This window comes from Lytechinus variegatus, chromosome 6, assembly GCF_018143015.1.
Source record: "Lytechinus variegatus isolate NC3 chromosome 6, Lvar_3.0, whole genome shotgun sequence".
NCBI classification, from domain to species: domain Eukaryota; kingdom Metazoa; phylum Echinodermata; class Echinoidea; order Temnopleuroida; family Toxopneustidae; genus Lytechinus; species Lytechinus variegatus.
Window position 1 is genome coordinate 37,055,070 of NC_054745.1, and position 67,893 is coordinate 37,122,962.

At 37.4% G+C, this 67,893-nt stretch overlaps 1 protein-coding gene and 1 long non-coding RNA gene across 2 annotated transcripts; one reads left to right on the forward strand and one right to left on the reverse strand.

The window, feature by feature from the left end:
* Positions 1–28,620: 28,620 nt before the first annotated feature.
* On the reverse strand, positions 28,621–38,106 carry LOC121417418. Its single transcript, XR_005970350.1, has 5 exons — positions 37,970–38,106; positions 35,431–35,612; positions 33,810–33,963; positions 32,432–32,545; positions 28,621–31,612 (listed from the first exon to the last, which is right to left on the reverse strand). It is a non-coding gene; the product is annotated as an uncharacterized LOC121417418 (long non-coding RNA).
* Positions 38,107–50,386: 12,280 nt separating this feature from the next.
* On the forward strand, positions 50,387–50,779 carry LOC121417789. The gene has a single exon (XM_041611526.1). The coding sequence runs from the start codon at positions 50,387–50,389 to the stop codon at positions 50,777–50,779; it is 393 nt and encodes a 130-aa protein (XP_041467460.1).
* Positions 50,780–67,893: the final 17,114 nt, after the last annotated feature.

Here is a 67,893-nt window from a genome sequence, read left to right on the forward strand (position 1 = left end):
TGTTATTGAAATCCTTTGAATTACTTTATAGAAATTTTACAGTCAGACCTAGCAACGGTAGGGTACTGTGATGTCACTTTAAGCTAGGTGAAAACCCGCAATGCAGCTTTAAGGTAAAGTGCCCTCTCGCGAGAAGAGAGGGACAGGCAAAATTCTCTCCAGTTTAACCGTTTCACTCCCAGGCGACTAACACCTACACGCAGTATCCCTGATTGACTGTCACCCAGGAGTGAAATAGACTTAAACTACCTTTTTATAAATGACCAAAATCTCCAGACAATGGAAGCTTGTGAAAACCTAGCACTAACCCTTCCAATACCACACAGCCCTACCTCAAGCTCACTCCAGTAGTTAAGACAAAGTTTGGGAGGTATTGACTTAAGCGATTAATTGTAACTCTTAAGAGTAGAGAACAAGGGAGGCTATGATCGAGGCCAGATATGATTACCCTGGCCGGGCTATTTCCAGCCCCTGTGTTTAGAGTGGGGGGAAATAGCTGAATTTTAAGTGCAGCTCCCTATGGGTAAAACTATCTTCCGGGGTTTACAATGCTTAATGGGCAGAAGTAATGCGTATGTAACTCTCCCAGAGTATATGCCTGAGTGGTATAGAAGGGCTTGCTCGAAGGGTATAAATTGGGAGGATTTTTCGGGTAAAATAGGCAGTTCCAGAGCAGACTCGAGCAGGCAACTTCCGTACCACCAGGTATCAGAAATTTCAGTCAAGAGACGGGGAGGCCAGGCATCAACACCAATGTAGGTGACCATCTACAAATCCACCTTGGGCTGGTTGGGGGGCAGAAGGCTGGTATACAACGCCTCGGGGTATGTGGTAGTGCACAGTTGGTAATGAGTAGCCTAGTAAATGCTCGGACGGGCTAGCTTGCTCACAAGAACAGTATCCATGTACTGACTGTGCATCCCCAATTACTCTATGGGGTTTACATACTAGGCCACATCATAGGTTAGTGGGTGGGGTTCATAGGGCTTGCTACATCCTTGGTATGGGATTACATAATAATGCACGGGTTGAGGAACTACCGCGGGACTGCCTAGTATGTGTATTTATACACGAACAGCGTCCTAGCCTCCCTGTGTATGTTATGGTCATCTCATTGCCATGGCTGTTTGCATAGCCATACCAAAACAGGGGGATTCATAGGGCTTGCTGCATCCTTGGTGTGGGATTACGTAATAATACCATGGGTTGAGGAACTACCGCGGGGCTGCCTAGTATGTGTATTTATACACGAACAGCGTCCTAGCCTCCCTGTGTATGTTATGGTCATCTCATTGCCATGGCTGTTTGCATAGCCATACCAAAACAGGGGGATTCATAGGGCTTGCTGCATCCTTGGTGTGGGATTACGTAATAATACCATGGGTCGAGGAACTACCGCAGGGCTGCCTAGTATGTGTATTTATACACGAACAGCGTCCTCGCCTCCCCTACGTATGATTATGCTCATCTCATTGCCATGGCTGTTTGCATAGCCATACCAAAACAAGGGGGATTCTTTGTTATATGGGGATTACAGTTTACCCTTAAACACTGGGGGCCGTGGGTTTACATAGTGTCCAATTAATAGAAGAGTTTAATCATGTTAATAAGGGTTAGGCAAATTGGGGTTCCCCCATCCACTGTTTACACTGGGACTTAATCATTAGGGTAGGAAAGACTCAGGCATGTGGGCAGTTAGGCTGACAGGCGCGGTCGGGAAACAAGGGACAGCTTACTTTAATGCATAGTACACAAATGATGTACTCATATACCTGTTCCAACCTCCCTTCCCCGCAATGTTTGCCGAGCCAGCCCCACAGTGTCCTGAGGAGGGATTATGCAGATAAATTAGGAACCGTTATAGACTGTTATGGGTCAAGGGTTATATAGTCCAAAACATTGATGCCTGCGCCGACCCCAGTTCTCATAGGCTTGTCCTATTACTATATTTATCATGTTCACTCTTTAAACGGCCTCGTATAATGCATTGGTATTGGCCTTCACTGTATGTACACATCAGTATGATTGGTCGGAATAAGCACAAATAAAATGGGAGCTATAGAGCCCCAATATAGTTGCACTGCAAGATTACGCTCTCCGTGTCATTGATTTAGCACCTATGTCATACACAATATGTGAGTCTCAGTCCCACTGTTGCTTTGTTGACCGCTCGCTACCGAGAGAGGGAGTTATTGAAGGAGAGGCGCCCCGTACCCCGTTTTCCCAGTACTACCCAGAAACCCCTATGAACTATAGTTGTTATAAAAGAGAGAGAACGAACTGAAAGCCCCCACGAACCACAACCTCCAACCCCCCTCTCCATTTTCGCCACAGTATATTAGAAAGTTAAATTCGGTAATTCAGGGAAAACCACCTAAGCAAGAATAGACTACAGATGTTCGTATTGGCAGTCTAAGTTTAAACTGAGGGACTAAGTCGGTAACGAGATAACGACCCCAGCTTCCGCCTGTTCTCCACCGACATGACTGGTCAAAAATCACGTCGTCATTGGGGGCTCGGGCTACTCATCGAGGGGTAACACAGTCTGCGGAGGCCGTGGCCGAGTGGAAGAGACGTCGCAAGCTGCGGAGGCCAGGAACTGGACCGACCACCAGGGCCGAGTGGGGCATGTCAGACCAGATAGGAATGAATGGAACTGAATGGTCCCAATCGATTCTAACATATCTTTGACGTCATGATAGATCCCGCAGCTGCGCAGGATTGATCTAAGTCAAAACGCCTGGCTGTCTTCAAAAGTATCTGCGGTAGTGAAGCTGTTATCGTATCAGGAAAAACTTGACGAAAACTTTCCAGCAGTTCGACCTCAAAATCACCATCAGCTGTAACCTCAAGATCGTGAACTTCCTCGAAATCACCCTTCAACAACGGCAAGTTCTACCCGTACCCATTGGCGGCGGAAGCAAAAAATTTTAGGAGGGGACAACCCCGGGGGGGCACTTCCATTCACGAGTGGATACCATGCGCGACCATGGGGTCTCGAAAAGGACCCTAAACACGTAATTTCCATATTCTGAAAATGCACCCCTTAACAAGTATGGGCGTATGAAACCCTATACTCTTAATAAGTATTGGAAACAAAACGATACTCTTGGCAATTATTCCCTGAAATGAACCCCTAAACAAGTACAGGAATGTTTTATTGTTACGGGTCCTTCGGTCGTCGGCTTTGCCTTATTTGGTTTAGTACGACCCCACCGTCTACCCCTCGCGCAAATAGGACTCACGTAGTGTTGGGGCAAAAAGGACATCCTTTACAAGACATTTTAATTTCGTTTTATCATCCCCGCAAATTCGACCCTAAACACGTAATTTTCCTAGCGAAATAGATACCCTTTTTTCATTATTTTTGTGTTTTTGACACCCTTATCACGTTACGTACGTAACGTGCCCTATCGTGAAAAGGACATCCTTTTTACGTGTTTTTTGGTCGCGCATGGTATCCACTCGTCAATGTAACTGGCCCCCCGGTGGGACAACCAAAAAATTTTTGACAAGCAAAAAAAATAAAGGTTCTCAACCCAAAAATTTTTGACAAGCAAAAAAAATAAAGGTTCTCAACCCAAAAATTTTAGGGGGGACGTGGGAAAATAAATTGACAAGTAAAAAAAAAAAAAAAAGTCATCAACAAAAAATTTAGGGGGGAACCGTCCTCCCCCTCCTCAAATTTAGGGGGGACACGTCCCCCCCCTCCCCCCCCCCCCCCGCTTCCGCCGCCTATGCCCGTACCGGCAGCCAAATGACCAACCCATGGCATGTACATCGACGAACAATCCAACCATCCACCATCAATTATCATGCGCCTCCATAAGCAGACCGCCAAATATCTCCTGGGATGAACAGATCTTCTGGAAAGCCGCACCAGTATGACAACGCCCTCGAGATCCAGCGGATACACAGTTGTCCTATACACGAATGATCAACCAAGAGGAAAAAGAAAAAAAAAACAGGCAGCGTAACATTATCTGGTTGAATCTACCATTCAGCAGCGTATCGGCTGCACCTTTCCATAGGTGGTCGACGACTGGCACTTCCCAGAGAAATCAAACTCAATCGCATCTTTAATAGAAACACGATCAAAGTGAGTTACAGCTGCATGCCGATCCCGGGATGCCGAACGTCGCCCGTATGGCAAGCCGTATTGATATATATTGTGATTTTGTGATATCACGAATTTGAATTACTGATATCACTAATTCGAATTACTGATATCACTAATTCGATTTAGTGATATCACTAATTCGATTTAGTGATATCACCAAATCGAATTAGTGATATCACTAATTCCCATATGTTTTTCACACAAATCCCTTTTTTGATATCAAGAAATAGAATTCGTGATATCACTAAATCGAATTAGTGATATCACTCAATCGAATTAGTGATATCACAAATTCGACTTAGTGATATCACTAATTCGAATTAGTGATATCACAAAATCGAATTTGTGATATCACAAAATGTACAAACATTTAAACATTGATTTTACGCAGAATTTCACTTTTGTTTTCGAGCATTAGTATTGTGCTCAAATTCATTTTGTAATTGTGCCTTAATTTAGCGCTCGAATTCACTTGGTAATTTTTTACTTTACTTTCTTTTGGCCGACAATCACATACACTTTAATTTTAGCATGATATATTGGTGCCATAAATTCAGAATTAATTGCATTATATCAGCTCATTTGAATTTAAGAAATTCAGCTGAGTTTTTGATGATGTTGCCAATTTGATTTTGGGGAGAGAATACATGCAGTTTGCAATTGACGTTATGATGCAGAGAGTTAAGTCTAACTTGTTACTAGGCCTAAAAAACGTTAGTTGTTTGAAGCAGAATTGCTGACTTGTTTGTGGATCAACTATAAAGCCCAACTCGGTAAGAATCATATCATATCTATATTGATTCGTACATAAAATTTCTAGTTCATTGCAGAAAGAATTACGTCACAAATTTATGATAAGTTTAGGAAACAGTTTCATTGATTCAAGTTTGAGAGGATGTTACTTAACTGTAGTGTTAGAGCCTATACCCAGTTATTGGGTGTCCGGACAGGTCGGGTGTCCGGACAGTCTATTTTTATTAGCCACTCAAATTTGGAATTGTCCATAAAACATGAAGAGATAATTAATGATGGATTGGCACATGAAGATTGTGGCAACGTGAGTGTAGTTCAGCGAGAGTGTGTAGTAGACGCGATGTCGAAAAAATAATAATAATATTTAAAAACAACAAATTGGCAACATATCACGAAATGAATTACTGATATGTTGCCAATTTTTGCACAATTAGCGTTCATTTTTTTGTCTAATGTGCCACTCAAAACTAAATTTCAACCATAAAAATGCAAATAAAGTATAAGTTGTTCATTTTTTGTAATAAAAAAAACAAACCCCAAAATATCATACGTCAAAAGAGAATACTGAATGATTACATAGAAATTGGCAACATATCCTTAATTTCATTCTTGATATGTTGCCAATCGATTTAAACGAATAAAGTGCAAAAAAAAAATCAGAACTGAATTATTGCACTAATGTAAAGGTTTAGATCACAGGTTATTTTTTGCATCAATGTAATAAATACCAAGTGAATTAAAACGCTAAACTAGCGATAGAAACAGAGCTGAATTTGAGCACTAAAGTAAAGCTCAAAATACCACGTGAATTCTAGCACTAAAGTAAAGCTCAAAATACCACGTGAATTCTAGCACTAAAGTAAAGCTCAAAATACCACGTGAATTCTAGCACTAAAGTAAAGCTCAAAATACCACGTGAATTCTAGCACTGAGGTAAAGCTCGAAATCAAAGCGATATCTTTCACAACATGAGTGCTAAATTTCTTTTGTCATTTTGTGATATCACTAATTCGAATTTTTGATATCACAAATTCATTTAGTGATATCACAAATCACAATTTGTGATATCACTAATTCGATTTAGTGATATCACTAATTCGATTTAGTGATATCACAAATTCTATTTCTTGATATCAAAAAAGGGATTTGTGTGAAAAACATATGGGAATTAGTGATATCACTAATTCGATTTGGTGATATCACTAAATCGAATTAGTGATATCACTAAATCGAATTAGTGATATCACTAAATCGAATTAGTGATATCAGTAATTCGAATTAGTGATATCAGTAATTCGAATTCGTGATATCACAAAATCACAATATATATCAATACGGCTTGCCATACGCCAGCATCATCAAAACTCACAGCAAGAAAGCCCTGAATGTAGAGAATAAATCAAACAGTAAAACATGCAACTGCAGGGAAAAATAAGACCTCTGCCCTCTCCAAGGGAACTGCTTGGCTACCAACGTCATCTACAATGCGGAAGTAACAACCCCAGACAAGATAATGACCTACCTTATCCTCAGAGCCCCCACCCCCCCCCCCCTCCTTCAAGTCCAGGTACAATAACCACCTCCAATCCTTCTGACACTGAGTGTCAATTGTAATAAAACTGAGTGTCAATTGTAATAAAACAGAATGCATCCTAATCGGAAGTAAACATAATTTTATGCTTGCTAAACACAATGTCTTGAATGTAACTTTAAACAACAACCGTATAAACCAAGTGCGTGAATTTAATGAATCAGTTGTAAACTCCATTTATAAGTCTCTTATAATCCCATACTTTGATTATGGTGACGTAATATACAGCTCAACATGTAATAAATATATCGACCAACTCCAAAAGGTACAGAACAGAGCAGCTCGTATCATATTAAGAGTTAAACCAGAGTCACACATATCTGTCGCTGAGCTGCATAATTCTCTGGGCTGGCAATTTCTTAACAAAAGAAGTAATCAGCATTCTATTGTCTTTATGTACAAGGTAATGCACGAACTAACTCCTCAGTATTTACGTAATGAATACAAGGTCGCACCTAAATATTACTCTTCTCGCTATGGCGAAAAACTACTTTTACCTAAACCACGGACAGAATTCCTTAAGAAATCCTTTAAATATAGAGGTGCCAAGGTATATAATGCTCTACCTTTGGATTTAAAATTGTCTCCTACTGTAAACAATTTCAAATCTAAATCATCATCTCACTTCGGTGACCTGCTTACCTTGTCATAAAGTCAATATTGTATGCTTTTTTTTCCTTTCTATCCACTGTTCCTTTGTTCGCTTAATTTTCTTGTTTTTGCCTTTTTTCTTCTTTCTCCCCCATTTCCCCATTGTTCTCTTTAAAATTAAAAACTTATTTAAAGCTTATCCGACTAAATAGTTCCACAAAGTGCATTCTCCTTTTTACTTTTTTATTTTTTTTTTATTTTAATTTCTTACTTCTCATATGAATCCAATCATTGTATGTACACGTTTTATGATTCGATGTTGTCTCAATGCAATCTGTACCCGTTTTTATCCTGATTTCATTCAATATTTTTACGCTCTTATATTGTTGTCCTTTTAGAAATTATGCGTGAACCAGAATTTTGTGTTACTATACAGTTTACAATCATTACATATTCTATATATTATTCATTGTACAATCATATTATTTATTTCATTATTCCTTGCTCCTTGTGAAAACATATTTTAATAACTTAACAGCGGGTGTCTGGAAAGCGAAGACCGAAGACCGGGGACACGTATCACACTCGTGTGAAAGCGTTTGTAGTTCACGCACGAAGCGTGTACAAAGCAGTGCAAAGTGTGTACAAAACACGTGCGCGGGTTAGAATGGACTTTGGACCTTGCCCCCTACACATGTTCTCCCATTGACATAACGCATGTCCCCGGTCTTCGATCTTCGTTTTCCAGACCTGTTGTTGGGTGTCTGGAAAACGAAGACAGAAGACCGGGCCATCGCATCCGTCTAGCTAAAATAAACCATTATTATATTCAGATCAAATTCAGGAATATTCTGATATTGGATATGTAATCAGTTATAATTGGCTGATAAGTTAATGATTAATTGTATGGATCGTGATGCATGATAATTGATTGAGCAATTATATCGCGCTCAGCTCAGCTGGCCTTAAAATTTTACTACCATTGACATAACGCATGTCCCCGGTCTTCGATCTTCGTTTTCCAGACCTGTTGTTGGGTGTCTGGAAAACGAAGACAGAAGACCGGGGATCGCATCGATCCGTCTTGCTAAAATAAACCATTATTTTATTCAGATCAAATTCAGGAATATTCTGATATTGGATATGTAATCAGTTACGATTGGTTGATAAGTTAATGATTAATTGTATGGATATCGTGATGTGAATGATAATTGATTGAGCAATATATCGCGCTCAGCTGGCATTAAAATTTTATACCATTGACATAACGCATGTCCCCGGTCTTCGATCTTCGTTTTCCAGACCTGTTGTTGGGTGTCTGGAAAACGAAGACAGAAGACCGGGGCCATCGCATCCGTCTAGCTAAAATAAACCATTATTATATTCAGATCAAATTCAGGAATATTCTGATATTGGATATGTAATGAATTATGATTGGTTAATGATTAATTGTATGGATATCGTAATATGAGTGATAATTGATTGAGCAATATATCGCGCTCAGCTCAGCTGGCATTAAAATTTTATACCATTGACATAACGCATGTCCCCGGTCTTCGATCTTCGTTTTCCAGACCTGTTGTTGGGTGTCTGGAAAACGAAGACAGAAGACCGGGGCCATCGCATCCGTCTAGCTAAAATAAACCATTATTATATTCAGATCAAATTCAGGAATATTCTGATATTGGATATGTAATGAATTATGATTGGTTAATGATTAATTGTATGGATATCGTAATGTGAATGATAATTGATTGAGCAATATATCGCGCTCAGCTCAGCTGGCATTAAAATTTTATACCATTGACATAACGCATGTCCCCGGTCTTCGATCTTCGTTTTCCAGACCTGTTGTTGGGTGTCTGGAAAACGAAGACAGAAGACCGGGGCCATCGCATCCGTCTAGCTAAAATAAACCATTATTATATTCAGATCAAATTCAGGAATATTCTGATATTGGATATGTAATGAATTATGATTGGTTAATGATTAATTGTATGGATATCGTAATATGAGTGATAATTGATTGAGCAATATATCGCGCTCAGCTCAGCTGGCATTAAAATTTTATACTGTTACGAAATTTATATAAGGGGATTGGAAATTATTAAATCACTAAAGTGTAGGCTCTATCTCACAGATCTCACTGAGTTCACAAGTGTTCGTTTTCTCCCCTCTCACTGTCTCTGTATAAAAGTTCTCACTTCAATTCTTTCAGTTCTCTCAGAACGTAAATCAACTATCCGTACATCTATTCTCTCAAAAGTGTGGAACAGCAGAGTGAAACAATCAGAGCTGACTTTTAGGTTAGACTGTCCGTTTATTATAATAACGCGTTCGAGGAACAAGACACAATCCAACTATACAATCGATTGAAATGGACTCCAAGACGTGCCCCGAGAATCTCTTTTCGAAATGCGAATTACCACCCCTTTTATAGAGAGCTAAATCGAGCAAAGCATCCTTGAGCTAGTTTCTATCCCTCTCCCAAGAACAACATTCGTCCTCGGCCGAGATGGGCTGCACGCGACTGAGAGTCGGTCCTTGATGTTGCATAACACAAGGGCAGACTCTGTTTACGAGCGAGCGAGACCCTGGACTTATGCAAAACAGAACTGTCCTCGGCGTGAGGTCAGGCGAGGTCGCACGCGTCAGAGATCTGTCATCGCTTGGCGAGGTCGCACGCGACTGAGAGACTATCCTCGCCGTTACGTAAGCGAAGGACAGTCGCTCTTGACGAGCGAGGCCCAGGTAATAAATAATGTTTGACCTCAGCTGGGAATGTTGGAAGGACGCTCAGGCAGAGCGAGATGTAGACATCCCGCAAGTTGTGCGATTTACAAGCTCAAGAAGGCTCTGCTCTCAATGGATATCAAGAATGACAGTATAGTACAAATGAATACCAAGAATGACAGTATAATACAAATACAAATTCGTGACACTATCCCCCCTCCCCGGAAAAAGTCACTGTCCTCAGTGACAGATTCAAACCTATTGACTGTGCAAAGCATAATGACGCAAAATCATCTAAAACAAACATTACCAAAAAGTAAAGAAAAATGGAGTCGTAATTAACCTCTATCTACAACATAATATACTATTATTATTAGCAGTATTTAACCCAATTAAATGTGAGACTGGATCTGTACAAATGAATATGCCTACTAATATAAGCTAATTATTTAAGGCTAGCTATGAATTGTCGGATCTCTTTGCTGAATTTCGTGCCTTACGGTTGCGTGTCGCCAACAGCATTAGTGACAGGGCAGTAAGTGCGACATTCAACACGGGAGAACCAATTAAACACTAAAAAATGGCTACGCAAGAAAAATATCAATAAACCAAGAAAGCCAGGAATATCCTGATCTATATGTAAGTAGTATAATGGACACGTATGAATTAAAACAAAATAAATGAACAGTTTAAACCACCAACTACTGAATAAGAAAATAGATAACGTTATCAACCATGACATAAGTGAATAAAACAGAGCAAGCCGTTAGAGGATGAGAAAGAAAAAAAGAATGGAGGATTAAGACAGAGAGTAAAACAAATTCAAGCAAAAGGTAGGGCGTAATATAAAAACAGACACACCAAATTTAACGAAAATATTGTCTCCATAAGAGGAAGTGTTAAGCGAGAGATGCACATCACGCATCAGTAAGTACAAGGATGAGGAGAAAGATGGAGACGGATGTGAATATAGAGATTATGACAAAAACATAATGAAGACAAAAAGAACAATACTTAAAGTCCATGTATACAGCGAAAGGGAACAGTTCTTCATTACAAAAGTTTCTTCTTTATGCCATGAGATAATCCAAAAGTCAATTCAATGCTCGCGGTTAGTGTTACGAACATGAAGTTCATGACAAGCCGAGTTGGCTGTCGCGTCTTTCCGGGGATAGGTCTGTCCGGGGACTTGGTGAGCCAGTCAAGCACAATCGACACACCAGGATCATCTCGCTGAATTTTGAGCAATTCCTCATGTGCAAGATTTCCAACTATGACACCCTGGTTTACACTAATTATATGCTTATACACCTTTGTCTTCTTCTGCTGCTTTGAAACACTACTTGCTCTCATAAGCCTCCTTAGAATCGACCGGAACCTCCAATTTAATGACCTTGCTGCTCCGTCCTTAACACGGGCAACACTAACATTATTCCAGCGCACCGCGACGACTCCAATTAAACGCAGTAACATACTACCAATCATAACTCTGTATCTGGACAATACACGACTTACACCTGCGGCTAACGCGACGACGACGACAACAACTACGGCAGCTAACCACTTAATACAAGATAAATTCTTCACATATGGAGCCCCTTCTTTTGCAGAAGAAGCTGTTTGAGTTTGGGTGGATACAGACAGTTTCTCTGTTGGCCGTGCACCCTCAAACACCAATGTATCAGATGCAGAACTACTTTTCACCACTTTTACTGGCAACGGAAATACCTCATCCATACATTTTCCATGCACATCGTCTCCTTGTTGAAGGTTTGCAATATTTTTCCCAGCATGCACATGATCCTTATCAAGTGCATTGGCTACGCGCACTGGTGAATCGATATCCTTCCTACTGATATCGACTAAGCGACTAGCTTCATGTATCGGCTCTAAGGTCTCCCTGTCACCCATTGGTTCAATTAATCCATAGGGTAACTCTTCTGTGTCTAACTTTGAAGTATCCGAACACCCAGCAATGATAACCTCTGATTTAGCTGGGCTGACGATGTTACTCTTCGCTGTCACACTACAGCTTACGTGGTCGCCCACAATCTGAAAGCGAAACAGGCGATCGTTCAGGAGTAGCCCACGTCTCGGTTCGAGAACAAAATTGAAGTGGTGTATGAAATCAAATCCGAGAAGGCCCTCGTCACTTATGTCGGCAACAAATACATTCCACCTGAATGTTTTGTCCTCAATCGATATGTCAATATCGGCAGTTCCATGAATATTAAGTATCGAGTCGCCTGCTGCCTGAAGTTGGATGTCTTCTGTCAGACTCATCAGATTTGGGCGTGAGTCTTGCGCTAAACTATGATACACTTTGGATGATATGACAGTTACTGCTGCTCCAGAGTCGACCAAAAATTTAGCATTAGCACCATTAACATTCACTCCAATAAAGGCAGAAATCCCCTTAGTTTTAATGAGCTTGATAATTCTTCGTGCACCGCCAACTCTATTTTCAAGGGCCGAAACCTGGTCGATTGGATCGGCCCCTCCTAGTTTCCCGCGTCCGTATGATCTCTAGAGGGTGGGGGAGCATCCTCCATTTGACATGTTTGATGCATGGCCTGAGTGGGTGGGGGCTGTGGTGATGTCTGACCCCACACCTGTTGTGGGTAGGGTGTAGACTGCATGTGCTGTGGCGGAGCCCATGGCTGGGGTGCAAATGTTTGTTGTGGTGGGTAGTGGCGACTATCATAGGGATGAACATTAGGGCAATTACGAGCTAAATGTCCTTCCCTATCACACTCATAGCATCGGCTGTGCAGTGGTCTCAGTGGTCTATTACCCCGAGGAATGCGCCCTCTATCGTCATTACCTCGTCTCCCTTGGCGAACGTCTCCCGACTGCGATTGCCTCTCGACCTGTTCTTTCAGAAGAGAAGAAAGAGTATCGAGTCTTTTGTCAATGGAGGTAACTCGACGCTCAAAATCAGCCAGACGATCATCGGATACGTTGATCGAAGAGGATGACAGAGCCCTAATCGGTCGGTAGCTGCTGCGGCTATTCTCCTCTCTCAAATTCATATACCGTTCCGCTATTTCCCTGGCCTCTTGTAGGGATTTAGGCTCGTGCATTCCGACGGAAAGGATCATATTTTGATCACCCAGTCCTCTTAAGAAATGGCGCGTACTAATGGTCTCTATTGTCTCGACGTCTGCACTTGGGTAGCCGAAAGTTGTGAGCCTTCTAACGTCGGCGGCGTAATCAGCAATTAGTTCTTTAGGCCCAAGACGTCTTGCTTCCAGCTGAGAAACGAATGATGCTGGGGTCTTCCTATTTTCAAATCGTTCACTTAATGCTGCTACAAGCTTATCAAAGTTTCCCGTCACATCGGAAGTCAGCTGTTGGAAGGCGAAATCGGCAGCATCTCCTCGCAGACATGCCAGCATCCGAAATCGTTTTTCATTCGCATTCCATTTACAAGCTTCGGCGATGTTGTGAAACGAAAATATGAAACTCTCCCAGGGGCGCGTCCCATCAAAATATTCCTGATGTGGAAGTTGAATAGCAGCCCTGTGGTCATGGTACTTGTTTGGGCCGATAATTTTAACCTCGCTGTCAGAATCATCATCTCCATCTGAAACTTGGGAATGTAGTCTCGCCTGATCAAGCTCAACTTTCAGCTGCTTTATCTCTTGTTCTAAATCTGTTTTTCTTCTCCTTCCAGGCATATCGACTAACGTGTTGAAGTCCAGTATCCCACCGCTGCCACCAGTGTTACGAAATTTATATAAGGGGATTGGAAATTATTAAATCACTAAAGTGTAGGCTCTATCTCACAGATCTCACTGAGTTCACAAGTGTTCGTTTTCTCCCCTCTCACTGTCTCTGTATAAAAGTTCTCACTTCAATTCTTTCAGTTCTCTCAGAACGTAAATCAACTATCCGTACATCTATTCTCTCAAAAGTGTGGAACAGCAGAGTGAAACAATCAGAGCTGACTTTTAGGTTAGACTGTCCGTTTATTATAATAACGCGTTCGAGGAACAAGACACAATCCAACTATACAATCGATTGAAATGGACTCCAAGACATGCCCCGAGAATCTTTTTTCGAAATGCGAATTACCACCCCTTTTATAGAGAGCTAAATCGAGCAAAGCATCCTTGAGCTAGTTTCTATCCCTCTCCCAAGAACAACATTCGTCCTCGGCCGAGATGAGCTGCACGCGACTGAGAGTCGGTCCTTGATGTTGCATAACACAAGGGCAGACTCTGTTTACGAGCGAGCGAGACCCTGGACTTATGCAAAACAGAACTGTCCTCGGGTGAGGTCAGGCGAGGTCGCACGCGACAGAGATCTGTCATCGCTTGGCGAGGTCGCACGCGAATGAGAGACTATCCTCGCCGTTACGTAAGCGAAGGACAGTCGCTCTTGACGAGCGAGGCCCAGGTAATAAATAATGTTTGACCTCAGCTGGGAATGTTGGAAGGACGCTCAGGCAGAGCGAGATGTAGACATCCCGCAAGTTGTGCGATTTACAAGCTCAAGAAGGCTCTGCTCTCAATGGATATCAAGAATGACAGTATAGTACAAATGAATACCAAGAATGACAGTATAATACAAATACAAATTCGTGACAATACCATTGACATAACGCATGTCCCCGGTCTTCGATCTTCGTTTTCCAGACCTGTTGTTGGGTGTCTGGAAAACGAAGACAGAAGACCGGGGCCATCGCATCCGTCTAGCTAAAATAAACCATTATATTCAGATCAAATTCAGGAATATTCTGATATTGGATATGTAATGAATTATGATTGGTTAATAATTAATTGTATGGATATCGTAATGTGAATGATAATTGATTGAGCAATATATCGCGCTCAGCTCAGCTGGCATTAAAATTTTATACCATTGACATAACGCATGTCCCCGGTCTTCGATCTTCGTTTTCCAGACGTGTTGTTGGGTGTCTGGAAAACGAAGACAGAAGACCGGGGCCATCGCATCCGTCTAGCTAAAATAAACCATTATTATATTCAGATCAAATTCAGGAATATTCTGATATTGGATATGTAATCAGTTATAATTGGCTGATAAGTTAATGATTAATTGTATGGATCGTGATGCATGATAATTGATTGAGCAATTATATCGCGCTCAGCTCAGCTGGCCTTAAAACTTTACTACCATTGACATAACGCATGTCCCCGGTCTTCGATCTTCGTTTTCCAGACCTGTTTTTGGGTGTCTGGAAAACGAAGACAGAAGACCGGGGGGATAAGCCCGTCAGTCATAAGGACCATAAGTCATAATACTAACTGGTCATAAGGACCGCTAGTCATAACGTGTAAAATCCTATACCCAAAAGCTCGCTAGTCATAATAGGCAAAAGGGGTCGCTAGTCATAAGGTCATAAGGACCATGGTCATAAGGTCCGATTTTCATAATGCAAGATAAGGGTTGCTATTCATAATGGACCATAAGGGTAATTGATCATAAGGATCGCCAGTCATAATCAACAATGAGGGTCGGAATTCATAATACTAGATGAGGGTCGCTAGTCATAAAAAGGAAGAGGCTACATTGATCATAAGGGTCGCCAGTCATAATAGGGGATGAGGGTCGCCAGTCATAATGGTAGAAGGGGTTCGCCAGTCATAATAATGGATGAGGGTCGCCAGTCATAATAATGGATGAGGGTCGCCAGTCATAATAGGAGAAGGGGTTCGCCAGTCATAATGATAGATGAGGGTCGCCAGTCATAATAGTAGAAGGGGTTCGCCAGTCATAATGGTAGAAGGGGTTCGCCAGTCATAATGGTAGATGAGGTCGCTATTCATAATAGTAGAAGGGGTTCGCCAGTCATAATGGTAGATGAGGGTCGCTAGTCATAATAGTAGATGGGGTTCGCCAGTCATAATACTGGATGAGAGTCGCCAGTCATAATAGTAGATGGGGTTCGCCAGTCATAATAATAGATGAGGGTCGCAAGTCATAATAATGGATGAGGGTCACCAGCCATAATAGTAGAAGGGGTTTGCCAGTCATAATAATGGATGAGGGTCGCCAGTCATAATAGTAGAAGGGTTCGCCAGTCATAATAATGGATGAGGGTCGCCAGTCATAATAATGGATGAGGGTCGCTATTCATAATAATGGATGAGGGTCGCCAGTCATAATAATGGATGAGGGTCGCCAGTCATAATAGTAGAAGGGGTTCGCCAGTCATAATAATGGATGAGGGTCGCCAGTCATAATAGTGGATGAGGGTCGCCAGTCATAATAATGGATGCGGTTCGCCAGTCATAATAGTGGATGAGGGTTGCTATTCATAATATAAGAAAGGGTTCACCAGTCATAATAATGGATGAGGGTCGCCAGATATAATAGGATTTATTTATTGGAAACATTTCTTAATAACTTTGGCGCAATCTATCAAAATGTATCACTGCAAGGAAAAGACTCCCTGCAGATTATTCAAATCCAAACGTTAACATATATATATCTCAATTAATTATGATATCAAATTATTTGGGATAAGATTAGATAGGCCTATCCAGCCATAATGATTATGCATTCTCCTTTGGCGACTTGCTGTTTTGAAATTGACTGCGGTATGGTTTCGAATTGGGAGGGGAGGACTCGGGTTAGGTAAGTTCGAAATGTTTGTGTGTGTTTGTGGGGGGTTAACATTGTACTGGTTTATTGAAAAGGACGGCAAGGGGAGGGATTGAGCCTCTCATGGTCCCGGTTTCCTGGGCCAGTCAGAATATCAAGGAAAAGTAATATTACATTTCAAGATATTGAAGGTCAAGTCGCAAGAAAAATGTTGACTTAACGTTAAAATTTCTTATAGATTTATTTATTTAATCATTTATTAAAACATCTTTATACAGGATAAAATGTTCAAATAAAACACTGTTTTTCAACACGGTCCTGTTATATCAAGAATATGAAATAACAATAAAAATGCATACAAACTTAATTAAGTTAAAATACTGAATATGCTTAATTTAAAATAAAAGTTGCAAAAAATAGAGAGAGCAGGAAGAGAAATAGTGTGGTTTAGTATATGGCAGAAGTAGAGAGAGAGAAAGAGAGAGAGAGAGGGGAAAGAAAGGAGTACAACAGCATAATACAGAATTAACTAGACAGTTAAGTATACAATAAAATATGGATAAAAGGTCAGTCTACTGTTAATTTAAAAATACTTGTTTTTGTACGACCTCTTGAAATGTAGGAGGTTAGAAATATTCTGGAGTTCATTTGACAAGGAGTTCCATGTCTTTATTGCACTAAATTTAAAGGATTGCTTGAAACTTTCAATATTTGGCTTATAGGTAATACAGCATTCAGTGAATCAGCATTACGTGTATCCATGTCTATCAGTAAATAGTTCAATATCATTACAGAGTCTAATAGGGGCAAGTCCATATATACATTGGTAGAAGCTAAAATACATAAAAAAAATCCCTCCTTGTATCAAAAGATTGTCATAATTTCAGTTAAATCTGTACAACTAATAGAAAATCATATTCTTTCATTACAATACGTGCCGCTCGCCTTTGCAGTCTATTAAGTTCCCTGTTTTTCAATGAACAATTACCCCAAACGGAACGAGCATGATCTATACATGACTGATTATTTTTTTCAATAAAGTATTATGTAAGTCTGGTTTAAGAGTTTTACTTAAATGTCGTAAAGCATTTAACTTATTGATCTACATAGATGTTTGACATGAACATTTCATATGAGATTATTATTAACTTCAACACCTAAATATCTTACAGAATTAACTTGTTTGAGTTGCCATTAAGCTTTATATAAAATTTTCCTTTGTTTTTTGAATAACGAGTTGAAATAAGCATAATACTTATTCTAGTAACATTGATCTTTAAACAATTGTTTATATACCACTTATCAATTTCATGTAAACATACCTGTAAATCGCATTGAATTGTTATGTAGTATTTTATGTAGTATGTATTTAAGTTCCTGTTATCCTTTCAGTCATTCACATTCACTTGTTTACAAACTCCCCCAATGTCATCTAAGAATCCAAAAACCCCAATGCCATTTAAATCCTAAACCTTGACCATTAATGACCAACCTCCAGTGATGTCAGCTAACTTCAAGGAAGAAGTAGGACTCACACTTCCAGCCCGAGTCACTTGCACAGAGCATCACCACACCCCTTATACCAGAGAAAGTTTGATAGACAGTTACCTATAGACCAATCAGAACAAGTTAACATCCCCCACCTTGAATTGTTACACCCCAAAACTAATGATATAAATAAGACTGCTTGATTATTGAAGAATAGAATACAGAAGAATACTAGACCCACGCTCATCCAGATAGAGAATCGGAAATGTACACAATTACATAATCAGCAAAAATATTACAAACATGCAGCAGCACTGGCGTAAATCCCGGGGGATGGGGATATACCCCCCCCCTTCAAGGAGGGGGAGATGGCCCGAACAAACACCCCACACACACACACACACATACACACACTTTCTACGAAAGAAATGAAAAAGTATCACAAGAGATAATTGTTCTATTGGTGAAAATTCTTCCTAAAATACCGCTAAACAAATAAAACAATATTATTTAATCATAAAATGCAAATAAAGAGCCAGTTCACCATTTCCAAACGAAATACTTATGTCATTGAAGAGAAACCCCGGTTTCTTCAAATTCATCAATGTTGGGTCTTTGGGAAGGGATTAAGATGGAATGTCAAAAAAATTGAAACATATAATAAATCCATTAAACCATCATCATGATGGGATAAAAAAAGATAATATTGGAGGGGGTTGCCGTATGGACACACAGTGGCGTAACTAAGGGGGGCATGGGGGGCAGGCCCCCCCCCCCCCCTCCAATCAGCTGAACAAAAAAACAAACGGGGAAAATGAGAAAAGAGGGAGAATGGAAGAGAAACGTAGCGGGGAAGAGGAAAATATTATTCATTATAATGTTATATTATATGATAAATGTTACATTACATAAGAAACATTGTAATCATACCTTTATGAAACATAATTTGCCCAGGGCCTACGTCTTCATTGTTCCTGGTGCTCGCATTGTCTGTTTCACGAGATATATAATCCTGTTGTACTAAAACATCCAGTTTTCAAGTCAATATAAACCAAATATGTTTCCTAGCACTTGAGTTATCACTGTTTTATTTAGTGACATAGCTTCTTTTTCATGACTCAAAAAGTGATTGCCCCATGTTAAGGTCTTCGTATCTATGAAACATTTCCTTCCATTATTACGTTCGCTTTAGTGGATTGGTGAGATATGACAGCTCTTCATGAATTTCTAAAATCTGTCTTTAAAATATCCCTTCTTCTAATCTGAATAACAAAAAATTTCAGCTCTCGCTCGCATGATTTGTTTAATGAAATACGTATATGGTCCTAGTTAATTCCTACAAAGAAACCTTAGAATGCCCCACTATAGGTCTATATTATTTAAATTTTCAGCTCGCGCTTCGCGCTCGCAATATTTGTCAGATGCGTTTGATAATCAAAATTGCAATGACTGCAAAAAGTGTTTCATGTGTTCAGATGCAATTCTAATAAATCAGCAAGCGCTTAGCACTTGCATAAGATGACTATGGTGAGATATGCATACTCTAAGTGGATTCCTAAAATATATTTCTTAAAATCTCGCTGTTTGTGGTCTAATTGTGGTCAGTATAACCATGATAACTGGCAATCACTCAGTGATTCAAAGATTTTGCTGGCGCCCCCCCCCCCATGCCGTGACCCACGGTACGCCACTGTGAAAGTTATTAAACCATTGTCCTCATCCACTATTATGACTGGCGACCCTCATCCACTATTATGACTGGCGATCCCCATCCATTATTATGAATAGCGACACTCATCCATTATTATGACTGGCGAACCTCATCCATTATTATGAATAGCGACCCTCATCCATTATTATGACTGGCAACCCTCATCCATTATTATGAATAGCGACCCTCATCCATTATTATGACTGGCGAACCCTTTCTACTATTATGACTGGCGACCCTCATCCATTATTATGACTGGCGAACCCCTTCTACTATTATGACTGGCGACCCTCATCCATTACTATGAATAGCGACCCTCATCCATTATTATGACTGGCAAACCCCTTCTACTATTATGACTGGCGACCCTCATCCATTATTATGACTGGCGAACCCCTTCTACTATTATGACTGGCGACCCTCATCCATTACTATGAATAGCGACCCTCATCCATTATTATGACTGGCGAACCCCTTCTACTATTATGACTGGCGACCCTCATCCATTATTATGACTGGCGAACCCCTTCTACTATTATGACTGGCGACCCTCATCCATTATTATGACTGGCGAACCCCTTCTACTATTATGACTGGCGATCCCCATCCATTATTATGAATAGCGACCCTCATCCATTATTATGAATAGCGACCCTCACCCATTATTATGACTGGCGAACCCCTTCTACTATTATGACTGGCGACCCTCATCCATTATTATGACTGGCGAACCCTTTCTACTATTATGACTGGCGACCCTCATCCATTATTATGACTGGCGAACCCCTTCTACTATTATGACTGGCGACCCTCATCCATTACTATGAATAGCGACCCTCATCCATTATTATGACTGGCGAACCCCTTCTACTATTATGACTGGCGACCCTCATCCATTATTATGACTGGCGAACCCCTTCTACTATTATGACTGGCGACCCTCATCCACTATTATGACTGGCAATCCCCATCCATTATTATGAATAGCGACACTCATCCATTATTATGACTGGCGAACCTCATCCATTATTATGAATAGCGACCCTCATCCATTATTATGACTGGCGAACCCTTTCTACTATTATGACTGGCGACCCTCATCCATTATTATGACTGGCGAACCCCTTCTACTATTATGACTGGCGACCCTCATCCATTACTATGAATAGCGACCCTCATCCATTATTATGACTGGCGAACCCCTTCTACTATTATGACTGGCGACCCTCATCCATTATTATGACTGGCGAACCCCTTCTACTATTATGACTGGCGACCCTCATCCATTACTATGAATAGCGACCCTCATCCATTATTATGACTGGCGAACCCCTTCTACTATTATGACTGGCGACCCTCATCCATTATTATGACTGGCGAACCCCTTCTACTATTATGACTGGCGACCCTCATCCACTATTATGACTGGCGATCCCCATCCACTATTATGAATAGCGACACTCATCCATTATTATGACTGGCGAACCTCATCCATTATTATGAATAGCGACCCTCATCCATTATTATGACTGGCGAACCCTTTCTACTATTATGACTGGCGACCCTCATCCATTACTATGAATAGCGACCCTCATCCATTATTATGACTGGCGAACCCCTTCTACTATTATGACTGGCGACCCTCATCCATTATTATGACTGGCGAACCCCTTCTACTATTATGACTGGCGACCCTCATCCACTATTATGACTGGCGATCCCCATCCACTATTATGAATAGCGACACTCATCCATTATTATGACTGGCGAACCTCATCCATTATTATGAATAGCGACCCTCATCCATTATTATGACTGGCGAACCCCTTCTACTATTATGACTGGCGACCCTCATCCATTATTATGACTGGCGAACCCCTTCTACTATTATGACTGGCGACCCTCATCCATTACTATGAATAGCGACCCTCATCCATTATTATGACTGGCGAACCCCTTCTACTATTATGACTGGCGACCCTCATCCATTATTATGACTGGCGAACCCCTTCTACTATTATGACTGGCGACCCTCATCCATTATTATGACTGGCGAACCCCTTCTACTATTATGACTGGCGATCCCCATCCATTATTATGAATAGCGACCCTCATCCATTATTATGAATAGCGACCCTCACCCATTATTATGACTGGCGAACCCCTTCTACTATTATGACTGGCGACCCTCATCCATTATTATGACTGGCGAACCCTTTCTACTATTATGACTGGCGACCCTCATCCATTATTATGACTGGCGAACCCTTTCTACTATTATGACTGGCGACCCTCATCCATTATTATGACTGGCGAACCCCTTCTACTATTATGACTGGCGACCCTCATCCATTACTATGAATAGCGACCCTCATCCATTATTATGACTGGCGAACCCCTTCTACTATTATGACTGGCGACCCTCATCCATTATTATGACTGGCGAACCCCTTCTACTATTATGACTGGCGACCCTCATCCACTATTATGACTGGCAATCCCCATCCATTATTATGAATAGCGACACTCATCCATTATTATGACTGGCGAACCTCATCCATTATTATGAATAGCGACCCTCATCCATTATTATGACTGGCGAACCCTTTCTACTATTATGACTGGCGACCCTCATCCATTATTATGACTGGCGAACCCCTTCTACTATTATGACTGGCGACCCTCATCCATTACTATGAATAGCGACCCTCATCCATTATTATGACTGGCGAACCCCTTCTACTATTATGACTGGCGACCCTCATCCATTATTATGACTGGCGAACCCCTTCTACTATTATGACTGGCGACCCTCATCCATTACTATGAATAGCGACCCTCATCCATTATTATGACTGGCGAACCCCTTCTACTATTATGACTGGCGACCCTCATCCATTATTATGACTGGCGAACCCCTTCTACTATTATGACTGGCGACCCTCATCCACTATTATGACTGGCGATCCCCATCCACTATTATGAATAGCGACACTCATCCATTATTATGACTGGCGAACCTCATCCATTATTATGAATAGCGACCCTTATCCATTATTATGACTGGCGAACCCTTTCTACTATTATGACTGGCGACCCTCATCCATTACTATGAATAGCGACCCTCATCCATTATTATGACTGGCGAACCCCTTCTACTATTATGACTGGCGACCCTCATCCATTATTATGACTGGCGAACCCCTTCTACTATTATGACTGGCGACCCTCATCCACTATTATGACTGGCGATCCCCATCCACTATTATGAATAGCGACACTCATCCATTATTATGACTAGCGAACCTCATCCATTATTATGAATAGCGACCCTCATCCATTATTATGACTGGCGAACCCCTTCTACTATTATGACTGGCGACCCTCATCCATTATTATGACTGGCGAACCCCTTCTACTATTATGACTGGCGACCCTCATCCATTACTATGAATAGCGACCCTCATCCATTATTATGACTGGCGAACCCCTTCTACTATTATGACTGGCGACCCTCATCCATTATTATGACTGGCGAACCCCTTCTACTATTATAACTGGCGACCCTCATCCATTATTATGACTGGCGAACCCCTTCTACTATTATGACTGGCGATCCCCATCCATTATTATGAATAGCGACCCTCATCCATTATTATGAATAGCGACCCTCACCCATTATTATGACTGGCGAACCCCTTCTACTATTATGACTGGCGACCCTCATCCATTATTATGACTGGCGAACCCTTTCTACTATTATGACTGGCGACCCTCATCCATTATTATGACTGGCGAACCCCTTCTACTATTATGACTGGCGACCCTCATCCATTACTATGAATAGCGACCCTCATCCATTATTATGACTGGCGAACCCCTTCTACTATTATGACTGGCGACCCTCATCCATTATTATGACTGGCGAACCCCTTCTACTATTATGACTGGCGACCCTCATCCACTATTATGACTGGCGATCCCCATCCATTATTATGAATAGCGACACTCATCCATTATTATGACTGGCGAACCTCATCCATTATTATGAATAGCGACCCTCATCCATTATTATGACTGGCGAACCCTTTCTACTATTATGACTGGCGACCCTCATCCATTATTATGACTGGCGAACCCCTTCTACTATTATGACTGGCGACCCTCATCCATTACTATGAATAGCGACCCTCATCCATTATTATGACTGGCGAACCCCTTCTACTATTATGACTGGCGACCCTCATCCATTATTATGACTGGCGAACCCCTTCTACTATTATGACTGGCGACCCTCATCCATTACTATGAATAGCGACCCTCATCCATTATTATGACTGGCGAACCCCTTCTACTATTATGACTGGCGACCCTCATCCATTATTATGACTGGCGAACCCCTTCTACTATTATGACTGGCGACCCTCATCCACTATTATGACTGGCGATCCCCATCCACTATTATGAATAGCGACACTCATCCATTATTATGACTGGCGAACCTCATCCATTATTATGAATAGCGACCCTTATCCATTATTATGACTGGCGAACCCTTTCTACTATTATGACTGGCGACCCTCATCCATTATTATGACTGGCGAACCCCTTCTACTATTATGACTGGCAACCCTCATCCATTATTATGACTGGCGAACCCCTTCTACTATTATGACTGGCGACCCTCATCCATTATTATGACTGGCGAACCCCTTCTACTATTATGACTGGCGACCCTCATCCATTATTATGAATAGCGACCCTCATCCATTATTATGAATAGCGACCCTCATCCATTATTATGACTGGCGAACCCCTTCTACTATTATGACTGGCGACCCTCATCCACTATTATGACTGGCGACCCTCATCCATTATTATGACTGGCGAACCTCTTCTACTATTATGACTGGCGACCCTCATCCATTATTATGACTGGCGAACCCCTTCTACTATTATGACTGGCGACCCTCATCCATTATTATGACTGGCGATCCCCTTCTACTATTATGACTGGCGACCCTCATCCACTATTATGACTGGCGATCCCCATCCATTATTATGAATAGCGACCCTCATCCATTATTATGAATAGCGACCCTCATCCATTATTATGAATAGCGACCCTCATCCATTATTATGACTGGCGAACCCTTTCTACTATTATGACTGGCGACCCTCATCCATTATTATGACTGGCGAACCCCTTCTACTATTATGACTGGCGACCCCTTTCTACTATTATGACTGGCGACCCTCATCCATTATTATGACTGGCGAACCCCTTCTACTATTATGACTGGCGACCCTCATCCATTATTATGACTGGCGAACCCCTTCTACTATTATGACTGGCGACCCTCATCCATTACTATGAATAGCGACCCTCATCCATTATTATGACTGGCGAACCCCTTCTACTATTATGACTGGCGACCCTCATCCATTATTATGACTGGCGAACCCCTTCTACTATTATGACTGGCGACCCTCATCCATTATTATGAATAGCGACCCTCATCCATTATTATGAATAGCGACCCTCATCCATTATTATGACTGGCGAACCCCTTCTACTATTATGACTGGCGACCCTCATCCACTATTATGACTGGCGACCCTCATCCATTATTATGACTGGCGAACCTCTTCTACTATTATGACTGGCGACCCTCATCCATTATTATGACTGGCGAACCCCTTCTACTATTATGACTGGCGACCCTCATCCATTATTATGACTGGCGATCCCCTTCTACTATTATGACTGGCGACCCTCATCCACTATTATGACTGGCGATCCCCATCCATTATTATGAATAGCGACCCTCATCCATTATTATGAATAGCGACCCTCATCCATTATTATGAATAGCGACCCTCATCCATTATTATGACTGGCGACCCTCATCCATTATTATGAATAGCGACCCTCATCCATTATTATGACTGGCGAACCCCTTCTACTATTATGACTGGCGACCCTCATCCACTATTATGACTGGCGATCCCTATCCATTATTATGAATAGCGACCCTCATCCATTATTATGAATAGCAACCCTCATCCACTATTATGACTGGCGACCCTCATCCATTATTATGACTGGCGACCCTCATCCATTATTATGACTGGCGAACCCCTTCTACTATTATGACGGGCGACCCTCATCCATTATTATGACTGGCGAACCCCTTCTACTATTATGACTGGCGACCCTCATCCACTATTATGAATGGCGACCCTTATGATCAACGAACCTTTTTCCTCCTTATGACTGGCGACCCTCTTCCTTTATTATGACTAGCGACCCTCATGTTTGATTATGAATGGCGACCCCATCGTTGATTATGACTAGCGACCTCTATGAACAAAGCCCCTTATGAATAGCGACCCTTATGACTATTATGACTAGCGGTCCTTATAACTAGCGGGTATTATGACCAGTGGTCCTTATGACTGGCGGGTGGACCCCCCCCCCCCCGGGGATCGCATCGATCCGTCTTGCTAAAATAAACCATTATTTTATTCAGATCAAATACAGGAATATTCTGATATTGGATATGTAATCAGTTACGATTGGTTGATAAGTTAATGATTAAATTGTATGGATATCGTGATGTGAATGATAATTGATTGAGCAATATATCGCGCTCAGCTCAGCTGGCATTAAAAATTTTACTACCATTGACATAACGCATGTCCCCGGTCTTCGATCTTCGTTTTCCAGACGTGTTGTTGGGTGTCTGGAAAACGAAGACCAGGGATTTTGTCTAGGTAATTACCACTTATAGCGTGCTACGGACACGTTTTCGTGCAATTGTACTTCGTTTTCTTCAAGTCGACTTATAAAAAGTTATATGTCGCCATGACGAGATATGATATCTTATAAAAGGTCATATAGCCTATGTGGACATGGCATGATTAAGTTTCTCGCCAAGTCGATGGCACTTAAACGTGTAAAAGGGATGGTCCGGGCTGAAAATATTTATATTTTAATACATACAGTAGAATTCACTGAGCAATGTGCCGAAAATTTTATCAAAATCGGATAGCAAGTAATATTAAGTCATTGAAATTTAAAGTTTAGCAATATATTGTGAAAACAGTCGTCTTGAATATTCATTAGGCGGGCTGATATTGTCACATCTCCACTTTCCGTTTTCCTATGTTATTAAATATGATCATAATTTTTACATTTTTACGCCAAGTCGATGGCACTTAAACGTGTAAAAGGGATGGTCCGGGCTGAAAATATTTATATTTTAATACATACAGTAGAATTCACTGAGCAATGTGCCGAAAATTTTATCAAAATCGGATAGCAAGTAATATTAAGTCATTGAAATTTAAAGTTTAGCAATATATTGTGAAAACAGTCGTCTTGAATATTCATTAGGCGGGCTGATATTGTCACATCTCCACTTTCCGTTTTCCTATGTTATTAAATATGATCATAATTTTTACATTATTTCATACTATTGTGCAAATAATATGTCTCCCTTATAATGAAATAAGTTGCAGCAATGAATATTTGATGCACTAAATCAGTTGCCAATCCAATTTTTCTAGTTCTTGGATGAAAAAAATTGAATAAACCTAATTTCACATACTAAAATACAAAAGAACAAGTGGAGATGTGACATCATCAGCCAACCTAATGAATATTACTGACGACTGTTTCCACAAAATATTGCTAAATTTTAAAATTCAATAACTTTGTTTATATCCGATTTTGATGAAATTTTCGGTATTGTACTCAGTGAATTCTACTCTATTCATTAAGCTAAACATACTTTCAGCCCGGACCATCCCATTAAAAACTCCGTATAAAATAAACCTAATTGTAATAGAAAGCAATGTCATCGACCTAAGACAGGTGGCAAGCGCGCCCTTGGAGAATGTTTTCCATACGGTCGGCGAACATGAAACACTAGTGTGTCGCTTGCTTACTACTTTGCGGTTAAACCCGAGACGTTCCCACGCGTACATTTCGAGACAGCAACATTCAGTACGCGTTTGGAAGAAAATTACCCTGTTTACACGTGCATCGGCTTTTGGTTCAGAACCAAAAGCCGATGCGGAATTGGCTTTTGATCTATCTTGCACCGCAGAATCGGCTTACCCTCTCTGGGAATCGACGGGCAGACGACATTTGGATCTCTTAAGGCCCGGTCCCAGTGACATTTAGGATGGATTGCGCATAAATTGCGGATAAAATTTGATTACAGACGCTAAACATCCGCAATATTCGTAAAGTATGCTGTTTTAAGACGGTTATTTTCCGCACATGTCCGTAATCGTCCGCAAAGGCACATTTTTCCGTTCCCAGGAGTTTTGGGCTGCCCAAAACTCCTGGGAGCGGAAATCATCCGGTTTATATGCGCAATGCATACGCAATGCATACTCAATGTATGCGCTGAATTTTCGCAGTTATCCTGTGATATCCGCAACGAACATGGGATTGCGGATAAGTAGCAGACTGGGATAGAATTAGTCTACAAATGTAGACCCACATCTGCAGTGTGTGTACCTCAGCTGATTCAACGAGTCTGCATAGCAGACTAGGTCTACTGAGGCTGCAGAAGTGGGTCTACAACTTCTTTGAGCCACATCCACGAAACGTGGATGTGAGGCGGAGCTTGCTGAAACCCTCCGTTGCCAGTAGATACCATGATTGACAGCAGATTTGTGGAAGTAGGGGCAAGAGAGGGATTAGGATCCAGCTGTTATGACCATTTCTTATCTTGTGGAATGTATACAAGTAGGGCCATTCTCTTTCACATTCTGGGCTTGCTACATGTACTCTCTAAATTCGAGCGATTATAATTGTAATCAAATAGATTAACTTTTTAATCCAGCTCGGATTGTCCTGAGGGACAAATCCAGTCAGATTAAAAAGTAAACTTTTCTTGGATTACTAATTTTTAATCTTCAGGAAGATTACATCAATCATAATCAAATTAGATTAAAAAATAATCAGTTATGAATTAACTATAAATCCCTTTCTAGATTGACACATTCACAAACTAAAAAAAGTACACATGAAATAAAGAAATGGGTGCTTTTACAGCTTTATTTTCATAACATTTCACCAGTTAATTCAAAATTCAATGCTTTCACAGAATTATTTAGATTGCAACAATACACATTTCATCAGTTAACATTCCATTTACATTAACAATACATATTAGAGTGTAATGTGATTTTGTCTGAAGACTATTGTACAATCAATTCTCAATATAATGAAAGTAGAAACATTTAATATACTGTACAATTATAAGGTGAACTAGAAATATCACCAAAGGGGATTAATACCCCCGCTCCATCAAAAAATGCTGTTACCATGACAACACGATTTTCAACACATGTTAAAAATGTCTTGCATATCCTCACACCAAGACAAATGTTTGTGCCAAATTGGTTAAGAACTGAGGAAGTAATTTCGATCCGCAAGATTTTTACCAAATTTTCTGACATAACATGCCGTTTCCATGGCAACAGTTTCCGAAACATGTGGAAAATGTGTCCTGAACATCCTCACACCAAGAGCAAAGTATGAGCCAAAAATTTCATGAGTATTGGTTGAAAAATGTGGAAGTAGTTTGATCCACAAGATTTGCAATGGACCGCCCGCCCGACCATACGCTGATTACTATATACCCCCTTCAAACTTCATTTGGTTACTATATTTATACCCCTTCAAACTTCATTTGATTACTATATACCACCTTCAAACTTCATAATAATGATATTAAGTGTTGTGATTTGATATGAATTCATAAAAATACACAGAATAAGTTATATCATATATAATAAGGAAGGGATAAGTGACCAGACAATGTATAATATTGAAAGAGTTTACAATGCAAGTTGTTTTTTCAGCACTAATCAGTGTCTCAGTAAATAACTTCATGGCATAATTAATTATAGTCATGTGCATAGGCGGAGGAGCAGAGGATTATCTTTCGTGTTTTTTTTTGGGGGGGGGCGCAACAACAGCCGTCCCCAAAACACAAAAGATAAACCTCTGCTCCGCCGCCAATAGTCATGTGTACTCGAATTCATAAATTGCAGAAATAAAAGCAAGTTAAACAAAAACTTTCAGATTGTTGTAACAGACCAACAGGGACCGCGATTAAGTCTCTGCTGAACTTTGTTCTGGTGAGACAAAAAGAGCAAAATATGAAAATGAAAGTTTATTAAACCTTAATCAGACTGGAGTATTTTGGAAGATGGAAATACTGTTGGGGGGGGGTTAAATGCCCTAAAGGTCCCCGCCCAATCTCGACTTTGTTGATTGCACAATTGCAACGAACATAGTCATGCACGTCATCCATGACTTAATCTACAAAACTGTATACTATTTGATTGTTTCAAAGTTGTTCAAATTAATTTGTTTTTAATTATCCTAATTTATGCATGAAATTAGAATTTGACTGTTTTAAATTAAAAGGCCCTTGTACCGCTAATCTTTTGTTTAGAGACTCCCTGTGAGATTCTGACCAAATGTACATTAAAATTAGTATCAAAGAGTTTTAAGTATTTAATTGTTTTTGAAATTTCATATGTATTTCTTTGTTTTACACTTTTTTGGGATGGAAATTGTCGGCAATAATTTTATGATCCTAAACAACATGAAATTGATTTTAATCAGTAAAAGTAAAGAGAACAGTATGAATTTTGCCTACAAACAGAATTTGCATTTTGAGCAATTTTCGGACTTTTGGCACTTACATAATTAAGCATAATTAAATACCCAGGCGTCGCAAATTTGGTCTCAAAAGTTGCATGAGATTTATCGACACAGATTTATTGCAAAAAAAAATTCAAGGGGGGCCTTTCACCCTCCCCCTCCCCAGTCTATTTAGGGTTAAATTTGTCGTTATGTCTTAATAAGAAACCCTGTAAATTCTGCTTGATTCTTTACCTTTTGACTCATGAATAATAAATCACTCTCAGCAATGTAATATAAAACTAGATATCACCTTGTCTTCAAGATATTTTTGTGAAAAATGTGTCTGCACATCCTGACACGCAGACCAATACATGTGCCAAATTTCATGAATTGGTTGAAAACTGAAGTAGTTCGATCCGCAAGATTTTTACCAAATTTTATGCCAATACATGCCGTTACCCCGAAAACGCAGTTTCCAACACTTAAGAAAAATGTGTCTTGCACATCCTCACAACAAGTCTAATCTATGTGCCAATTTTTCACGAGTATTGGTTGAAAAATGAGGAAGAAGATTGATCCGCAAGATTTGCAACAGACCGCCCAACTATACGCTGATTACTATATACCCCTTCAAACTTCGTTTTGCGCTGGTATAATAAACATTTCTTTTCAACCCTTAGGCTCACACCACAAGTAGTCAACAAACTCTTTTGTCTCGGAACATGTGTACATCATAACTCATCTTAATTCAGATAATTTCATACAAGGGCTCATTGTTCTGGCATAAACTAACCACTAATTTAGCTGCCTTCCTATATGAACAACATTTTCTCACTCAGCGTATATTTATACCATTTGGAATCTGTACAAAACATCTCTTATTTTCATATTTTATTATTTTCAGATTTATGTACAAAATCCGAAATAACAGCCTTAGAGAAACTATTCTCTGTCATGTTCATCAAGACAGCAAAAGTGCTTATGAATTACAAATGTAAGGTGAGTGAGAAGCCTGTCCCCGACAGCAGCTTAGTTTTGTTGTCCAAGCTACTGCACGGTTAACTTTTAATTTCGGATCGATAACGCCATACTTCTCACAGAGGCTTTGGTATTAGATGCCTGCATGACCCTGTACACTTCAGATGCCATGAACTTCCAGAAATTTTGAATTACTTGGGCAAAATGGACTCCAAATACATGAGACTGAAAAAGCCTGTCAGTGGCTTCCATCACATTCTGTCCCGCTTCAATCACTACCTTGTCTGCAATCAAGAAATATTGTACTGGCTTGCGTCTGTGTCCAAGGGCTAGAATATAGGGCTGCCGAAACTCAGCAGACTTCCCAGCTGCTGCCGCTTCAACATCTGCCCCAATCTGGCAAAGAAGCAGAAAGAAGTGATAGTTGAGCATTGACAACATGAGCTACAAATTTTAAAAGCATATAGGCCCCAACAATATCATATTCAAACAAATGTAGAACCTAAATAATCTCGTATTCAAACAGGGAGGAAAAAATTACATGATGTAAACCCGTAGTATATTTGAAACAAACCCATGGATGAAGCTTTGGGAGGCTGCCACAATCCATAAACAGCCAACAATGAGGTTTTGCCAGTGAAGGAGAGATTAATGACTGAATGTATTAGCTGGAATTTGTATTACATAAGATATTGGAATGCATCTTCAGGATGGCATACACCACTGCATTAAGGCCTCTTTCAAGTTCTGGCTCTGCAATTTCTAATCATATTATAATTTTTCTTTGTTCATATTTTTGCATTTGTTATTATACATGAAGTTGATATTGTTCTTGGATAAATAAATACTACAATTAATTTCTTTTTAATGATTATTCACAATTCTTAATACATAGGATACACAGAAAAATAGAAAAGTTTTCATAGTGAAAAGTCAAGGGGGGAGGCATTAACCAATGTAGAGGAAGATTCATAAAGAGGTGGCACAAAGCCCGGGAACAAAAGAAAAAAAAAATAACATGGACTAATTAGGCCGGGTGGAGAAAAACCCAATGAAGAGAGGGACGGACAGAAAAAAAAACAGAGAGAGAAAAAAATTATGAAAATAGCAAGAAACACACACCAAAAAAGAAGCATTGTGGGACAGGAATTTAAGGATAAATTAACATCTGGTAGGGAACCCCAAAATTCGCATATTCGCTAACTGACTACTTACAGGTCTGTACTGGATAAAGTGCTCCAAACTCGATGCTCTTGAACTCGAGGTGGGGTTCTTGGTCTTTGTCAGTGGCTTATGTAACATCAGCAGCAGTGCAATCACACAGGTCTCCTGCAAAAGATGAATATGATATTAAATTTTAATATGCTTGATTAACCTTGGCACACTCCCTTATTTTCATGTAATGATAGAAGGTAAGATTATATCTTATCTGCTCACATTGATGTACAAACATTGCATCATCTCCTCATTGTAATGCAATGCATAATTTGTACCATCCATTCATCACAATTCCATGTGTGATAGAAAGAGATTACAAGGTCTCTGCCAAACTTTGTTCAGGCATGACAAAAAATTGTGGAGACAACTGTTGTTTTGATCATTAGATCTCTGAACATCTTTTTAATAATCATGGCGAGTACCACTTCAGTATTTGAAAACAGATAACTTTTAATGTTTTGTCTTTCACCTAGATAAAATAGCAAACAAATTTTCTTTGCACATCCAAACTGACAATAAATATAAATCAGAAATAAAGGGGAAATCTAGGCTGAAAATCTGATAATTTGGAAAGTAGAGTAAAATTTAACAAGCACATCACATCATATGTGTATGAAAAATCTATCCCTTTTTATGGACATATGTAAATACCAACAATGATCTTAAACATTCCATCAGGAGTCAGTCATCCCAGTTTATTATGTCTGGAGCAGAAAATTTGAATAATTATTTCACATAATAAAATACAAAAAGTTGAGGTGTGATATCATCAGCTTGCTCATTGAATATGCATGAAACCATTTTATTGAGAAAAAGAACTGCAAAAAAAAGTAACTTCATTTTTTTTCCAATTTTGATGACATATTTCAGTGTTGTGCTTGTTATATTCTACTCTATAAGACTTGAAGGTATATCTTTGATGTACTAAACTTTTTTATCACAATATATGCCAGGGCACTTCCTTTGATCTCCTCTACTGTATGCTCTACATGTATGCACCTTTTATATCCCCTTCAGTTCCCATTGTTCTGTTCTATCTTATATTCATGGAAGTAATCCCTTCCTATGCATGAACCTACTTACTTTCACTACCACATCCTCCTTCTTTTACCTCAACTCTATTTTTACTTTTGTTTTCAATTTCTTTTTTTCAGCCTATACCTAGCATCATACATGTACATAAGTTGTTGTATCTTGCTCTTATCTTCATTCTTTCTCCTGACGACGAGCTGAGCAGTTCAGCTCGGAATGTGGCATTTTCAACTCTCACATGGTTGAACCGCAAATACCTTCAGAATGGATTTATATTTTACTCTACTTTTTCAAATCATTTTAATTTCAGCCTGGAGTCATTAAAAATAAAAAAATTACTCACTGTTGTCACCTTCCGAAAACTGTTGAATTGATTCTTTTACCGCTGGATACCCGCTCAAACCTAATTTTATTATACGGTCTCGGTAGAACGACTCCCACTTTGAAATAAAGTTGTCAGGAAGGTGCCCATGTTCTGTTTCAAAGTCCAAGTTGATCTGTAAAATCAAACAGGAATAAGTATATTTTTTAAACCTAACTTTCATGCTTGTAATAGTAGAACATTGGGTCCATGATTCAATGCGTACATTTTGCCTTGTTCATTAAACATGGACATAACCCACATAAGGATAATTAAAGGAGAAAGAAACCCTAGAAACCAGTTGAATTCATATCAAAGTGAAAAATCAAAGAAACATATTGTTGAAAGTTTGAGCCAAATTGAATGAATAATAAGAAAGTTATGAGTATCTGAATATTCAGATCACTAATGCCATGTAGATCCTCCCATTGGCAATGCGACCAAGATCTGTGATGTCACAGACTTACACCCCCCAATTACTTTACCGGTAATACTTATTTCACTTAAATTCTCTCTTTTATAGAGTCTATTGCAAGATGAGGTGTTCTTTTAAGAGAGGACAAGCACAGAAGTTTCACAGCATTATATCTTGGATGATTTGTTTGCCATATCATAAGAATGAGCAAAATGAGACATTTTGGGGAATATTTTCAGTGTCCAAAGGGGAGAGTTGTACGTCTGTGACATCACTGATATTGGTCACATTGCCAATGGCAATGTCTCCATAGCATTAGTGATCTTGAAATTCAAATGCTCATAATTTTCTTATTACTTGCATAATCTTCCTCAAACTTTGGTTGATTTGCATGCTGATAGTGTGCGATGTACCTAATCTACAAGGCTGTATGGTAAAATTTTCCAAATTAATGAGATTTCATTTTATATAAGTAATTATGCTAATTTTTGCACAAATCATACTTTTTGCTCTAATTCACCAAATAAAGCTCGTAGAATGCTTATTTTTGGTAAAAATATTATTTGTAGCATTCTTAACAATAACAATAGAAAAAAACTTCGGTTTGGAAATCAATTTCTTATGTATTTTATTGTTTTATGAATTTCTTTATATTCAACCTTTTGTTTTTCACTTCAGATTTATTGCACAAACTTTTATACCATAATCATGCTAAAATCAATTGATTTCAGATGTTTGAAATAAAAATAATCATATCTTTATGAATAAGATGAGAAAGCTCATTTTGCATTGACTTTGTAAACAAAATCACGTTTTGGAACAATTTTTGGTCCAACATGCACTTACAAAATGTTAAGTAATTTCGGAACCATGTACCCGGCGTCGTAAATTTGATCTCAAACGATGCGCCAGACTTAAAAAAGTATAAACTCTGTGAGTGGCGCGGTAAAAAAAAATCGCGCGGCGGAATGATCGCAGAAAATGTCGAGGGGGGGGGGTTGATTCAACCCCCCCGCCAGTTTAGGATTAAACATGTTTATTAAAAATATTAGTGGATATATTATAAGCAAATGTTTTGTTTAACATGTTAAGCATTAAAGTAAAAATGCAAGTGTTGCCAATTAGCAGAAGAAAAGGTGATCAAATATGCCTCTAAATAAGTCGTCATGAAAGCTTGGGTTAACTTACAAGTTCTGGCATCTCTTGTATCCTTGGAAACGTGGTGATGAAGTCTGTAATGATCATGTCTGTCCTTTTCTTCAGCATCATTTGACGATAAGCAGACAGCAGTAGTGTCTTCGAAAAAATTGGATAATTTTCCCCTTATTTGCTGCAGTGGGAACTGTGTGCTTCATCCATGACCAGTTAACCTGAAAGACAGTAGTTACCGTATTATTTCAACCATCAAAATAACCTTCAGTACATGTAAGGCACTTTTATTGCCTTGGACATACTCTTTGCATTACTTCTGAACGTGACTATGGAGCCCCCTTGATCTCGTATTTTGAGCTATTCTGCATTTCATACATTACACAGATGTGCATGCGTACTAGGGATGCCATCGACATTGCAATTACATCATCAAAATGACAGAAACCTTGCCAATATCGACATGAGAAATAGATTTCACATTTGTCAATATAACCTCCGTAAATGTTAACTGCATGAAATCACTTGAATTCATTAAAGCTTTCCAAATGTGCATTGTCACTCAGATTGATGAAACAAACTTGAAAATGAAAGAATGATGATGATTATCAAGGCAAATCATTAACCAATAATGATTTGCTTTGAATCTCTTTTTTCACTTTTTAATAATTAGACTTATTTTTAATTGTTCGGAGGGCTTATAGTACAATTTGCATAAATTAGCCAAATTAATGAATTTCCAAATTCTATGCACAAATCATGATCCCTGTACTTAGCTCTACCAGATTTAGTTTCAAGTTGGATTTAGACCTAAGTTTAAAAAAAAGCAGTTTGGTGATTTTAATGTACTTGCTTTAATTAGCAGTTCATCAATTTCCACATTCTGTGTAAGGCTACATGTATGGTTCCTGTACTTACATCCGATTAGCTTTTAGATCTTTTACATTTATAGACCCATCTCCTAGTTTAGATTTTAAATTAATTTAGTCTTGGTCTACATCTAGATTACTTGTCCGGACACTTAACTTTTTTTGAAGCCTTCTTTTTTGTCTTTGAATTTATACACAAGAAATATGAATTCAATACTTGTTATCATCTTTTACCGTATTTTGTTCTTTATATTTCCTAACATTTTGTAATGTACTAAAAATTGATGAAACTTCCCTTGTAAATTTTTCCAAATGACTTTCTAAAATTGATCGTCCGGACATACAACCCGACAGGACACTGGGTATACTATTCACAGACTTAAGGCCCAAGGCCAATTCAGTATAGTGTATCACTCACACTGTGACAGTGACAGTCACACTGGCACCTAATTGATCTCAGGTCTACTGTAACTTAAAGGTCAGTCCACCTCAGAAAAATGTTGATTTGAATCAAAAGAGAAAAATCAGACAGGCACAATGCTGAAACTTTCATCCAAATTGGATGTAAAATAAGTTATGACATTTCAAAGTTTCGCTTATTTTTAATTTAACAAAATGGTTATATGAACAAGCCAGTTACATCCAAATGAGAGAGTCGATGATGTCACTCACTAGGCCTATTTCTTTTTTTTGTATTTATTTCTACAATATTTCAATTTTTACGAATTTGACGATTTGGACCTCCTTGCCTGAAGCAAAAAATGTTAAAATAATGGAATTCCATGTGTTAGGGGAGGAATGAAACTTCATTTCACGCAGTGGCGGACCGTGACCCGGAGGAGAAAGCATAAATTGGGGGAGCACAGCATTGTTCACAGACAATGCAGTGCCCCCCCCCCCCCCCCCCCCCCCCCCCCGGTCTCGTCCATGTCACGGTCCGCTCCTGATTTCACGACAATGAGTAATGAGGAGAAAATAAAATATTTCAAATTTCAATAAAATACAAAAGAAAAAGTGAGTGAGTGATGTCATCAGTTCCTCATTTGCATACTGACCGAGATTGAGATGTGCATAACTAACTTTTTAGTGAAAATATATGAAGCGTAACTTTAAAATGCCATAACTTTCTCTTTTTATTCAAATCAAGTTTTTGTTGGGGTGGACTTGTCCTTTAATTGCACGTGAAATTCTCGCCCAGAATTAACTGCGACAGCCCGAACGCTCTCGTCTGCACAGCGTTCGGGCCGCGCCGGCACAGATACATGTATAGACCTCTGACTTCCGTCCACAACCTGCGTTTGGAACTGGATTGGAGGCAACAAAGCCGAGGTCGAGGAGATAGAGGGTCTCGATCTCGCTGTGATTTTCGTTATTAATGTTAGTTTTTATGCCGTGTTTTTGCAACAAAAATAATATTCGGAGTATGTGGCAACAGATGGTAGGTAAACATAGTACTGCAAAATATTGAATTTTATGATGTGCGTGACTTTTGGTCCAACCTGCAGTCACACACACTAGACCACACGAGCTAACCTGTCATCATGCACTCATACAACTCGCACGTAATTAAACGTAGATCTCCTTCGCGAAAGTTATAGCATCATTTGAAACGTATGCATACTTTCAATCTCAATCAATCACAGTTGAAAATTGCAATCATTAGCCCGATCTTCCTCAGTTTTGATCTGTATGATTCAATAAACACATACCTTTCAATATCTTAATTATTTCCTCCCCGAAATCTTTTAAAATGTTCTCCAGTTCGGCCATCCTGATCAATGCCTAGATGTAGATTCAACAGCTCACACCAACGCAACGTATACGGCCGGCCGCCGCGCCGCCGGTGCCGGTGGGTGCGGTACGCGCGTTTCCGTTTTACACCCTGGCGAAGGCATTTTCCGGAAAAGTAGCCAAAAAGCGACTAGTGAAGAGTCTACGTCTACGTTTGTTTACATTATCAGCTGGGCGCGCGATCCAAAGTCCGCACCGAAGTTATCCGCAGAACATACCGTACTTGCAAATGAAACTGAGCTTTTACTTTCCAGGTTCAATACGAATGTTTGCCTTGATCATTTGCCTTGCCGATTTGCTGATGTCTGTCTTTCTCTCTATCTGTCTATATATCTATCTCTCAAATTTTATCTCTATCTAATAATCTTCTCTGTCTCTCTCATTCTTTATCTAACATATATCTCAAATTCTCTATCTATCCATCCATCTGTCTGTCTTTCTCTATTTCTCTCTCTCTACCCTGTCTCTACCTACCTAAGTAACTACAGTATCTATCTGTTAATTAGTCGCTCTTCTCTCTCATTCTTGATCTATCTGACATCTATCTATCTCTCAAATTCTCCAGCTCTCTATCCATCTGTCTGTTTTTCTGCTATCTATTTATCTATCTATCTATGAAACTACAGTATCGGTTAATTTGTCTATCTTCTCTGTTTCTCTCATTCTTTATCTATCTAACATCTATTCATCTCTCAAATTCTCTATCTCTCTCCCTCCCTCTATCTATCCACCTGTCTGTCTTTTTCTCTATTTCTCTTTTTCCGTCCATATATCTATAACATATCTCCATCTCTCAAGTTCTCTCCCCCATCCATCTATCTATCTTCTATCTATTTTTCTAACTATAGTATATATCTATCTGATAATCTTCCGTCCCATTCTTTATCTATTTAACATCTATCTATCTCTCAAATTCTCTCTACCTCTCCCTATCTATCTATCCATCTGTCTGTCTTTCTCTATTTCTCTCTATCTATTTATCTATCTATTTTTTTAACTATCTATCTGTTAATTTGTTAATAATCTTCTCTGTCTCTCTCATTATTTATCTATTTAATATCTATCTCTCTAGTATCTATCTATCTATCTATTTTTTTAACTAGAGTATCTGTTAATTTGTTAATATTCTTTGTCTCTCTCCCTCTTTATCTATCTAACATCTATCTATCTCTCATCTATCTATCTCTCAAATCCTCTATCTATCCAACTGTCTGTCTTTCTCTATTTCTCTCTATCTATATATCTATCTATGTATCTATCTATCTGTAAATTTGTCTATCTTCTCTGTCTCTCTCATTCTTTATCTTTCTATCTATCTATCTGTCTCTCAAATTCTCTATCTCTCTCCTTCTCTAGCATCTGTCTGTCTTTTTTCTCTCCCTCTCTTTGTCCGTCCATATTTTCTATCTATAATCTCTCTCTCTTTTTCTCTCTCCCCCTCTCCCTCTATATATCGACCTCTCGGTCTCTCCCCCTCTCTCTATTTAGCTATCTATCCATCCATCCATCTCTCCCTCTTTCTCTCTCTATCTATCTATCCACCTCTCTCTCTCCCTCTCTCTCTATTTCTATCTATCTATCTGTCTATCTTGTCTCTATCTATTTATCAGTCTTCTATATATCTTTCGGCAGCTTCTAAGTGTATCAATCCATCAAACTTCAGTTTGTCTTTCCATTATAAGTATCTGTTTATTTTGATTTTGGCTGTCATTCTATTCATTTAGTTAATAATTTATTTTTAGAAAAAAAACTCATAAACAACGCGACTGCAAAAGCATGTTTGGATTTCACTCCTGACTGCCGCTCTCTCTGTACATGAAGTACCGAGGAACTCTGTGCTCTGATCAGTAACTGTGCAAATTGCATGCGGTGGTGGACTCGCCTGTGTCGCACGCTGCATGCAACCAGCGACGTGTGTTAAGGCCCTAAACCGCAAATTGCACCTAAACCGCAAATCGCCGCCTAAGCTTGTAGAAAAAAAGTATTTTTGAAACGAAGGACCTTGGATGAGTGGTTTCACTCCCCTGGTAACATTTAGTATTAAAGTTTAAAAAAATTGTTGAAAATAAGCTACTATTACTACTACTACTACCACTACTACTACTCCTATACTACTACTACTACTACTACTACTACTCCTACTACTCCTACTACTCCTACTACTACTACTACTAAAACTACTACTACTACTCTTACTGCTACTACTACTACTCTTACTGCTACTACTACTTCTACTACTGCTACTACTACTTCTACTACTGCTACTCCTACTACTACTACTACTACTACTACTACTCCTACTCCTACTACTACTCCTACTACTACTACTACTACTACTACTACTACTACTACTAAAACTACTACTATACTCTTACTGCTACTACTACTTCTACTACTGCTACTCCTACTCTACTACTACTACTACTACTACTACTACTACTACTACTAAAACTACTACTATATATACTACTACTCTTACTGCTACTACTACTACTAAAACTACTACTACTACTACTCTTACTGCTACTACTACTACTACTACTCTTACTGCTACTACTACTACTACTACTACTAAAACTACTACTACTACTTCTACTACTGCTACTCCTACTACTACTACTATTTCGTACTGATTATGACTATAATAATATGAGTACATGGCTTCATTACCCTCGTAGCATTTTGTATTAAAGTTTTAAAAAGATTATAATAAATATTTAAAAAATTATTTATAGCGATTCTTTCTTTATGTTCCGCCTTTCATTTCTGCCCTTTTCCTTTTCCATTGCTTAAACCTACAGGCGTTAGATTATACTAGGGGAGAATTAGGGATACACAAAAAAAAACACCCAAAGGGCGGCAAACATAAATCGCAGAAGGATAGAGGTTGAAGAGCGAGGAATTAGAACTAGGGCGCTGATCTCATTTTTATGAGAAATGTTGTTGTTGATCCCTTTGTTGATACACGTATTTATTTATTTGTTTATTTATTTAAATATTTTACCAGGGTGCTCATTCAACATAAAGTTGGTCTCCCATGGGGCCCTAAAAGGCTATCATTATTGTTCTTCTTGTTTGTTGGTTTTGGACTCTTGGTTATGGTGGGAGTTGGGCAACTTGGGCTGTACATAGTGCCTTTTTTTGTGTGTTTTTTTTGTGTATCCCTAATTCTCCCCTAGTATAATCTAACGCCTGTAGGTTTAAGCAAAGGAAAAGGAAAAGGAAAAGGGAAGAAATGAAAGGCTGAAAATAAAGAAAGAATCGCTATAAATAATTTTTTAAATATTTATTATAATCTTTTTAAAACTTTAATACAAAATGTTACGAGGGTAATGAAGCCATGTACTCATATTATTATAGTCATAATCAGTACGAAATAGTAGTAGTAGTAGTAGTAGGAGTAGCAGTAGTAGAAGTAGTAGTAGCAGTAAGAGTAGTAGTAGTAGCAGTAAGAGTAGTAGTAGTAGTAGTAGTTTTAGTAGTAGTAGTAGTAGGAGTAGTATAGAAGTAGGAGTAGTAGTAGTAGTAGTAGTATAGGAGTAGTAGTAGTAGTAGTAGTGGTAGTAGTAATAGTAGCTTATTTTCAAAAATTTTCAAACTTTAATACTAAATGTTACCAGGGGAGTGAAACCACTCATCCAAGGTCCTTCGTTTCAAAAATACTTTTTTCTACAAGCTTAGGCGGCGATTTGCGGTTTAGGTGCAATTTGCGGTTTAGGGCCTTAACAGACGTGTGTAGACTCTTCACTAGTCGCTTTTTGGCTACTTTTCCGGAAAATGCCTTCGCCAGGGTGTAAAACGGAAACGCGCGTGCGGTACGTACTAGTCCAGATTGGACCTTGTTGTTTGGAAGTGCCCTTTCCCAAAAGCTAACATAGAGGGCACATGTCTCCCAATCTCTAATCAGCGACAATCCACTCATCTTCGGTGGGGAGCGAAGATGAGTGGATTGTCGCTGATTAGAAATTGAGAGACATGTGCCCTCTATGTTAGCTTTTGGGAAAGGGCACTTCCAAACAACAAGGTCCAATCTGGACTAGTGCGGTACTTACAAAAGTCGAAATTATTTCTTGATGAGCTGCCTCGGCGTGGTCATGTGACAAATTCTCAGCCTTTTCATTGGTGGATAGTTCGAGTATTTTGTAATTTTGTTTAGATTAACTTTTATGCGCGCGAATTCGTCGATTTTTAACCCTTTTCGGATTGACAACGGCAAAATATAACCCAATTAGTTTACAATTTTTTGTAATCGCGTGTTAGAGTACTAATTGTAATCGCGCGAATTAAGAGAGTGATATAGATCTATGGTTATACATAACATACATGGGTAGATACATATGTGTTATACTTTGAAATATCAAGGAGTGAGATGATATCTCCTTGGAAATATCTGCTATAACGGTCCATGCAGAGAGGAACGTGTATACAGAATATGAATATGTAGAAGATCACCACCGTCATGTAATTGGGCCTAATAAGTGACATAAAAATAAACATTGCCCTTTCTTTCTTTCTTTTCCTTTCTTTCTTCTTTTTCGTTTTCCTTTTTTCCCTTTGATTCTTCTTGATTTTTTCTTTTCCTCTTTCTTTCTTCTCTTCTGTTTTTTTTCTTTTTTTCTCTTCTTCTTTTCCTGTGACCCCCTTACTTTCTTTCTTTTTCTTTCTTTCTTTCTTTCTTTCTTTCTTTCTTTCATTCATTCACTCTTTCCTTCTAAAATTTTTCAATTTTTTTCTCTTTCTCTCTCTTTTACTCTTTCATTCTTTCCTTTCCTTCTTTCTTATTTTTATTTTCGTTTTATCTTTCACTTGCTCTCTCATTCTTCTTCCCTTCCTTAAATATCCTGTTTTTAAATGATGTATCTTTATCATTTCTACATTATAATGGAACCGATTGATTAATGTACAGAACCGTTTTCTATACTGGACCTACCAATCAAAAATGCTAGCGCAGAGCGCTAGCTCATATGCCTACTTTTTCAAAATCAAACACCTCAGAAGGGATATTTTGAAACTTTAATGTTAATACACAAAGACAATATGTATAGTACTTGACAAATTACATAATGCGAACGCACAGCGAAAGCTGAAAATGTTGATATTCACACCATAAAACGGACATTTTACAAAGCACTTATGAAAAAAAATCATTTGTAAAACAAAATAATGAAAGCTCGATGTCCGAACTGAAATAAGATATGTATCTCATCGAACAGGCAATGTCATCGCGAAGCGGGAGCGAAAATTTTACATATTTTTGTTATTTTGTTATATTTGTTATGTAGTTCCCCTGACCTTATCTTATTCTCTTGTCTTTCTTCTCTTTTTTTATCTTCTTCCTCTCTTCTCCCTTCTTTTTCTTTTTTATTTCCGCCTTTTTCCTTCTTTTAGTTCTGCCAATATAAGGGGGGCGGACACTTCGGGCCCACCCTGGATCCGCCTATGAAATGATATAAATAGCATACACTACAGCCAATATAACCGGTAAGCACATATTTAACAAACAACAAAAATCTGACCTACTTTCCACAATTCAAATCCAACAAATTAATATTTGGAAACGAAATAATTATCCTTCAAACCAATGGGGCACATACATGTAAGCAATTTGCACTAGTAAACAGGTAATTAAAAAACATCAAGGCATATACATGTAGCTCCCGGGCATAACTATATGCAACTTTCACATCTTTGGCATCGACATTGCATGTGTTCACAAAGCTAATTGTTTTCATATTCAGTTCATTCAGCAGGATTGGCTGATTTAAATCACTATGATGATTATTTTTCAAATCATTGCTTTAAAGGTCATATCCACCCCAGAAAAAAGTTTAATTGAATAAAAATAGAGAAAATCAAAGAATAACGCTGGAAACTACATCAAAATTGACTGTAAAATAGGATAGTAATAAAACATCTTAAAGTTTCGCTTATTTTTCACAAACCGGTGGGTGTTTAATAAAGCTGTTCGTATAAGAGCGACTTTAAGAACGATTGGTGATCCTTTCTTGTGGTAAATAGTATATATATTGGCGATGATTTATCGCGTAAGAGAGGATCATTAGTCGTTCTTAAAGGTCAAGTCCACCTCAGAAAAATGTTGATTTGAATCAACAGAGAAAAATCAGACAAGCACACTGCTAAAGATTTCATCAAAATCGGATGTAAAATAAGAAAGTTATTACATTTCAAAGTTTCGCTTATTTTTAACAAAATAGTTACATGAACGAGCCAGTGTTACATCCAAATGAGAGAGTCGATGATGTCACTCACTCACTATTTCTTTTGTTTTTTATTGTTTGAATTATACAATATTTCAATTTTTACGAATTTGATGATTAGGACCTCCTTGCCTGAAGCACAAAATGTTAGAATAATGGAATTCCATGTGTTCAGGGAGGTATGAAACTTCATTTCACATGACAATGACGAGAAAATCAAAATATTTCATATTTCAAACAATAAAAAAAAAGAAATAGTGAGTGAGTGACATCATCGAATCTCTCATTTGGATGTTACTGGCTCTTTCATATAACTGTTTTGTTAAAAATAAGCAAAACTTTGAAATGTCAGAATTTTCTTATTTTATATCCGATTTTGATGAAATTTTTAGTGTTATGATTGTTGAATTTTTCTCTTTGTATTCAAATCAAGTTTTTGTTGGGGTGGATATGTCCTTTAAAATCGCCCTTAACTTATTAACAGCTTTATGAAAAGGCCCTTAGTTATATGGACAATTCAGTGATATGGAAATCATAGAGTCGATGATGTCACTCACTCACTATTTCTTTTGTATTTGTACTGTTTGAATAATACAACATTTAAATTTTTAAGAATGTAAAAAATAGGACCCTCTTGTTTAAACTACAAAATGTTAAAACAATGTAATCCCACATGTTCAGGGGGGGCTTTTTTTGTTCATAAAAATATTTCACATTTCACATAATAAAATACAAAATGAATAGTGAGTGATGTCATCGGTCCCCTCATTTGCATACCGACAAGGATTTGCATATAAATACAACTGTTCTTTTTAAATTAAGCAAAATTTTAAAATGTCATTACTTTCTTCTTTTAGATTGGATTTTGATGAAATTTTCAGTGTTATGCTTGTCTGATTTTCTCTTACTATTCAACATGTTCAAAGCAGCTTTTTGTTGGGGTGCATGACTTGTCCTTTAAATCACTTCCATTGGAACATCTACAAATTTGGGATTTTTTTTTATTTATTGTTTGTGGCAGTTTTACTTTTTAAATTCAAAAGAGTAAGATTTTACCAACTTTATATCATGAGAAAAGGAATAAACCCTTTATATCTACTTATAACAATTGAAATCAAATCAATAAAATCAACTTAATCAAGTCAATCTTGCAAAACCAAAGATGTACATGTAGCCTATATGGGACCCCTACTCGACTTGTATGTATGAGTGGACTTTGTTGATAGTAAAACAGTTCTTATTTCTTTATGTCAAACTTCAGAAGTGTTTTAGAGGACAGTTTTCAAGAAAGAAAAGTACAGGAACTCTGAACTTATTAGGCTAAATCTCAACATAAATTTTGCCAGGATGGGTTATAACCTTGGATCCTACTAGAAAAAGCCTGTTCAGACATTCTGAGTGAGATTGTGCTTCATTCAGCCAGTTCACTGAAAAAGATTCAGTAAAATGTACATTTTTATTTTAAAAATGGATGAATGTTCTTGGCAAAGGGCACTAACATGACTAAATCATAGCAACTATATACATTTTAGTGCCCTTCGCCAAAAGGATTTATGTTTGTACATTTTTAGTGAATGTTTTGAATGGAGTACAATAAAAGTAAAATTCTGCAATGTCCCTGGTGACCCATTAGACCAATAGTTTATCATTTTATTCTTTTATATGTCTTATTCAAATAAATAGGCCGACACAGTAGTATAAGGGGACCCGTTTTCTTATTTTTTGCAAAACTTCTAACAACTGCCAAATACTGCAGGTATTCAAGTTTTATTGTGAAAGAAATCATTTAAATCAACTTGCAAGTTTGTCAAAAATTTGCAAGCAAATGCTTTGAAATAGTCCAATAGTTCCAACTATGGCTCAAAGAAGAACTTAAAGGAATTGTCCAGGCTGGAGAAATTTATATCTCACTGATTGATAGAGTAAAATTCAAAATGCTGAAAATGTGATCAAAATCGCATAACAAAGAACAAAGTTATTGAATTTTAAAGATTTCTTTTCCATCTTTCCGGTGAAACTAGGCATGTCTTCATGAATATCCATTAGTTGGGCTGATGGTGGCATATCTCCACTTGTTCTTTTTATCATAATTATATGATACTAGGTTTATTAAGCATGTTAAGAAAAGAATTTACCAAGAACTAAAAAAATTGATTTGAGAACTAATTAAGTACATTAGTTATTTATTGCCGCAACTTATTTCATCATAATGGAGACACATTATTTACACATGTATGAAAAAATGAAATAATTATGATTTCGTGTTATAAGAAAAAGGAAAGATGGGATGTGACATCATTAACCCACCAAATGAATATTCATGACGATGTAAATATAACTGTTTTTCACAAAATACTGATAAAGTTTAAAATACAATAACCTCGTTATTTGTCATCAAATTTTTGTGAAATTTTCATCATTTTACTCTATTTATCTAGACGTGAATATTTTCAGCCCGGTCCATTTCTTTAAGTTTGAATGCAGTCGGTCAAAGTTTTGCAAGCCAATGCTTTGAAACAGTTGTTCCAATTTGGCTCAAAGAACAACTTGGGGTTGAAACAAACAAAAGATAAGTGCAGTTTTCTTTAACATTATGATCTTCAATCATGGGCTTGATAATAAGATTTTAAAAATGTTTCTCTTTGGAGAATTTGAATCTCTGAGTCATGGAATTCTTCCAAATAAACTGATTCTCATTAAATGTTCAGAGTTTTAAAATGAACACCAACTTTGCAGCATTAGCTGTACCAAGACAGTTCCTTTGAACCAATCAGTAGAAGCTCTCGACATTCACTTTAGACACAGCAGAAAATGTCAGCCTATTCATGGCTTTAATATTTTCTGTAAATTATATTTTGACTGGATTTGATTATGAAATATAGTTAAGAATATTCTTAGTGGTGAAATGTATGATCTTAAAATTGATGTCAGTGTAAAGGGTTAAATTTTGGGTGTTTGCGCTTTGTTTTAAAAAAAATCTGTTAGAAAAAATCATATTAAAATTTAAAAAATCTTATTTAAATCAAATAAATCCGATTTAAGTTTATATAAAAAAAATGCCAACATTGTCATTCAGCATACTTATTGGTTTGAATTGAAAGTATCAGATTTGTCACATACATAACTGTACGTCTTTACCACTGGTATTATGGCTGGCATAAAAGCACTTTCGATACAAAGGTGAACGAATGTTGCTGGGCATGACAACTTAAATGATGCTGATTAAGGCTAATTAATATCAAACCGAGCTGTAAACATAACAGTAAAACAGGTTGAATACAGTAGCATGCATGGAGAAGTGAATATACATACAAGGTCCCAGGTCCAATCAACAAACTGTGGTTAGAAGTTAATTCCAAACAGGAACAAAATAATAATAAATAATAACAAAATAATAAAAGCTATCCTGTTTGATTTAAAGTATGCCAGTTTACAAACTTACAATCTTGAAATTTAAGATTTTCATTTTGTAAACTATTATTCAAGTTCTGAACTCTATGGTGTTTTTGAGTTGGATAATATTTCGAGTTTAAGTACCATTATGATACATGTTTTAAGGAATACTGGTTTAATTTACTAACTTAAGCGTAGTTTGCTTCATAAAAATCTGATAACTTTATACCATTCCATGATTCGCTCTTATTTAAAATATTGCAATACCAATGTAACCTCATATGAATTTGGACTCAATATTCAAAATTCAAAAGAATCTTAAGAATAATTACCAATTTCCATTACCTAGCACCATCCGCGCATTTATTTAAAGGACAAGTCCACCACAAGAAAAACTTGATTTGAACAAAATGAGAAAATTTCAACAAGCATAACACTGAAAATTTCATCAAACTTGGATGTAAAATAAGAAAGTTATGGCATTTTAAAGTTTCGCTTCATTTCACAAAACAGTTATATGCACATCTCGGTCGGTATGAAAATGAGGAACTGATGACATCACTCACTATTTCTTTTGTATTTTATTATATGAAATACGAAATATTTTCATTTTCTTGTCATTTTCATGTGAAATGAAGTTTCATTCCTCCCTGAACACGTAGAATTCCATTATTTTAACATTTTGTGCTTCAGGCAAGGATGTCATAATCGTCAAATTCGTAAAAATTGAAATATTCTATAATTCAAACAATAAAAAACAAAAGAAATAGCGAATGAGTGACATCATTGACTCTCTCATTTGGATGTAACTGGCTCGTTCATATAACTATTTTGTTAAAAATAAGCGAAACTTTGAAATGTCATAACTTTCTTATTTTACATCCGATTTTGATCATAATTTTCAACATTGTGCTTGTCTGATTTTTCTCCATTGATCCAAATCAACATTTTTCTGAGGTGGACTTGACCTTTAAAGGACAAGTCCACCCGAACAAAAAGGTTGATTTGAATAAAAAGAGAAAAATCCAACAAGCATAACACTGAAAATTTCATCAAAATCGGATGTAAAATAAGAGAGTCTTGACATTTAAAAGTTTCGCTTAATTTTAATTATGTGCACATCCTAGCTGGTATGCAAATGAGGAGACTATGACGTCATCCACTCACTATTTATTTTAGCGAATGAGTGACATCATTGACTCTCTCATTTGGATGTAACTGGCTCGTTCATATAACTATTTTGTTAAAAATAAGCGAAACTTTGAAATGTCATAACTTTCTTATTTTACATTCGATTTTGATGAAATTTTTTGCACTATATGCTAGTTTGATTTTTCAGTATTTATTCAAGTCAGCATTTTCCCATTTTCCTGGGGTGGTCTTGAACTTTATAAGAAACTGTCCTTATGATATTAATAAGATAGAACTCACAATATTTATGTATACGTACAAGCAGAGGTTGCTACCCATGTAGAGTTTTCAGATCTTTTTTTCAATACAGTAATCAAGTTCATAACCATAATGCCCGTTCTTCCAATAAATTTCATTTATGGTCTATCAGGTCTAGTCACGAAGCTGGGTTATGTAGGTCCCAAACAATGGAATGAGATTCCCCAAATAATAACTAATTCACAATTTTTATCTCCCTTTAGAAAACAGTATACAAATTTTCTAGGAAATGATGATTAATTCTCGCAGTTGATATCGATGCATACTTGTACTGTATAGACCCCTCAACTCGTGTTCTTTGTAATGTGTTGTTGTTTTTTCCTCCCTTTTCCTGCACTAATTATTATAATGATATGACATTTTGTTTTGTATTAATGTTGTGTTTTTTACTATGTTTTGGTGATCCAGCCTCACAGATTTCTTATTACCTTCATTGGAAGCCACGGAATTTATTTTTATTATCTAATCGCATTATTTGATGTTTCCTTGTATTTTTATACTATTTGTGAAATAAAGATTGAATTGAATTGAATGAGTTAGATATGATGAAAAGTGTTTGATAATGATAATACCATAATAGAGCTATCCACTACCATGCATACACAATATGTATTGGTTTGGGCAATGGAGCCATACATGCAGCTGCTTAGTGGAATGTCATATGTAAACACTTTCTGATGGCCTGAGCCAGGGTATTATATAATAACCCTGCTCGTGGCTCTGTGGTTAAAGTAGGGGATTATCTATACTCCTCAGGGGTCCTAAAATTTGGTTGATAGACAGATGAAGTTATCCAATGAAAGCTCTCTGAAATTTTGGGTGGGTGGGACTTATTTTGACCGTGGGAACAAGATTTCCAAAGAAGAAGCAGACTAGGATAGAATGCGAAACGAATGCATAGCGTGCCTAATACGACTTTATACCAAGCTATAATAATTTATAAAGAATGCTTACAGACTGGTCACGAATAGTGCGTTTGTATTACGACTGTTTCGCGAACAATTTGCGAGTACACAGCAAACATTCATCGTAAACCCAGATTACTATATAAATGTAACAGAAAATGAAATTTGACCGTCATTTTAAGAACAGTTGTGTAGAATATAGGATGTTGCCATGGATCATCACGGACATTTGATAGTTGCAGCCATCCAACAACATAACAATCTTCTCTTCCAAGTTCAACGTTTGATCCAAATACGGAAAAGAAAGCGAAGGAGAAATCAAAGAGCTGTCTGGGTGAGACCTTGGATTGGCAGAAGACTAGATCTAGGCATGTACGATAGATTGATGGTGGAGCTGCGTAACGAAGATCCACGTGCCTTCCAGAACTTTAGGAGAATGCCCCCAGACATGTTTGACGAACTGGTGAACCGGCTCACTCCTCGACTGCTCAAGACACAGACCAACTTCAGAGCGAACTTAGAGCCTGGACTCAAAGTGGCCATAACCTTACGCCATCTTGCCTCTGGTTCAAAATACAGGGACATGCAGTACGGTTGGAGGGTCCCTCACAACACAATCAGCAAAGTTGTCAGAGAAGTATGTACAGCCATATCAGAAGAGTACCTTGATGAACAGATGACTTGCCCTACCAACGATGAAGAATGGCGTGAAATTGCCAATGATGCAGAGGTGGAACTTTCCTCACACATTCGGCGCGATTGATGGCAAGCATGTGGCATGCAATGCTCCCTCAAACTCAGGCTTGGAATATTACAACTACAAGGGCTTTTTCAGTATCATTTTAGTTGCCCTGGTCAGTTCTGGCTACAAGGTTCTTTGGGCTGACGTATCATGCAGGAAACGGTTCCGCATCAGATGCTCAAATATACAACCAAAGTGAGCTGAAGCAAGGTCTCGAGAACGGCGACATTATGGGTTGGCCAAATCCAGATCCCTACCCAATGACACCCAAGATGTCCCATACTTCATTGTGGGCGACGATGCTTTCTCTCTGAGAACATACCTAATGAAGCCATACAGTGCAAAGGCCCTGACCAGGGAAGAGCGTATCTATAACTACAGGCTGTCGAAGGCCAGGAGAGTCGTCGAGAACGCATTTGGTATCACGGCGAATAGATTCCAAGTCCTTCTCACCACCATGCAGCACCATGCCACAGTCAGGCTGATACTGAAGACTTGCATTCTGCTCTACAACCTAATGTGCACCCGCTACCCAGTCCTACAGAACAGGCTTGTGGACCGGCAGCTGAAGAATGGACAAATAGTTCCTGGAGAATGGCGAAGGGGCCAAAACCTTGTTGACACAGTGGAGGTTCAAGCACGACGCTGAAGAGTAGAGTGCTCTTCTTTTATATGGTCTCGATTCAAATGTATCACATTCGCAATGCGACCGTTGTTTCCGCACCACGTGCGCATTGCATTCTCTATGCATACGTAATACTTCCGCATAATCGTTTAGCATCATATTTTTGTCCGCAATACATGTGTTATACCTCCGCATTACTTTCGTTACATTTTCGCAATGTCTGCAATACATTCCACAATTTTACAAGCAATATCCCTCGTAAAATAGCATTCGCAAGGTAATTCGTTTTTATTCGTGATATTTCCGCTTTTAATCGTAATTTGTTCGCTGTACATCTTTTATGTATCCGCAATTTTAAAGTGGATTTTAATTTTTTTTACCAAATTTAATGCGGATGACAACGAATGACCGAAATTTGTATTCGCAATTCATGCGTAATTCAACTTCCCCCAGTGGGACCGGGCCTTTAGTCTCGCCTTCACCTCTTGTGGGCGAGACAAACAATGAGAGAGAGAAAGAGAATAAAGAAACAAGAGGAGAAAGGAAAAGGACGTAGAGTGAACAAATCTAATCATCCTGAAATAGGGCCTACTATTAAACAAGTGAGAAAGGGGTTAGAAATAAAGAGATGGCAAAGTGAAATGGAAATTTTAGGCGGGAAAGGGATGGAAAAGAGGTCAAAATAAACGGGATGTGAAAATGCTAACATGAAATCTGAATAGAAAACAGAAAAACAAGGGGGAAAAGAAAGAAATTAAGAACACAACAGCTAGTGGCTGTGTCAGGGCGGGGGGCTCCCCCCCCCCTGAGATTTGCTGTGAAAAAAAATTGGCAGAGCAAAAAAAAGGGAGAGAAAGAAGAAAAGATAAAAGGAAAAGAAGAAGAAAAGATAAGTGGAAAATAAGAGGAGGAAGACGAGTGAATGAAATAATGTGAGGGGAAGACTTCCCAAAAAAAATCTTCCATGTTACTATAAAAAAAATCTTTGCTTTTGCTTCGCGCCAGAATTGCCTTTTCGATGAGATTCGTATCTTGCTCAATACATGTAGGCTGATATGGAGCAAGTTTTGAATTTATTATACAAAACATAATTAGCTCGGACATCGAGCTTTCAATATTTTTTTCATTCACAAATTTAAGTGCTCTGTAAAATGTCCGTTTTATTGTCTACATATCAGCATTTTTTCTAAAGCTCACGCTGCGTGGTCACATTGTTTGATTTGCCAAGTTCCTATTGTCTATAATGTTTCATTAAAGAATGTATTCAGAAAGCCCAGATTCTAGGTCTAAATCTAAAACATGCGCGATAGCCTGCATGTTCTTTATTTAAAATCTATTTGAATTATCCAGTTTCACATCATAATATCAATAATTGTCTGCTCGCGCCTCACGATCGCATTAGTAATGATACCCAATTAACTATATCTTATTTATTATTTACAAAATATGAATAGTGTCCCGCTTTTAGGTCTGAAATCTCTTTTTTTCCTCTCGCGCTTCGCGCTCGCATCCATTGTTTCGTTACATACCTATCCCTTTTATTGATACAAAAAAGTAATTACCATTCTTTTAGGTCGGAATGTTAAAAAAAATGCTTTATTGAAATATATACCGTCTTCGTGGGTACCTATAAACAGTCCTTAACAGGTCCCTTTTCGATAATGCTAGGACAGTTAATAACAATTTCTGCTCGCGCTTTGCGCTTGCAGTAATTATCTAGTTACATACGCATCTTGTTCAGGTTCACAAACATTGCCCAGAATAGTCAATTTTCAGGTTAAAATATATACATGCAATTCTAAAAATTTTCAGCTAGCGCTTCGCACTCGCATATATGGAGCTTAAAATATCAAGATTTGAAGTTAATATACAAAACATATTTTATCTCGGATATCGAGCTTTCATTATTTTTTCAATTTACAAATTGATTTTTTCTTGAAAGTGCTATGTAGGTCTAAATATTAATATTTTCAGCTCACGCTGCTCAGTCGCATTATTTGATTTGCATAGGTCTACTTCTATATATATTCTTACGTACCGTCCTTAAAATGCATCTTAAACGAATGGTTTACTATCATGATTGCCAATTTGTTTAGAAAACACACTGTTTTTGATTATGTCATATTCTTTACAATTGTTTACAATTTAGTAATTTTTGTACTTAATTTCCTTCTTTAATGTTGCTTTCATCCAAGAGTAAAACACAAAAAACACCTTGTAATTTTACCATTTAGGGCCTAAATGGTAAAATTACAAGGTGTTCTTGTTTGTATTATCTTTGCATAAAGTTTTTGAGCTTGCTGGAATGTGCACCAATCGTTTCATAATTTTTAGCTTCTTATTAGTTGAATTGTTTTAAAATAACAGGATTATAAGTCCTACTTGACAGTGTTAGTGTTGATAGATGCGTTATCGACTTTCAATATATTTTTACCTATAAAGGTGTCTTTTTACGTTTTATCTATTTGCCTGATTTCTTTCCTGAAATTGAACCCAAAATAAATATTTAAAAAATCAGATCAGTTGGAATCGGAGATATTCAACATTTGTGATTATTATGACTAATCGTGTTCAATTGATCTATGAAAACTTAGTATGAGGGCCAGTTTACACATTTTCTGATGAATATACGCATAGCCAAACGGGAGATTTCGGGTGCAAGACCCCCCCCCCCATTTTTCATGATGCAGAAGGCGCCGCTAAACAATAAAAAAACCGAAGAAAGAAGAAAGTGAGAGAAAAGGAAAAAGAGCAATATCAAAGAGAAATAAAAATTATCAAGGTAAGATAATGTAGAAAATATTTCGAAAAACCTGTGCCACCGACCAAAACTTAAAAAGGGTCCCGCTTCTAACATTGATGCTGGAGAGAAGGGATGACTTTATGGGGGGAAATTGTCCGGGGGATAATTGTCCTCGATGGTTTTTGTCCGGGGGCTAATTGTCCTCGAGGATAATTGTCAGGGGGGTAAGTGTCCTCGGGGGCTTATTGTCCGGGGGTAGTTGTTCGGGGGGTAGTTGTCCGGGGGGAATTGTCCGAGGGTGATTGTCCAGGGGGTAGTTGTCCGGGGGTAGTTGTCCGGGGGGTAATTGTCCTCGGGGGTAATTGTCCGCGGGGTAGTTGTCCGGGGGTAATTGTCCGGGGGTAATTTTCCTAGAACCATTCACACAAATAACCATAACTTATCCGCAGCCAATCATAGCAGATGACGTATCCAAGATCAAAATATTCTTGAACTGGTGCTGAATATTATAGGCCTATCTTAGCTAGACAAAATTATACGCGATCCCCGGTCTTCTGTCTTCGTTTTCCAGACACCCAACAACAGGTCTGGAAAACGAAGATCGAAGACCGGGGACATGTGTTATGTCAATGGTAGTAAAATTGCAAATGCCAGCTGAGCGCGATATATTGCTCAATCAATTATCATTCACATCACCATGATCACGATATCCATACAATTAATCATTAACTTATCAGCCAATTATAACTGATCCAATATCAGAATATTCCTGAATTTGATCTGAATATAATAATGGTTTATTTTAGCTACACGGATGCGATGGCCCCGGTCTTCTGTCTTCGTTTTCCAGACACCCAACAACAGGTCTGGAAAACGAAGAACGAAGACCGGGGACATGCGTTATGTCAATGGTATAAAATTTTAATGCCAGCTGAGCTGAGCGCGATATATTGCTCAATCAATTATCATTCACATTACGATATCCATACAATTAATCATTTACTTATCAACCAATCATAATTCATTACATATCCAATATCAGAATATTCCTGAATTTGATCTGAATATAATAATGGTTTATTTTAGCTAGACGGATGCGATGGCCCCGGTCTTCTGTCTTCGTTTTCCAGACACCCAACAACAGGTCTGGAAAACGAAGATCGAAGACCGGGGACATGCGTTATGTCAATGGTAGTAAAATTTTAATGCCAGCTGAGCTGAGCGCGATATATTGCTCAATCAATTATCATTCACATTACGATATCCATACAATTAATCATTTACTTATCAACCAATCATAATTCATTACATATCCAATATCAGAATATTCCTGAATTTGATCTGAATATAATAATGGTTTATTTTAGCTAGACGGATGCGATGGCCCCGGTCTTCTGTCTTCGTTTTCCAGACACCCAACAACAGGTCTGGAAAACGAAGATCGAAGACCGGGGACATGCGTTATGTCAATGGTATAAAATTTTAATGCCAGCTGAGCTGAGCGCGATATATTGCTCAATCAATTATCATTCACATTACGATATCCATACAATTAATCATTAACTTATCATAATTCATTACATATCCAATATCAGAATATTCCTGAATTTGATCTGAATATAATAATGGTTTATTTTAGCTAGACGGATGCGATGGCCCCAGTCTTCTGTCTTCGTTTTCCAGACACCCAACAACAGGTCTGGAAAACGAAGATCGAAGACCGGGGACATGCGTTATGTCAATGGTATAAAATTTTAATGCCAGCTGAGCTGAGCGCGATATATTGCTCAATCAATTATCATTCACATTACGATATCCATACAATTAATCATTAACCAATCATAATTCATTACATATCCAATATCAGAATATTCCTGAATTTGATCTGAATATAATAATGGTTTATTTTAGCTAGACGGATGCGATGGCCCCGGTCTTCTGTCTTCGTTTTCCAGACACCCAACAACAGGTCTGGAAAACGAAGATGGAAGACCGGGGACATGCGTTATGTCAATGGTATAAAATTTTAATGCCAGCTGAGCTGAGCGCGATATATTGCCCAATCAATTATCATTCACATTACGATATCCATACAATTAATCATTAACCAATCATAATTCATTACATATCCAATATCAGAATATTCCTGAATTTGATCTGAATATAATAATGGTTTATTTTAGCTAGACGGATGCGATGGCCCCGGTCTTCTGTCTTCGTTTTCCAGACACCCAACAACAGGTCTGGAAAACGAAGATCGAAGACCGGGGACATGCGTTATGTCAATGGTATAAAATTTTAATGCCAGCTGAGCTGAGCGCGATATATTGCCCAATCAATTATCATTCACATTACGATATCCATACAATTAATCATTAACTTATCAACCAATCATAATTCATTACATATCCAATATCAGAATATTCCTGAATTTGATCTGAATATAATAATGGTTTATTTTAGCTAGACGGATGCGATGGCCCCGGTCTTCTGTCTTCGTTTTCCAGACACCCAACAACAGGTCTGGAAAACGAAGATCGAAGACCGGGGACATGCGTTATGTCAATGGTATAAAATTTTAATGCCAGCTGAGCTGAGCGCGATATATTGCTCAATCAATTATCATTCACATTACGATATCCATACAATTAATCATTAACTTATCAACCAATCATAATTCATTACATATCCAATATCAGAATATTCCTGAATTTGATCTGAATATAATAATGGTTTATTTTAGCTAGACGGATGCGATGGCCCCGGTCTTCTGTCTTCGTTTTCCAGACACCCAACAACAGGTCTGGAAAACGAAGATCGAAGACCGGGGACATGCGTTATGTCAATGGGAGAACATGTGTAGGGGGCAAGGTCCAAAGTCCATTCTAACCCGCGCACGTGTTTTGTACACACTTTGCACTGCTTTGTACACGCTTCGTGCGTGAACTACAAACGCTTTCACACGAGTGTGATACGTGTCCCCGGTCTTCGGTCTTCGGTCTTCGTTTTCCAGACACCCCTTGACAGCAGCCTTATTCATTCAATTCATTAATTTTATAAAATATTTAATGTAAATTCTTGCCAAACTATTTAATTTCATGATTTTTTCTTATTCTGTTTGATCTACCGTATACATGCTCTTTCATGTGTGTTTTCTTTTTACTTTGTATTGTATATGGACCCCATGGAAGAACAGTATAGTCATGTCGACTAAACTGAAAATGGGCAATCCATCCGTTTTGCTTTTTTTGCTGTTTTTTTACACGGAAAATAAATACTATACTATACGAGCGGTATACCAGAACATGCAGAATGGTTGCATGGGTGGAGTAATATTTACCATTTTGCTTACAATTCAAAAATCAAACAATAGGTTCTAAAGAATATAAGTGTGTACTTCTTCAGATGAATTTATATATTTTGTATTAGATGTAGTGATTTTCAGTGGATAGCATTCAAAACCCCAAATCTTATGGGATATAAACTTTGGGGTGCATTTCCTCATATTGTTCATAAAATAATGGACAGTACCAATGTAATGAAAGCCACCAAGACCCAGTACGATAGCGTATATGCACGGACTATTCGTAGCTTAACTGTACATAATGATAATATAGGCCTTTTGTAAACTTAGTGTTGATTATTTATAATTGCGCTGATTATAAAAAAGAAATGCACATGCAGTATTAAAAAGAAAAAAAAAATATGTCACATACAATTGTGTTTATTACGAACCCTACAATCATGACAACGTTAAAGATGATTTGTATTTATATCACATAGTGCCAATGAAGTATCTTGTAAATTTGGCTGCCTTTTTTAACATAGTTGATGACTTTGTCGTATAATTAATTTTCATGTAAAATTATTTGCGGTCGTGGTAGTAATTACAAATTAGTTAACGAGTCAAAAAATGCGATAATAGGTGTTAGAAATATTAGTGTATATATATATATATATATATATATATATATATATACAGTGCGTCCCAGAATAAACGAAACCGAGATTTAGCGATCATTTATCATAACTTAATCATAAATAGAATAGACAAATGACCTACCAATTTAAAGCTTAGAATCTCCTCTTTCATCTGATATTACTTAGGTTATTTTTTATTCACGCATGAGTGAGCAAAAACAATTTGAAGAAAGTATACAAAAAACTAATTTGGAGGGGGTATCTGCGTTTCAAAAAGAAAACCACATTTTTGAAAAGTTCAATATCTGCTCTTTAATTTGGTACCTCAATTACAGAAAATGGTCAAGAAATAAAAAAGTTCTGGTCATTTAAAATAAGGCTTCTATTTCCATAATTTCATGAGATAAATGTGTTTTCACCGGGTTCCCACAGAAGCTTTCGCATGGTGAACAATAGATTTAATGCATGGCTGATCGTCAACAAAACTAGTCCAGGATAGGCCCCATAGAAACTTGACCAAACCTTGTTTTTTTATATATACAATATTTTTTGATGGTTTCTTGTCAATTCGAGGGTGCTGATTACGAATCTGGATGATGCCACTCGTGTAACCTTGAGCATTTTCCGCAAATTGGCAAAATCCAATATGGCCGCCAAAATATGCAAATTACCCATAAAAATCCTAAAATTGTCCGCACATTGGCTATGAAATGCATGGAAGCGTGTGGCAGGAGTAAAATACACTCTGAAAAAATAATTTTTGACAAAATATTTATTTTCCTGATATTCAAAATGGCCGCCATAGTCAATTGTATACTCTATTATGTAAATAGATCAAATGCACAACAAAAGGAAATAACGATTATACCTAACCTTATTGAAATATCAAATGGTGATATAATTGATGTAAATATCTTGAAAGCTAGACATTATTATCATTATTATTTAGAACATAACAAAACAGAAGCATCTTTCTTTATGTTTTGGCAAAATTATTTAGGACTTCAGATAGAAATTAATTGGGACAAAGTCCTGTATTTTAAACTTAGACAAATAAAAGATAACAAGGTTAGAGAATTTAATTTTAAGCTTCTGCATAAAATACTTCCGTCCCAATCAAATTTATTTAAATGGAGTTTAAAAAATGATGATAAATGTAATCTCTGTTTACTTAAGGGAACAATTATGCATATGTTGATAAAATGTGAGAATATAAAACCTCTATGGAAAATGGTAGAAGATACAATTCTTTCTGTTTCTAAAGTACAGATCTGTGTTAATGAAAACATAGTGATTTTAGGTTGGAATATACAGGAACCGAAATACTGGTTAATTAATATCATTTTGAATTTTACTCAATACACCATTTACAGAAATTATATTGAAACGAGTATGAAAAAAGGCTATTACTTTGTTAACGTAAATAGATTATGGATGACTTTGAAAATGAAACTAAGATGGTATTTAAGTTCAAAATATGTTACCAAAAATAAGAATACAAAGGAAATTGACATATTGCTGGAACTCATTTATTGATTGATTAATTTGATTACTGTATATAATTTGTGATTTGTAAATTGTATTATAGACATGTAAATAAAGTCCCTCGAAAGAGGTTTAAAGAGAAAAAAATACTCTATTATGTACAATATGAATAGGGAAAACTAATTTTTACAAAAATGAGCACTAAACCGCAGAAATCGCGATATATGAACGAAGTAATATTATGCAAATCATCATTACTAACGAGATATATCATTTATTATGTCATAAATGGGAACATTTCTGCATTTTGATGTCTAAAATGGCCGCCACTGGCCCAAACAGTATTGCGTACAATGGCAATGGGGGCCAAAAAATTCACAAGAGTGATCACTAAAATGCATATTATTAAGATTAAACGAGTGGAATAGTGACTAAAAACATAATTGTTAACGAAATATATTATTAATATGCCATGTATGTGATGAATGTTGTATTTAGATATTCAAAATGGCTGCCAAAGGCCCTAAAAGCATTATCCACAATGAGAAAGTGGGGCAAAGAAATCACAAGAGTGATCACTAAAATGCATATTATATGTGATAAATTCATGGGATACTGTTTAAAAACGTATTTTCTAACGAAATACATCATTCAGGTTTAAAGTTTGTGTTAAATACTGTATTTTTACTTTCAAAATGGCCGCCAGAGACATTAACAGTGTTATGCACAATGCAAAGTGGGAAACCAATATTCACAAGAGTGAGCACCATAAATGCAGATATTAGTGATCTATGAGTAAAATATTGTCTGAAAGCATAATTTCTATTAAGAGATATCATTTATTATGCCAGATAGGTGATAGATACTGTTATTGGAAAGTCAAAATGGCCGCTACAGGCCCTACGATATTATACACAATGTGAATGGGAACAAATTATTTCAGCATAATTTGGCTTTGCTTGGCCAATTGGGGATGTATGAGTGAAATATCGTCTGAAAACATGATTTATAACAAAATATATGATATCTTATGTAATTTATGTGATGAATGCTGTATTTTGACATTCAAAATGGCCGCCATAATCCCTATATTTATCATGTACAATGCGAATGGAGAAACTAATTTTCACAAGAGTGAGAATCATGAAATGCATATGACTGTGATATACGAGTAAAAATATTGTCTTAAACATGATTTCTAACTAAATACATCACATATTGGTTGTGGAGGTTATGAATGCTGTACTTTGAAATCCAAAATGGCTGCAATAGGTCCTAAAAGTATTATGTACATTGTAACATTAGACATATAATTTTGACAGAATTTGGCTTTGTTTGACTCTAAATATTGCCTATTATTGTGAATTCTGATGCAAGGGTGAAATATTGTCTAACACCATGGTTTCTAACGAGATATATCATAATGTTGTGTATTTAAGGTGATAAACACTGCATTTTTAAATTGAAAATGGCCAACATAAGCCCTTATCGTATAATATACAATTTTAGTGTAGACAAATAATGTTCACGAAAAGGGCATATGGCAGCCATTTTGTATGTTGAAATACATTATTTATCACATAAATTACATAAGAGATGATATATTTTGTCATAAATCATGTTTTCAGACGATATTTCACTCATACATCACCATTTGGCCAAGCAAAGCCAAATTCTGATGAAATAATTTGTTCCCATTCACATTGTGAATAATATCTTAAGGGCCTGTAGCGGCCATTTTGATTTTCCAATAACAGTATTTATCACCTAACTGGCAGAATAAATGATATCTCTTAATAGAAATCATGCTTTCAGACAATATTTTACTCATAGATCACTAATATCTGCATTTATGGTGCTCACTCTTGTGAATATTGGTTTCCCACTTTGCATTGTGCATAAGACTGTTAATGTCTCTGGCGGCCATTTTGAAAGTAAAAATACAGTATTTAACACAAACTTTAAACCTGAATGATGTATTTCGTTAGAAAATACGTTTTTAAACAGTATCCCATGAATTTATCACATATATATGCATTTTAGTGATCACTCTTGTGATTTCTTTGCCCCTCTTTCTCATTGTGCATAATGCTTTTAGGGCCTTTGGCAGCCATTTTGAATATCTAAATACAACATTCATCACATACATGGCATATTGATAATATATTTCGTTAACAATTATGTTTTTTAGTCAGTATTCCACTCGTTTAATCTTAATAATATGCATTTTAGTGATCACTCTTGTGAATTTTTTGGCCCCCATTGCCATTGTACGCAATCATGTTTGGGCCAGTGGCGGCCATTTTAGATATCAAAATACAGAAATATTCCCATTTATGATATAATAAATGGTATATCTCTTTAGTAATAATGATTTGCATATATCACTTCGTTCATACATCGCGATTTCTTTGCGGTTTAGTGCTCACTTTTGTGAAAGCTAGTTTTCCATATTCATATCGTACATAATATAGTATACAATGGACTATGGCGGCCATTTTAAATATGAGGAAAATAAATATTTTGTCAAAAATTGTTTTTTCAGGGAGTATCTCACTCCTGCAAAACAATTTCATGCATTTCGTAGCTAATGTGCGGACAATTTTAGGATTTGTATGGGTAATTTGCATATTTTGGCGGCCATATTGGATTTTGCCAATTTGCGGAAAATGCTCAAGGTTACACGAGTGGCATCATTCAGATTCGTAATCAGCACCCTCGAATTGACAAGAAACCATCAAAAAATATTGTATATATAAAAAAAACAAGGTTACGCCTCTTCTATCCTGGACTAAACGGAGTGTCGAGTAAGTTTGAAAGCCAGCCTGGAGAACCTCTTCATTTTATGAAATTATTGAAATTCAAGCCTTATTTCAAATGACCATAACTTTGTTTTTTCTCGACCATTTTCTGTAATTTAGGTATCAAATTAAAGAAGTGATATTGAACTTTTCAAAAATGTGTTTTTCTTTTTGAAACCTAGATACCCCCGCCAACTGAGATTTTGATATCCTTTCTTCAAATTGTATTTGCTCATTCATGCGTGAGGAAGAAATAATCTAAGTAATATCAGATGAAAGAGGAGATTCTCAGCTTTAAATTGGTAGGTCATTTGTCTATTTTATTTACGATTAAGTAATGATAAATGATCGCTAAATCTCGGTTTCGTTTTTTCTGGGACGCACTGTATATACATATATATATATATATTGTATTAGATGTAGTAGGTGTAGGTATGCGGTGGGTAGTATTCAAGCCTGGTAGCATTTCAAAACCTACAAATCTCAAGATATATGATTTCGGTTTATCAGTGCTTCGTTTTCTTCATAAAATCATGTTCAATAGTATCTCGTTGCAACTGTAAATACCAGATGCCCCTCTTACAAATAGTTGTGATTGATCTGATCAATTGCAACTATGGAAAGTCAGTAATGTCAACATATAAAATGCATGTTCGTTCAAAAAAAAATCTAAGTATGAATGTTTATCCATAAGTTCATTAATTTCTTGACAATTCGGTGTGTTCTCCTTTGTTTACAAAGGACATTTGCAAATTTTCTCTAGAGCAAAAATTATGACACTAATGGATTTCTAAAAGAGTTACGATTGATTGGATCAATCGTAACTCTTTGTTAGACGGGGCCCAGATGCCAATTGATGCACTGTTGCTGATCAGTGGATCTCTTGAAAAGCACAACTTAAAGAAAATAGATGAATAATCGATAATAATAATAATAATAGCTGGATTTATAAAGCGCTTTTTGCCAGATGATATAAAGCGCTGCTATTATACCCCGGCTTTAGCTCGAGCTACCATCAGCGGCGCTCAGTGCATGCAAGGAATTACTCCTGCCGTGTACCCATTTACCTCACCTGGGTCGAGTGCAGCAGTGTGGATAAATTTCTTGCTGAACGAGTACACGCCATGGCTACGATTCGAACCCACGACCATCTGTTTCAAAGGCAAGAGTCAGAACCACTAGACCACGACGCACCCACAGGCATTCAAGCATTGTCCTTGGAAGTGGGGGTGCTTGGGATGCTCGAGGGTACTGAGCACCCCCATGCATTCAAGAACAAGAGTAACAATGAAAAAAAGTGTAACCAAGATTACCTTCATTTTGAAAAGAAACCCCTTTTCGTTCTTTTCAAATTTATCTGAACCAATTTAATCTTGATTTTGTAGTGAAACCCTTTTTTCTTCTTTTCAAATTAATATACATCAGCATCCCCATTAAAAAAGAAAAGAAAAGGAATCGTTCAAAGTGTCCTGCATTGAAGTTGGCGCTTACCTTATTGAATATTAAGGCACCATGCCATTCGGTTTCAAATAGCCTTCTTCTGATCACAGGACGAATAGAATTACGAACTGGTCTATTTAATACAAGTTTTATACCAGTTCTAATATCTGTGAACCCCTCCCCTACAACTCCATATTTTCAAATTAAGGTGTGTCCATGACGTGCAACCCAAATTTTGACCCTGTGTGGAGTCTCAATTAACTTTCCAGTAATGCTACCTCTGTATTTGTTTTGTTTGTTTGCTTGAAATTTATTCTGCGTTCCGCATGTTCAACATAATACAACATAATCAATTATTATATATATTTTACATATATATACATTTTAGACACACGTATCATTTACAATCTCTTTCTGAATATAAAAAAGTATATGAAAAATATTATTTAACTAAATTTCAGAACGCAGAAGACCGTCGTCATGAACGACCTGCTTGATGTTGACGACGGCCTCGTATCGTGGAGCGTTGTGGCCCAGTGGATTAGTCTCCGGACTATGAAACAGTGGGTCGTGGGTTCGAATCCCAGCGATGGCGTAATTTCCTTCGGCAAGAAATTCATCCACATTGTGCTGAACTCGACCCAGGTGAGCTGAGGTACCCGGTAGGATTTATTCCATGAACGCTTTAGCGCCTATTCATACATGTCATATGGCGGCTCAGCTACAGCCGGGGTAATAATATGATACCAAGTATCAAAGTGGTTGAGTATATGCACATAGTAACTGCGCAATATAAATGGACATATTATTATTACAGAAAATTTAAGAAAACCGTCAAAAATTCAACATACACATCCACAAATTTTCGCATAAGCTTAACAGAGAATGTGGCAACAGAATATGGCAAATTAAGAAGAAAAAAAATCGTCCAATCTTTAACATTGGTTTTCTTTTTCACGTTTGTTGCTCTATAATCTCAGAGCTACCATTTTCATTCAAATCTCGAACATGTTTTTTTTACAATTCCACACCTAGTTACCAATAATGCATATAGCATTTCCATTTATTTGAAAGCAGGATAAAAGAGCTTTGTAGATTGAATGTGTCGCTCACGGGCATAGGTGCCGCGGCCGGGGATGTGAACTCCGGACTTTCCATGTATAGCCAGGCGCCTTAGACCACTCGGCCACGGCACCTTTTCTGTTAATCCTATTTGCATTCAGAATGATCATGGCCACACCCGTAATAAATACAAAATGGCAAACTCGGGTTCGAAATAGTAAAATACTGAAATGATATTTCGTCAGTACTTCTATACATAAGTACCTTGTTTTAGAGTCACTTTTTACTTGATCAAAATAAACAAACGAAAATAAAATCAACCAAGTATTTTGTGGAACTCTTTATTGTGTACTTGTATAATTTTAATGGTTTCTCCTGATTATAAAATTTCAACAACTGTACAACAAAAAATATAAATCGCAGGACGTCATCTTTGTGGCCCGTATTCGAAAGTCTGGTTTAAAGGGATGACCCGGGCTGAAAATATTTATATCTAAATATATACAGTAAAATTCACAAAGCAAAATGTTGAAAATTTCAGCGAATCGGATAACAAATAACGAAGTTATTGAATTTCAAAGCTTATCAATCAAGTTATATGAACATCGTCATGAATATTCGTTAGGTTTTTCTTTTTCTTATGTTATACGAAATTATAAATGTTTCAATTGTACATACATGTGTAAATGATGTGTCTCCATTATGATGAAAGAAGTTGCGGCAATAAAAAACAAATGTACTTAATCAGTTGTCAATCCAATTATTTAAGTTTTTGGTAGATTTTTTTTTAATAAATCTAATTTCATATACTAAAATACAAAAGAACAAGTGGGGATATGACATCAGCCCACCTTATAAAATTCGTTATGTAAGGTTGCAAAAATAGCTATTAGTGACGAGTATCTTGTCTATACTTGTATTAGTATTAAAGATGAAATAAAGGCGAAACATAAAACAGTTACTTACCGTGACTTTAAAAACTTCGATCAGTCTGCTTTTGTAACTGACTTACAGACTGAATTTTCCCCTATACATACTTTAAAAATTTAATGACATTGAAAAGGCGTGGTGCTTCTGGAAATTTAAATTTCTGTCTATTTGTTATAAATATGCCCCCATAAAACATAGAAGGGTTAAACAAAGGCGTTGCCCGTGGATTTCAAGTGATATTGTGAAACTCATGTATATAAGAGATTATTTAAAGGATAAGAGTAAGTCCAATCATAATTTAAAGAAAGATTTCCGTAAGATTCGAAATCACATCACGAAACTAATCCGTAAACGTAAGGATTACTTTAGTCAAATTGTCAATGAACATAATCACGACTCTAAAAAAAAGGCGTGAGCTAAACAGAATTACAGGCAGAGGTAAACGACAGGATACTATTCCGTCTAACATTGACGCAGATTTTCTTAACATTTTTTTATTAATATTGGTAAGAATTTGGTTAATGATCAAACCGGTCAATTTTTATGGACGTATCCTTATTGTATTTATGAATTTAAATTTGAAAATATTGATGAAAACAAAATTTTAAAATGCCTTTTAAATCTTGGCACTGAGAGTAATAACGATATACTCAATATTGATTCGAAACTCTTATGTATAGCGGCTCCGTTTATCGCAAATTATCTTTGTTATTTATTCAATGAAGGTTTGGAAGAAGGCACTGTTCCGCTTGATTGGAAACGTACTAAAACAACCCCTGTACATTGTTCGTATACAAAGGCATGGGTGGCAAAAATGACCCGTCAAATTATCGACGATTTCTGTTGCCTGCCATATCTCAAAACTCTTTGAAAAAGAAATACAAAATCAATTATTATACTATCTTCGCAAAAAATGACTTGATAAACATTGATCAGTTTGCCTTTTTACCCAACCACTCAACAACTACTTGCCTTCATAAAGTAGTTGATGACTGGTTGGAATCTTTTAATAATAATGAAGTTGTCACAGCTTGCTTTCTTGATATTTCAAAATGCTTTGATTCTATTAATCATGAATTATTATTAAAAAAATGAAATGTTATGGGATTAAGGGGTCAGAAATGGTTTAAAAGTTACTTATCTAAACGATCACAAATCAAATCGTTTATTGTCATGGTAAGTTCTCTAAACCAGGAGATGTAATTACGGGTGTGCCCCAAGGTAGTGTCCTTAGCCCCATTTTATTTGTATTATTTATTAATGATATTACAGATTGTTTGAAATATTGTTCATGTCATATTTTTGCTGACGATGTTGTTATATACTTCTAACAAAATAGTGCTGGCAAAGCCATAAATATACTACAAAATGATTTAATCTCACTTCTTGGTACCATAATAATAAATTATGTATTGATAAGACCAAAGTAATGTCGTTAAGTCCAAGATCTTCTTTTCATATGAATATATTTAAAGATAATAAAACAAGAACAGGTGATGAATATTCGATATCTTTGAGTAACGATCGATGGAAAGTTAAATTGGAATTTTCATTTTCAAAATCTTGCCAAGTTACTTGTCAAAAAACTTTTTGCTCTGCGAAAAATTAGCTTTTATCTGGATTAAATGGTTTGAATCTAATATATAAAACAATTATTCAACCCACTTTTGACTATTCAAGCTCGGTATGGGGTAATTGCTCAACAAAAAATAAACAGATACACGGTTACAAAAAAGAGCTGCAAGGATCGTATCAAAAATTTTGATTATGAAAATACAAATGGCCTAGATTTAATTAAGTCATTGAAATGGCAAACTTTTGAACAAAGAAGGGATTATTTCTTAGCATTACTGATGTATAAATGTATTCATGGATTTGCTCCCACTAGAATGTGCAATAATATTGAAATGAACTTTGATAGACATGGTTTTAATACAAGATCTGGCGATTCTCTTAATGTAATCTTGCCAAAACCTAATCTAGAATGTTTCAAACATGGCTTTATGTATGCGGGAGGAAAGCTTTGGAACACCTTGCCATACGCTACAAAATATTCAACATCTGTACTATCTTTTAAGCATTTGCATAAGAAAGCATTTTTTAACTAAGTGTTGATTTATATGTATTT

Coding starts and splice junctions, on each gene's coding strand:
- LOC121417789 (XM_041611526.1), top strand. CDS start 50,387: ATGTACGATAGATTGATGGTGGAGCTGCGTAACGAAGATCCACGTGCC.